Source organism: Populus nigra, chromosome 3 (genome assembly GCF_951802175.1).
Source record: "Populus nigra chromosome 3, ddPopNigr1.1, whole genome shotgun sequence".
Lineage (NCBI taxonomy): Eukaryota > Viridiplantae > Streptophyta > Magnoliopsida > Malpighiales > Salicaceae > Populus > Populus nigra.
This window is the reverse complement of record NC_084854.1, coordinates 13,327,571-13,394,513: the sequence shown is the minus strand read 5'-3', so window position 1 is coordinate 13,394,513 and position 66,943 is coordinate 13,327,571. Positions and strand designations below refer to the sequence as shown.

The following is a 66,943-nucleotide window of genomic DNA, read 5'->3' as shown; positions in this document are numbered from 1 at the left end:
CTCGATTAACTACTCCTAGTATGGAGGTTAATGATGTCATTCTTTGACATCGACATTGTTGAATGGTAAAATTAAAGTATCTTAAAGGATTTGATTATTTATTCTAGGACTCGAAAAGCTAATGATATCAATGAATTACATTAATATCAGCATTTAATCGAACTCGATTAGTCGATCTCGACAAGGAAGAGTAATGATGCTAATAAGGTTAATTAGAATCAACATAATCACCCAAAGTGTCGCACCTCAATGAATGTCACGACGGGGATAAAATTTGTATTGTGAAAAATTAGAGTCGTCACCTAGTAATTAAAAAAAATTATGAATCCTAAAATATGTATTAGTTTTAGAGATTTAGATAATAAGTTAGTTATGCTTAAGGAAAACACGACGTCACCTTTACAACATCCTTTCTCACAAAAGGTTACCATTACTATTTATTTTCTTTTAAATTTGTCTTCTTGATTGCCATTAATTAACTTTTTTTTGTTTATTTTCAATTTATTTCTAAACAATTTAACGACATTCTTTAGACACGTCATCTTGACTATTAAAATTCAACATTGATCATAGAAATGATAAACTATCTTTTCTCTTTATCTTCTATTTTGAAAAAAAATTCAATATTGGTTCTAAAAGAAAGGACTTTTCAGAATAACCTAAATTAAAATACTTGTATTTTTTTTTTCAAAGTTAACACCCCATACCCTAGAATCCTTTTTTTTAAGAAAAAAAACTTGAAATCCGTTTTTGATTGGGTGAAACTACAAGTAAGAGATGATGTTGATAGCGTTTACTCTTTTTACTCAAGTTTTTAAAACAATTACCTCCCCTCCAACATGTGTCCCTAAAAGAAAAACTTTATCAACCTATGAAAACTTAAGTAAAACCAGAACCATGTTTCTATTTTTTTTAGGAGATTCACTAAGGCTGTTTTGGTCTAACATTAGAAGAAAGAACAAAAGAACACGAGTTAATTTCTAGAGACAACTTGGCCACTTATCATAACATAATTTATTCTTTCTTTTATTAAGTTTGAGTTGTCTAACAATGCAACTTTCAAACTGTTATTGCTAAGCACCTGTAAACGAAGAAATTATTAAGGCCACTCTATTTTGGTTATAAAGAAAAAGAGAAAAGCAAAGAAAACAACATCATGGACTTCTTATAGATCAAAGAGGAATACTATTCTTATAGATTTTTGTATATGTCAATTTATTGTGATTTATTACTACGATATGAAAATAAATGGCTATATAACAAATCATATTGTAAATTTATTTTCCAAACCTTATTAACCCGATTACTTGTTGTCCCTGCACTAAAATCTCTTTATTTCTTGACTTATCTCAAAGATCATTTTTTGGTTTCACATAAAGCAAACATCAAAGAAAGTTTAAATTAATAAAGTTAAGTCCTAAGTTCTTAGTTTTATATACATACATTCATATGTTAAGAAGCAAAGTAAAACTAAAATTCCAAACAAAACTTTATATAGAAATTGTAAAGAGACATCACTGTACAAATATATTTGAACCTGATTCTACAGAAATCTTACTCCTAGAACAAACTGGATTTTATAGAGAAGAAAAAAAATATTATGCGACTGCCTTTGCACTATGTGTTACTTTTGTTATAGCCCTACCTTCTTCTTGCTCTTTTTTAGTGTATTTCTTACTCTCTGTATTTTCCTCTATCCTCTTGTTTTCCCTTTTTTCTAGTTTTTTCAGTATTTTTCTTTTCTGCCTTCTCTTCCCCCATCTTTTTCTTGGACTTTTTGTTGCCTTTTTAGATATAAGTAACAATCCTTTTTAGAAAGGAATTATATCACCATCTCTATGAAGATTGATTCTTGGAAATTAAATGTTGGCCACCAATATTTCGTTGCTTGATTCGTGAAGATAAGATCAGATTTTGAAAACTAAATCTTGCATCAAAATGGAAAGGATGCCTGCTAGTCTTGGAGGGAGGCTGCTTGAGTGAGCATGTTTGGCATGAAATCTGTAATGGATTCTGAGAGTTAAAGTTTGATTTCTTATATCATGATGTAGCCAACATATCAAAGAACATGTTCTTTACGTTATTCATGAAGATAGGATCAGATTCTTAAAGTTGAATCTTGCATCAAAATGAAAAGGATGGTTGTTGGTCTTGAAGGGAGGCTGATTGAGTAAGCATGTTTGGCACAAAATCTATAGTTGATTCTAAGAGTTGAAATCTGGTTTCTTGTACCTTGATTGTAGTCAACATATCAAAGAACATGTTTGTCTTATTTTTATGACACCAAGAGAATCAATCGAAATTAAAATTAAGCCTTAATAGTGCACGAGAGTTAGTCATTTTTGCCTCTATTTTGCCCAAAAATCTGTAAATGCCAAGAATAGAATGACGTCATTTCCTTCGTATCTTCATCCTTTGTTCCTCCTCTTTTTAATCAAAACACATCATTTCACTTAATATGAAACGATGTTGTTTTAGGCCTTAAAGTTTCTTTTCTAATTAAATCAGGCACATATTCATATAAGTCCTTACACTTCAGCGCCTTTTGCATTTCAGTCCTTGATCTTTGGATCTTCTTTAATTTGGTCAATTTCAACTCTTTTTCTTAATTTTTTTCATTTATACCCCTAATTAAAATATGTCCCCTAAATTCTCCGCTTTATCCATTTCAGTTACTAGTCCTTTAATTCTTCATTTTAAAGCTAAATTGACATCCAATTTTTTTTTCTTCAATTAAGCCATCAATTTATTTTCTAACTTGGCTATTTATTTCAAACTTATCTTGAACTTTAATTTCTTTTAATTTTAGCCAAATTAAACCAATTTAAGTCCATTTCTCTTCAATTCAGACCTTAATTATAACTTTAAAAAATTCAAATTTTATTTTTACTTGTGATACTCAAATATTGGTCCAATTACAACCCTAGCTACATACTATTTATAATTAATTTTTTATTTTTTATATTTATATTTATTTTTTATTTTTTATATATTTCTCTTTTTTATGATTTTCAAGATTTCTTGACACATAAAAATTAAATGAAGATAATAACAAAATTACTAAAATTACTGAAAAGATATTTTTATGGTTTTTTTTTTAATTTTTTCAAAGTATATAAAAAAATAAGAGTAAAAAGTTGGGTTACAACACGGATGGGGAAAATGAATTTGATTACCTATTCCTGAAAAATAGGGGGAAGCTAATGATGTCAAGGTGAATGCATTAGTATTGGCACATTCCTTAATGTTTTGATTAGCTATATTAGGAATTGGTAGCTAATGATACTAGTGAGCTAATGTTGATATTTTCTTAATTAACCATTCTTAACTCAATTATTAATGATATTAATTTGAAATTGATATCAACATTAAAAAAATCCAGGTTATGAATATCTGATAGTAAGAGGTTGTCAATGTGAAAGGTTAATTAAAGAGAACAAATGTATGATAAGAAATGTTTTCTTTTCAGGTGGAAATAAAGGGAAAAGGAATTTAATAATGATCTTTTAGTATATTTTTTATTATTAATTATTTTAAATAGTTATATTTGAATGTTGTACTTTTCAAGACCATCTTGCTCCCATAAAGCGTGACCTTACTTTTTCTCACTTTTGTTACCATAGGCTAGGTATATTATGCATGTTTTGAGATTGTAATGTAATTTACTTAAATACCGAGTATAAATGTTAAACTTTAGGATTATGATGTATAATTATAAATGATTTTCTCTACATATTGTATCTCTATAAATGTTATATGCATATGAAGGCTTTTATTTTCTTTAAAATCTTCATAATTATTATAGTACGTTATCATATGGATAAATGTGATAGGATGAGTACAATTAAGGTGTAGTGAGGTCCAAGATGATTGAACTAGAAAGTGAGAACGTGAATGATAATGAAATAAGTCTTAGTTCGATAACTTGAGATCTTCTCATATAGGTAAGACTCTAGTAGAGTTTTGGTAAAAATTATGGTAGAATTTTAAACAAGAAAATGATATGATTCTATTTATATCAGTTGACCAACTGGAATTACAAATTTATTCAGTCGATTGTTTGATAAAATGAGTGGTTAAAAACGTTATTGTCTCAATCGGTTAATGAAACTAATCAACCAATTAATCAACAAGTAAGAGGAATTGTATAACTATGGAATAAACCAGTTGACCGTTATCACTAAGTAGAAAAAAATTACCTAGTTTTTTTTAAAAAATAATGTAAAGGAAATCATCTAGAAATAGCATATACAAAGCAGGAATGTTGTAGATTACGTGTGAACCCATTTCTCACCTACTATGGAAAAAGAACCTGGAAGAATGGAATGAGGAATGTCAAAGAGCCTTTGATAAGATAAAGTAATAATTACAGAACTTGCTACTCTTGATCCCACCAATGCAGGAAAGCCTTCGATCCTATATCAAATAGTAAAAAAAAAAAGCTGTTATGGGATATGCATTGGGCTAACAATATGATTCAAGTAAAAAAGAGCAAGTTATTTACTATCTTAACAAGAAATTCACTAATTACGAGTCTTGTTATAGAACATTAGAAAAGTTGTGTTATAGCTTCATGTGAAGCGTCAGATGACTCCGACAATATATGTTGTCTTGCACTACATAGTTAATCTTGAAGATGGATCCACTTAAGTACATTTTTTAAAACCCATACTTGTCGAGTACAATAGCAAGATGATATCGTCCATATGATAAGGAAGGCAATGAAAAGGAGTGTGGTTGAAGATCATCTTATGGATAATGCAATGATGATTATAAGCCTTTGAATTTTTATTTTCTAGATGAAAAAGTTATGGTAGTAGAAATCGAGGAAAATGACACCAAAAGTGATAGGATTTCACGGGTTACGAGTGCGGGAGATTAACCTAGGTTTAAGATAGTTGCATGGGTTTGTTAGGAAAAAAATTTAAATTGATATTTTTTTTATTTCATCATTCAAAATTAATCTTCTTGATTGAGCCAGGGTCTATGATTTCATGAGTTGTGAGTTTAGAAAATTAACCCAAGTTTAGAAAATTTGTCCGGGTTTGCTTTTTTTTTAAAAAAAAACTCATGGTTTTTTAGGTTCAACCTTCGACATTTATTTAATTTGAGATTGGACTCTGTATTTTTTTATTTTCTTTCTATAGGTTTTTTCATTAATTTTAAAAATAACTCGGGTTATCTCGAGTCTTTGTATTTGTCGTTCTTTGTTAAATTTATCTTAAAAAAATTGTTATTTAATTAATATAAACATGAGATGCTCACTTTATAATATTTTGTTTAATTTGCTTTTCAGCTCATTGCTTTGACAACATGTTCATTCTCTTTTAGTGTCGTCATGCAGCGATGCGTAATGATATTGGAACCATTTCAGCAAGTTCTTTCTGGTGGTGGGACGGTGTACACAATGGAGTAACAATATGTCTCCAACCGACTTTTCTTTATTTTTCTTCTAAGTATGATATTCACAACTTATTTTTTATAGTTAATTATTGCCATTTTTTTCATCCTATTTTTGTTGATGCTTTTTTTAAAATTATATTATTAAATTAAAAAAGTTTATTAAATCCATTCAAACCAATGACTTGTGTCTCAAATTTTTCTTGCTTAATTGAAAAAGGCTATCATTTTTTGAACATTATTTTTTTATGCTATAAAAAATTTGGGTCAGCCTACAAAACAGCATGGGCACCTATTTAATATTAGCTAATTCTATAATGCTATTAATTTGTAATGCCCTTCCCTCCTTTAAACAACATGACACACGTCATGCAGTTATTAAATTAGTTAAATTGGTAGCCAACATGAAGTGTTGGTTAAATTAACAACAAGATGTCCACATGTGTAAAACAATTAGGAGAAAAGTTGTAAGTTTAATAAGAAAAATAAATGAAGACATGTTGGTTAAAAATAACAACAAAAAAATCAATATGCTAACACTAGTTGAGATCATTTAAAAATGGATCCATGTTAACTTAAATTCATTAAAATTAAATTTTGCAAAAGACATTCTCCTAGAAAATAGGTATTTTCTTGTAAGAATTTTTTGTAAAAATGAGAAATTTGTTTTTATATGCCAAGAAAAATATTTTCTTATAAAAATAATATGGTTATTTTTCATTAGTAATTATGGAGTTGTAGTAATGAGACGAAAAAAATATTAATATTGATGACAGAAGCAGTGAGATAATCATATCATAGTTATAATGGTTATATTTGTGATAATAGTTATATTAGTGATATTGTTGGGTCGAGTCGGTCTTGTTATGCTATAGTAGTGGAGGTGTCAAGGTTGTGGTTTCATTATTAATAAAAGCATGGTGATGATGCACTAATGTCGATGGTGACTAACATGTGATGGTCATGTAAGAGAGGTGGTGTTATATGAGTAGTGACGGTGGTTAAAATGATATAACAATCAAAGATAAATATCATATCCTTGTGATTGAGGAATTATTAGATGAGCTCTATGGATCAAAAATTTACTTCAAATCGAATTTGCAATCGGGCTATCATCAAATAAGAATGCAGGAGGAAGACATTTCTAAAACAACCTTTTGAACCCACGAAGGTCATTACAAGTTTGTAGTGATGCCATTTGGCCTTACAAATGTGTCAGCAACCTTTCAAAGCCTCGTGAACGAGCTCTTTCATCCTTATTTTTGAAAGTTTATCTTGGTGTTTTTTTATGAGATCCTTGTGTATTCAAAATCATAGGAAGACCACCTTACACATTTATAAATTATACTACAAATCTTATCCACTAACTCTTTATTTGCGAAATAAGAAAAATGTCGATTTGGCATTTTACAGGTTGAATATATAGGGCATAAAATTTCTGAACAAAGAGTATCGGGAAACCCAATAAAAATACAAATGGTTGTGGATTGGCCGAGACCAACAACAACAAAAAAAAGGTGAGTGGCTTCCTCTAGTTAGCAGGGTATTATCAGAAGTTTGTCATCATTTTGGAAGTATAGCAACCCCTCTAACCCAACTCTTGAGTAAGGAAGGATTTCATTGGAATGAGGCATCAGAAATGGCCCTTAAACAACTAAAGGAAGCATTGACTTCACTGCTGGTTTTATGTCTTCCAAACTTCTCCCAAAGATTTGTGGTGGAATATGATGCAAATAGAGTTGATCTCAGTACAATTCTTACCCAGAACAATTGCCTAGTGGTATATTTAAGTGAAGCATTAAAAGGGTCAGCCCTGACATTTTTTATCTATAAAAAAGAAATGTTGGTCATTGTCAAGGCAATTAAAAAGTGGCGTTCATACTTGTTAGGAAAACCATTTATTGTTCACACTGGCCAAAAAAGTCTTAAGTACTTGTTGGACAAACGGATTACTACTCCTGCACACACAATGGCTGCCAAAGTTACTCGATTACTACTATGAGATTGAATATAAATAAGGGCTTGAAAACAAGGTATGGATTCTTTGTCCCATGTAGTTGAATTCTAGTTCTTGTTTATTTCACTACCCTTTGAAGATTAGTGGTCCATACTCCAAAAGGAAGTCCACTAAGATCCTTTTTATGAAGATAAGCTAAAAAAGAGGTCTTCTCCACTCACTCAGCAACTGCTCCAGTGAGATAGCGTGTGGTTTAAGAAAGGCAAAGTTTATTTAAGTTCCACTTCACTTTTAATTCCAAAGATCTTAGCAGATTGTCACTTCTCACCAATCAATGGCTATTTTGGGTATCATAAAACTCTCTCTCGTATCAAGCAAAGCTTCCTATGGTTTGAAATGTGTAGGATGGTCAAGGAGTTCTTACAATAATATGATGTTTGCTAACGGTTCAAAAATGACTACATGAAACTGATAGGATTGCTTTAACCACTACCAATTCCTACACGGATATAGATTGATGTCTCAATGGATTTTATCGAAGGTCTGCCACCTTCTCATGGGTATACTGTTATCATGGTTGTTATAGATCGTTTGACAATATGCCCATTTTATTGCATTAAAACACTCTTTTACTGCTACACAAATTGTGGCTAAGGTTTTTGACACCAACGTGGTTCGCTTGCATGGAACCCCAACATTCATTGTTAGTGATCATGATAAGGTGTTTCTCAATTCCTTTTAGAAAGCATTATTCCAATTACAAGGAACTCAATTATGCATAAGCTCAAGTTATAATCCCTAATCTGATGGCCAAACAGAAGTGATGAACTGTACCTTGGAGCAATATCTACGATGCCTTGCTGGAGACCAATCCTAAAAGCGGTTTGAGTGGATTTCATTGGCAGAATTTAATTACAACACCTTTATTCACTCCTCCACCAAAATGACGCCCTTTGAAGTTGTTTATGGCACTACACCCCCAACCTTGTTGATATATGTTCCAGGTACTTCTCGCATCCAAGCAGTGGATGAGTGCTTGCATGATCGCGATGCTATTTTAAAAGAGCTACGACACAATCTTCTACTGACCCAAAATCACATGAAGTGTCAAGCATTTTAACACAAGCGAAGCATCTCATATAGTGTAGGGGATTATGTGTATTTAAAATTACAGCCTTATAGACAGACCTCTATGGCTTTTCAGGCCTCTATGCAACTCCCCGCATTTCTTCGGTCCCTATCAAATCATTAGGAAAGTTGATCCAGTGGCTTATAGATTGGTGTTGCTCTTGGTTCGTAAATTCATAATATGTTCGATATCAGTTTGTTAAGAAAGCATAACGGGCAAGTCACTCCAGCCTCACCCCAACTCCCCCCTATATCAGATACCTCTACTATCATTCCATAGCCTGAAGTCATTTAGATCATCGTGTAATTCGCAAGGGAAAATACTGGTCTACGTCCGAAGTTTTAGTCAAGTGAAGAGGAGCACCTACAGAAGACACTACCTGAGAGAATAAGTGGTGTTTTACTAAGAGCTATCTTATTTTCATCCTCGTGGACATGGATTCGTAAGCGGGCGGAAATGATAGGACCATTTGTGTGCAGGCAATCGCACAGGATCATGTAGCGACTTGCAAGGCAAAGGCATAAGACTTGGTCTATAAAACTTAGTCTATTTAGTTTCTGAGATATGGGTCATTTTGTTGAATTTTTTAGAAGTGGAATTGTGGAAGTAACTCCTTTCTATTTTTTAATATTTTCTATTATGAATTATATGGCTATAAATGCCAAGGTTGTTTTCAATAAAAGACAAGCTTAAAAATCCAATATACAGACTTCTCCTCTGCTAAGTTTCTTCCTTCTTAAATTAATTCTATCAGAAGCATTATTTTTTTAAGAAATTTCCACGTCCCGCGTGTGCTACCATGCTGTGGTTATTTATTATAAACAAATTCTATCGGGCTTGAAAAAACTTTTACTCAAGATTTAGAATGGCATCGGTGCAATGCCGATACTGGCTGGAATGGCACAGCTGCAAGGCCTTCCCAGAAACAGCACGTACATATCTACCAAATTTCAGTCTTAGCTCTACAATAATCTTACAGAATCCGACTTCGGCTCTGACAAAGCTTGTAAGATAGGCATATGCATTATCACCTTGAATGATAGAACATGTCACCGGTGGTTGCCAAAGGAAAACGTTTTCTAAAAAGATTCAAATGACAAACATCACACGCAGAAAATCTCAAGCAGCATCAGTGACCATTTTGCATAAAAGATGTTTCCAAAAGAGAGAACCTTCGTCGCCTATAATTTCAGTTTGCAATTAAAGTTTGAATCTAAAACAAATTATGTTATGGGAACTTCAGCAGAACAAAACTGCGTCGAATTCTATAGGCAAAAAGAAATATATAATGTGTACCTATATAAAACTAAAATATCACAGATCTGCTCTGCCAGGGTATCTGGGGAATGGAATGACATCTCTAATATTGTCGATTCCAGTGGCAAAAAGTATCATCCTCTCAAAACCCAGGCCAAAACCACAATGTTTTACAGTCCCGTAACGCCGCAGGTCGAGGTACCACTCATATGGCTCAATAGGCAGTCCCATCTCAGCAATTCTGCAATGGAGAGTGCCCCCACAAAAATGAAATCATAAGCATAACGAATATAGTCAGAAGAAAACAAAAGTACATGCAACTTCGCATAAAACAATGTTGGACAATTCAAGCAGACTCCTCATACCTCTGCTGAATAACCTCATAGCGTTCCTCCCTTTGGCTTCCACCAATCAATTCTCCCACCTGCAATAAATGACAAAGCCAATTGGAATGAATGCAAAAAGGTAGGTAGGTTAATAGCTACCATGTTAAATGTAAGAATTGGGCACATGGTACGCAAACTTTAAAATGTGCATGGGAATGATTTACCTTTGGTACAAGGATATCCATAGCAGCCACTGTCTTTGAATCATCATTGAGCCTCATGTAGAATGCTTTTATTCCCTTAGGATAGTTGTACACAATTACAGGCTTTTTAAATATATCCTCTGTCAAGTATCTGTATGAATAGACAAGCCAAACCATCAATACATGCAAATCAAAAGGACAGAACATGCTACAGAGGCAGATTTGCATACCTTTCATGCTCAGATGCCAGATCAATCCCCCATTCCACGTTCTTCTCAAACTCCTTACCACCTCTCACTGCCTCCTCTAGCAGTTGCACTGCTTCTGTGTAAGAAATACGCTCAAAAGGGGTTGAAGAAACCATTCTTAGACGATCAATACAACCTTTATCATAAAGCTTAGCCATAAGTTCCATGTCATCAAAGCACTTGTTGAGTAGCCATTGGCACATGTATTTCACATATGCCTCTGCACAATTCATGTCATCCTGAAAAAATATGCAAAATTTGCTAACTGAAATATATTTCACATACCATATATATGTACAGAAAGGGAATTGAGAATCCTACTCTATGTGAAGTACAAAAGATTGTAACACTATAGTCAGTGTAAAATACAGAGGTATATTAAAAGAATAACCTTTACTTCATACATGAGAAGTTGTTTCTTATTCAAGAATAGTGTTCATATACACAACATATCATAATGCTCAAAACAACAATAGACAATAGGAACTTTCCAATTATCTTGTACAAAACATGTGATTTCACAAAAAAAAAATATTTTACTTAAATATGTGGTAGCAGATCGTAAAAGGATGAGAGAACCCTTAGTTTTGCCCCTCCCTACCCCACATTTATCATTTCCTCTTACCCAATATAATGAGGGAGACTGTTGATCAGATCTATCAACAGCATATAATATAAACCATGTAGATGGGTAAATTAGTTGACAGCCAACATATCAGTAACAGCTCAGTTAAATAAAGACCAAAACCTGCAATTACAGGCACAATAAACGCTATAATGCCGAAAAGCCAGATAAATCAATTAGAATAGCACATTGTAATATACCTGAAGATCTGCAAATGCTATTTCAGGCTCCACCATCCAGAACTCAGCCAAATGTCTAGAAGTGTGAGAATGCTCAGCTCTAAACGTTGGTCCAAATGTATAGACACTGGAGACAGCACAGGCATAGGTTTCAACTTGAAGTTGGCCAGAGACTGTCAAAAATGCCTGACGGGAAAAGAAATCTTGACCATAATCAATCTTGCCATCTTTTTTAGGAATACCAGGTTTAAGCTTGGCTCTTTCCTCCACCCTTGAGAGATTCTCTTTGGCTATTTTAAGATCAGCCACAGAAGCACTAATTTCCTCCTTAGTTGCCTTAGCAGCTTTGAGTTGAGAAACAATATTACCTTTCTCCCCAACAGCAAGCTTAGCTGCTTCTAAGTCAGCCTCAGTAGGCGGAGGATTCAAAATGAGCTCCTTCTCGAGCTTTTCAGCTTCACTAATCAAGGTTGTAGCTTGAAACATTTCACCAGCACCTTCACAGTCACTTGTGGTGATAATTGGGGTATGAACATACAGAAAACCATGCTCTTGAAAGAAAGAGTGCGTGGCAAAAGCAAGTGCATTGCGAATTCGAGCAACTGCAGAAATCTAAAAAAAAAGAAGCATTACACGTTTTCAGCTTTCAATAAATCATGCGGTAAATATTTCCGAACACAAAGCAAGCATACCGTATTAGTTCGGGCCCTAAGGTGAATATGATCCCTCAAAAACTCAAGGGAGAGCTTCGTCTTGGGAATCGGATAACTGGCAGGATCGGTAGGGCCTACATGGAGCACCTTATCAACACGGAGTTCAATCTTCTGCTTTGTACCTTCAGGGGGGACCTTAAGCAAGCCCTCAACTAACACACAAGTCCCAGTCTGCACAAGCGTGCTCAGATCTGCTACACCAGCATCCACGATAACCTGAAGGTTGGCAGGACACGATCCGTCGTTCACCTCCAAGAAAGCGAAGGAACCCTTCCCTTGCTCTCTCCCGGTCTTCACCCACCCACCGGCGCGGACTCGTTGGCCTGCCAGCCCAGCTCCTCCATCGGGACGACAAACGATTGATCGGACCGGGGCCCGGTCGGAGAATGGGTGCTTAAGAGAAGGGCCGTCGCTAATGGCCATCTCTGCGAGTTCTGGTGCTGGAGGCGTGGCCTGGTCACCCATTGCTTGGTTTTGGCGGAGAGAAAGCTGTAACGCAGGGACTTAAGGCTTTTTGTGTTTTACTGATAAAACCCTAATTTTGGTGGAGAGGGGGGTTGAATACAGCGGGAGAAGATTGGGTGGCAGTGAGGACCGTGGTAGCTTGTTTCTTTTGACCTTCTAGCTTTGATCTGATTCCTGAAGTACACGTGTTAAAATCCGATTTATTAACAGAACATATGAGAGAATAAATACTCCACGCGAAACCACAGGATGGATTCTTCTATAGTTACGGTTTTACGTCATTGACTTTTAAAATATTTTTAATTTAAAATATATATTAAAATAATAATTTTTATTATTTTATTATTTTTAATATTAGAAAAATCAAAATAATTTAAAATTTTAAAATATATTAATTTAAAATTTTAAAAAAATTAAAAAATATAATTATACCTAAATATCAAACATTGCCTCTTAACACTTAATATCTTTAGTTTTCTTTTTCCTTTTCTTTTGGTGTCCAACAATATGATTTAATATCTTTATACCTATTTTATTTTAAGCTTTATATAGCATTTCGAATTTTACTCAAATAGTCTTAACATACAATTTAACATAATGAGAATTAAAGTGGAGATTTGGATATGGATGGGTTTGCGATGAGAATTGTACCTTGAGAAAAGTATGAAACTTTACCTAACAAGAGTTTTGTCTTGAAAAACCAATTATATATGTAATTGATTGTTAAATTAAGAAATTAATATGAGAATCATTAATATATATATATATATAAATGACACAATATACAATAAGTTTTTATAAAAAAATCATCAAATAAATAAAGATCCTTACATAAGAATATTTATATACAAATCTTAAAATTAATAGGTTAGGCATGCACTCAATTCAAATAAACTCAAACTAATTAAAATAAGGTTTTCAAAAATAAAATAAATGAAACAATAGTTTAAGATTATTTTCCACCTTCTGCTACATATAATAGTGAATAATACTCAAGAGAAATAATTCTTGAAAAACCATTGCTAAACAAAAGCCTAATGACTTGTAAAATAAGAATTAATTTATGATCAATTAATTCTTCTTATTTGATATAAAATTATTATAAAACAAGTAAGCCAAAGGCATAGTTATTAAACCCGGACCAGCCCGACGAGTTGACCCGGGACACGGTGACTGGAATGCTCCAGGTAAAGCAAAAGACCGGGATGAGCAAAAATCTGGCAAAACCTAGTTAACCTGCTAGGTTGACCCGTGACTCGGGCGACTCGGCAAAACTCGGTTAGGACCTTTGTTTTTTAAATGTATTTTTTCTCCTAATTAGAGACCCCTTTTATATATATATTAGCTGGTTATTAACCCTTTTCAAACTTCAGTATATAAATATTAAAAGAATGTTTTATTTTTTCAATGTGGGATTTGAAACCCTTGAGTATATATGTTCTATATTCACAAGAAAAAAATTATTTTTTCAAAGTAGGATTTAAACCCTTTAGTATATATACTTTATGTTTACAAGAAAAAAAGTTATGTTTTTTCAATGTGGGATAAAAAATATTTTTGGTTTAAATACTTCAACTTAAAAGGATAACATACTAACATAATATCTTTTCAATGTGAGATAAAAAATCTTTTAAATTTCATTATTTATAACACATATAACTTATATTCACATGGATTGTTTCTTAATTTTTTCATATGAAATATTAAAATTTTAAATTTTTTAATTTTTTCAGGTTGATTCGAGTTGACCTCGGTTAACCCGTGTAACCCGAGACCTAGTTTCTTGACCAGGTCAATCCCCGGGTCGGGTCCGATAACTATGGCCAAAGGCTGCCACGTAAGTTCTTAATAATATTAAGGATTTCTTATAATGAATGAAATCCATGACTCTTTAAAAAAGCAATGTTTTTTTTATATGTTTTTACATTTTGCTGACAAATTCTATGACCAACTTAAAACACGTCATTCTCTCTCGTCTAAATGAATTAATGAATCTACCATGTATTGTTGGAAAGACACATATGTCTAGTTTCCAACCCATTTGGAATTGCATCCAGACTTCTTATGTATCTTCATATATGACCTGATGAGTAGACAAAGATTCATCCTAAACAATTTAAATATTTTTAACGCAAGTCTTTTGACTTAGCCCATTGAATTCCTCTTAGATTCACTTTATTTTAGACCTTAGAATAGACTCAATGGACACTCATAATGGATCATTTAATATCTTAACCAGGATCGTATCATCCCCTATCTCTTCTAAAGAATTCAACCTCAAATCATTACCTATATCAAACAAAGAAAGATTAGAAACTTTAAATATAACACTAATGTCGCGCGTGTGCGGCATCGTGGTGATCGTCCACCTTCAAATGTGTGTATATATCTGATAAATGTGGAAGACAAGGAATTCTTGTTTTTTATTAGAGAAAAAATGAAATGGGAGTCACCATCTAATATTTTGGTCACTAGGAGCCCTAACTAGTCTCAGAGATCGAGTACGGAGATTGATTGCGTAAAGAAAAAGTATTAGCACCCTAAATACGCCTTACCTAAGATAAGCTGCATTATTTTATTGTTTGATATATGCTAAGGCTTCATTGTCTTTCTAATTGTTGGTCATCTATGATTTAAGAAAAGTCCTCATCAGTAAGGAAGTTCTTATCTTATCAGGTAAAAACCTAACTGTTCTATGTCAACAAAAGAAATACCTTTGGAATATTGGGAATACGTTTTACATGTAAATTCATAATCCCAAGTACTAAAATAAAAAAAAATATTTTTTTGGGTTTCATGAAAATTAGCTTAGTTCTCATGACTTTAATAAACTGGTTATTAAACCCAAAATGCATGCTAAATATATTTTTTGAAGTTTTCTTTATTGTATGAAAATACAATATGATTTTTCTTTTAGCTTTGAGAGGCTTGACTGTATGCATGAAAACAAAAATATATTTTTTTTGACAAAAACCAGGTATTTTAATACCGAAGTTGTATTTTTACAATATAAAAAATACAAATTGATATTAATCAAAATTCAGTAGAAAAATAGGCGGGAAAATCATAATTTTATTGAAAAGACTTTTTAAATTTTTTTACTGGGTTAGACCCGAAACAAATTTGGGCTGGGACCGACCCAAATAAAATACAAACTATCTTATATTAGGCTGGACTCAGCCTAGCCGCGTGGACTGGGTTGATGTTCCAACCCGGATTGGTTATTGTGCCCATGTACAATAACCAATCAATTTTAATTAGCTGGTTACTCTGCTCATGCATAGTAACAAGGTAATTATTTTTCCTTGCTTGCAGAAACATGCACAGTGCACATTCTGCATGCAAGAAGATGAAACGGGAAACAGAGACGAGGGGGAGAGAATTACTTGGAATGAGGGAGCGTGGTTGTTGTCGCTGGCAGTTGCTCATTGTGGCGCTGGGAGTTGTTGTTGCGACAGTCGATGGTTCGCGGTGGAGAGAAGAAAAAGACGATGGCCATTGTTGTTTTTCCTTTCTGTAGAGGTGCATATTTGTTCTTCTTTCTTTCTGAGTGTTACAGTGAAACTAACTGGGGGAAAAGATGGCAAGAGGCTGAGGAAGAATGATGGTGGCATTGGCACTGCTAGTAGCGGTGGTGGCGAACCTCGACTGAAGATGGTGATTCTTCCTCTTCTTCTACGTGCTTTCTTTTCTCTCTTTTCACTCCACTGCGTTTCCTTTTTCTTATGCTCGTCGCTCACCCTCAGCTTCCCTTTGTCTTGTTCTTTCCCTTTCTCTTCTTTCTCTTGTTTTCTTCCTTTTCGTTTCTCTTCTGTTTCAGTCTCGTTCATTTTTTTTCTTTTTCTTTCTTTCTTTTTTGTTTCAATTTCCTCTATTTTTTTCGTTCTCTCTCCTCTATATCTTAAACAATTCTTTCTTCAATCTCTCACGTTCGTCCCCTAAAATTTCCCGCCCTCTCTTGTGTCTCCAGTTCTCCCCTGTATTTATAGGCAGTTGGAGGAAAGGGTCACCATACCCTATCCAAGCGCAGGGCATGGTAACCGGGGCATGGGTCTTCTATTTTTCATCATGGTGGGGGGTATGAGTCTCTTGTTTCTCCATTAATGGTGGCAGGGCATGTTATGTTAGGAGAAAGAAAGAGAGAGCGCGAAAAAAATTCAAAAATCTCCTTTTTCCCTGCCTTTATGCACGCAGGGGAAGAAGGAGAATAGTGTGTCGTTCAAAACAACACTGTTTCAATTTTATTTTTTTTTATAGTGAATGAAATGCATTTGGGGAATAACCTAAAAATGGATGATGACAACTAACATTATACTCTCCTTGTAGATCTACTTTGTAGGCATTGACTCCTTTAAGAGATTTGAATGAATCATCTTCTCTAAGTATCAATTTTGATTCCCTATATCTAGAAAATGTTTATTTGTGTAAGTACACCGAAACTCAATTTTGATTCCCTATATCTAGGCATTGACAACCCTTTTTTGTCTTTTGTTTGCTTGGAATGCATATTTCTCATTATTTTTCTTAATATATTGTTGTATCTTCTTAAACAATGCTTTCATCACATGTGCTTTTATATTGCCATCAAGTCTAACCATTTCATCAATAAGTAAAGAAATCAAATCCAGTAAAGTTGAACCATAAACTATTTTAAATGAAGAATATTTTTTCCAATTTAATAAATTAGCATATAACAATTTATTTTGTAACATATTAAACAAAAATTATAAATGCTTAATATGTTCACCAAATTCTTACTATGAATATCATCAAAGTAATTAATAACAAAGCTATTTATGAATGCACACAATATATGTTTCATCAATCTCATTAAATTATTATTTGCAATAGTAAGACTAAATAACCAATTCTTACTATGAACCATTTAAACAATATGTATTTAGTCTTAAAGTTATTTTTTTCTATGTCCCATTCTTTCATCTTAATTTGATAATAACCAATTTTTAAATCAATCTTACTAAACATTCAAGATTCATGTAACTCATTAATATTATCATCAAATTCAGGGATAAGATGTCTATACTTTATCATACTATTATTGATTACACCATTTATCAATAGCAAACCATTATAGATCTTATGAGGAAATATATAGCAAGATTTAGAAAACAACTTTAACCCTTAATCAGAAAACTTTACTAAACTTCAATTGACCTGAAATTTTAACTCAAGATAAAAAAAAGATTTCTGAAAACTTTTGATAAAAGTTTAGCTTGACCCAACGATCAAATAAAAAATTATATTTGTTGGTGTAAATATGTACAGTATAACAAATTAAGCTGAAATTCAAATTTGATTGTTCTATATCATCCTTAAAATTTTGTAACAAAGATGTAGCAATACTTGGAATAAGAGAATCAAGATTGTTAGTGTTAGAATATACATCCTTATACACAAGTAAAGTCATAGGTATGTCTAGAAAAATAAGCACTCTTGATATTGCTCTCTTTTGTATAGAAACTTAAGTATTTACCTATATTTTCTACGCACTCTTCTTTTCTCATTCTTATTTTTTTCTTTCCACTCTTAGTTTTAATTGACCTTTTTTATCCCTTAGCCGAATCTGAGTCCTTTCTCTCCTTTTTTTTTTTTCTTTTAAGGCTCACTTTATTTTCACTCTTTAAACTCATGACCTCATATGGTTTATTTGTCTCCTCAACTTTGCTTTCTCTTTTTCTTAGAAGCTTTTATTTTGCCATCTTTTGCCTTCAACAATACTATATGTAAATAGTAGCTGATAATGATTTTAGTTAAGCATGTCATACTAATGATTTTTGTATATATTTTTACATGGTAACGACAACCTCACATTATTGTATTACCATTTCAGCTTCATCTTCTTTTTCAATTTTAATTGGCCTTCATAAACCTCTTTAAGTGATAATAATGCAAGTATGTATATGAGTATATCCTTCCATCTTTCTTTAAAGTATACCTATTACTGAACCCGTCATACTTAACCTTCCTATCAAACTATCAAGGTCTTCCCAACAATAAATGACTAGTATGCATATGAACCACTTCACACAAAACTTCATCCTTATACTTTCAAATCAAAAAATAAATCAAAATATGTTTAGTCACCATAACTTCATCGCATGCATTCAACCATCAAAACTTATAAGGTTTATCATGTTTAACAATGTTTAGATTTAATTTCTTAAGAAGTATAGTACTACCAACATTAACACAATTTCTACTATCAATAATCATAATACACACCTTATTACTAATGTGACATCTAATATGAAAGATGTTCTCTCTTTATTGCTCATTTATCAATTTTATAGCAACTTTTTTATTCTTTATCTTTAAAATTATCTCCCACACTCTTTTCATTCACTATAACCCTAATGGTAAGCATTTCAACTTCCTTTTCCTTACAACTAGGAACTCCTTGTCTATTAATCATCTCACCAAGCTTACTCATTAACACCTTTATCATAGCTTCCATTATATTCTGCATTTCCTCCACAGTTCTCTCTTTTTTTTTCTTTAACACTTTTTGAAGACATTATTTATACTTGAAATAAAGGTTAGTAGCAAGGAAAGTTTACTTACAATAAAATTAACTCCTTTTATGTTTCATATAATTTATTAGGTTTTTCACTCTAATAGTCTCACTATGTCTTTTACCACTCTATTCTTGTACTTTAGTTCTTAAAAATAATTTATTGATTTATCAAACAATTAACCAAACTACAGAATGATTTATTTTATATTTAAAACAATCAATAATTAAGAAATATTCAAACTTTCAAAACAAAACTTGAGGACAAACTTTTGAGCAGCAATGTAAATTTGTGCAAATACAATGATGAAAATGAAGACACAAAATAAAAGCAAGAATTATATTAAAAAACAACAAAAACTATAAAATTCAAGAAAATAAATAAATTGATGCAAGAAATCAAGAAACTAAAAAAATTGATACAAGGTAATTCTATTCTACCCAGATTTGCAAGAAAACAATCAAGATTACCAAGAATTTTTAAGACAAGTTCCAGTTAAACCCTAGTTTATGCAAGATTTAAAATTTTTGAATTGCTTCTCTAAGAATCCTTTTAACATTTGTGATTTTGATGTTTTTTTAATTGGTTCTGAATTTTTCAATTCCAAAATGAACACAATTTGTTATTTATATTTTTTTTCTTTAAGCAACTTCAAGACTTTTTTTTCTTTTCCTATCGAAAATTGATTTTCTTCTTCCTTTTATTTTTAATCAAGAATCCACCAAAACACCACAAAGATTCAATGTTTTTTTTTTGTAATAGTCAAAACCTTGGAGAAAAAAATTAAACCAGGAAAAACAAAAACACAAACCCTAGATATGGCAAGATTTAAAAAAAATCATAGAATTACTTGTACCAAACTGATATGGAATTATACCTTAGATTGTTAATTTAAGGTTTGAAAAAACGTTTGCTACTTGACCCAACAAGAATCTTGCCTTGAAGAACCAAAATTATAAGCAATTGATCACCCCTACCATATGCCTATAACAAGACGCAAACGAGAAGTATAAATTACAATGTAGTTGATCAATTCTTCGAAGAGTTTGCAAGTTCAATAAAAAACTTAGTATGAGAATTACTCAATCACACAAAGAGAAATAAGCACACAATATGCGACAACTTCTAAATAAAATTCTTCAACTCCTTAAAAACACTTATATAAAAGTATTTATATGTAAATCTTAAAACCAATAGGTTAGACATGAACTCAATTTAAATAAAGCTCAAACTAATTAAAATAAGATTTAAAATAATAAAAATAAATAAGACAATAGTCTAAGATTATTTTTCACCCTTCATCATATATGGTAATAAAAAATACCTAAAAGAAATAATTGTCAAAGAATCTTTACTGAACAAAAGCCTGGTGCCTTATAAAATAAGAATTAATTTCTAACTAGTTAATTCTTCTTGTTTAATACAAAATATTTTTAAAATAATTAAGCCAAAGGTTACCATATAAGTTTTCGATAGCATTAAAGACTCCATACGGTGAATGGAATCTGTAAATATCATTTTGTTGGCTTAGATTAGTAAAGATCTTTTTACGGTTGGTAAAAAGATAATTTGGCTAAGAAAGAAGTTCATCAAGATTAGTTAGCATTATTTTCTCTTTAATTATCTTATTAGTTAAAATTATTTAAAAGATAAGTTCAGATAGAGTTGCATTTTTTTTTCTATGTAAGATAGAAGGTTTTTGAATTTATAACAAACATGTCAACCAATAGTTTTTTAGATCAATTTCTCATTCACTCAAAATTTGTTTTAATCATATTAATATTTCATATTAAAGAACTTATGTAAAAGATAATTTCCAGCAAAGTTTTGACCTTAAAATTAAATGGAACCTACTTTAAATTTAGTATCAAATATGTCCATTAACTATATTTTTATTAAAACAAATTTCAACACTTAACACTCAATAATGTAACGAAGAGAATATTGAATTTGAACACCTTTTGTCTCTGACCTTGAACTTGAATTAAACAATATAAAAAGAACCTTGTGTTCTATCTTGAATTTTCACACAAAAATACATTCAACTTAAATAGGTGGGAGTCGACCTTGCCACTGAACAATCAAAACATAAAACCATACTGTTGCTAAAATATGGAGTTTTGGGGATTCTAACATGGTAAATTTTTTTTTGATAAAATAACATGATACAAAAAATATTTAGAAAAATAATATAGTTTATAGATATTTATGATTCTCGAGTCTTAAATGTCATTTGCAACTCTCTCAAATTGTAAAATTAATGGACCTAAGATTCAACAAGGAGAGAGGAAAGAGAGAAAAGAAAGAAAGAAAAAAGATTATAAAAACACATCAAAAATCCAATGACAATATTACCAGTATCATTAGAAAAATTTCAATAAAATAAATCTAACAATATAAAAATAAATCATAAATAATAATTAGAGTGTATCACATTAGCAGCAGCTTAAAGGACAAATAAACCTTGATACTTTTTAATAACTCATATAGTTTATTTTTTTCATCATTTATAATGTTTTTTTTTTATATTATTAAATTTATTTTATTAGATTTTTCTAACAATATTGTTGATGCTATAATTAAAATTTTGATAAGCCTCAAAGATTTTATTTTTTTTAACCTTTTCCTCCCCTGTACCTCTTCAGGAGGAAAAAAGAAAAAAAAAGTAAAAAGTCTTTGAAGTATTTTGTTAAAGAAGTCAATGAAATCTCAAGGAGTAAGGAAAGTGGGACCCGAAAAAAAAGAAAAAGAACGAATTAAAATTGCAAGTAGCTTACTCCTCTCTCTCCAATACAAGAACAACACGCTTAAGGAGGAAAAAAAAAAACCCAAAACAAAAAAACTCCGCCCTCTCTCTCTGTTCTTCAACATCATCAAGAACCCTGTTCTCTGAATTCGATCGATTTTCACAGGTCTGTTTCTATCATGATCTTTTATTCAATTGAATTTAATTTGATTTAAGTAGATCTATCTGTCTTGATTCTTGGATTTTGGGTTTGATTTGATAGTCTAACGTTAAGTTTTGTGTTTGCGATGTAGAAGATCGCGAGGAAAAACATACAGACAGGGTTTTTAAACGAAAACAATTCGCCATGTTTAACCGCTTATTTGGAAAGCCTAAGCAGGAAACCAATGCTGTAACTACGTTAGACAAATTAAACGAGGTCGGTTTTTTTTTCTTGTCCTTAGTTTGTTAGATTTCGCTGCCTTTTATTTTGAAAATTGAAATTATGTGTTTCAAAAGTAATTATTATTGAAGACATGGGCTTCTTCTTTTTTATTTTTTTTGATGAATTTCTTGTTGGTTATGAGAATGAGTCATCTGGGATTTATGATTAGGAACTAAATTTTTTTATATTTATGCGTTAGTTAGACTTTTTTTTAGTTGTACATGTAAAATTGTTCTTTTATTATTATTTATTTATTATTATTTAACTTAGATGTTAATTCTCCGCATTATATAGACACTTGAAATGCTAGAGAAAAAGGAGAAGGTGCTCCTTAAGAAGGCAGCTGCCGAAGTTGAAAAGGCTAAGGAATTCACCCGAGGGAAAAACAAAAGGGGTATGATATTGCTTGTTCGTAATGTCCATTTATGATGTTTGATGTTCGCAATTGGATTATAATGCTATAGACCTTTTTATTTCCTTAACTTTTACCATGCACATGCAAGTGTGTACTTAATGGGCTCAGAAAGTTGGCAGATCTATGTCTCTGTTTCATTGCTTCTCATTTTTTTATGGCTAAATATTCACATTATTTTTCTGTCAATGTCCCCTCGTTGCTTTTGCATGGAACATCAAGTGACTTTCAGTTATCCAACTCCTGTCATGGTGTCTTGATTTCAATCTTCATTGATTATCATATTTCTGATATTCTCATTAGGAGTTCTTTACTTAGATAATGATTTTGTGGATAACTCCTTAATTGAAATCGACAACTCTACAGAGCTATTAAATCTTATACTTTGAAATGTTTTTATGCTTTAGCATCGTGGCTTGTTGAATCTTGTGACTATGGATGTGGAGTATCATCTTTATACTGTAATCAAGTGAAGAACTGTTGGCAATGGTTTTTATCAGATAGACATCTATTACATGAATATATATATCTTGAAACAAGTGCAGCATTATTTATAAAATTTGGTTTGTTTGCTAGTCAAACACTGATTGGCAATGCTTTTTTCAGCTGCAATTCAATGTTTGAAGAGGAAGAGGCTGTATGAGCAGCAAATAGAACAACTTGGAAACTTTCAATTGCGCATTCATGATCAGGTCAGCTGGTGTTTTTACTTTTGCTTTTGGTTCAACTGTATCTTAATAAATCTGTGTAAGTTTTTGGTTAAATGAGTAAAACCTTAAATTTTGTGCTCTGGATGTCAATGTTGCAGATGATAATGTTAGAAGGTGCAAAAGCTACTACTGAAACTGTAGATGCGTTAAGAACTGGTGCAGCTGCTATGAAGGCAATGCAGAAAGCAACGTATGTGCCAATTTTATCAGTTAAACATATTAATGGAATCTTCACGCATGGTTTACTTATTGTCTTTGGTGGCAACATATTCACTTTCCTGGTTGCTGTGCCCAAATCTTAACTGTATAAAGCTTGTTTCACCCTGAAAATGTTTGTGTTTCTCATTCTCTTGTTCCCTTTAAGTATTTCTTTTCAAATGGTTGCTAACTTGGAAACACCATCTTTATTTGGCTTCAACTTGGTCCAGTCGATATCTGAATAGTGAAGTTGTATGATACGAATACATGTGGTTAATATATGTGAAAATGATGGACTATAGGAATATTGATGACGTGGACAAGACGATGGATGAGATCAATGAGCAGACAGAGAACATGAAACAGATTCAAGAAGCATTATCAACCCCCATTGGTGCTGCAGCTGATTTCGATGAGGTCAGTGTTTCAATTGCTGATTTCAATTCTTTCAATTCTAAAGCCCTAGCTCTTGAAATTGTGCATAAGTTCTCATTTGCTGGAGCATCTAAAATAGTTGGAACTTTTCAGGATGAATTGGAGGCAGAACTTGAAGAACTGGAAGGAGCTGAATTGGAAGAGCAGCTTCTTCAGCCAGCAACAACAGCTCCTGCTGCTCCAGTGCAGGTCCCAGCTGGCAAGAAACCAGTTCCTCAAAAACGCACAGCTGAGGAAGAAGAGCTTGCTAACTTACAGGCTGAGATGGCCCTTTGAGCAGGTTCTACTTTTGATTCTCTTATAAACAATGATCTGATCCTTCTTTTCAGACACTAATGCACTTGCTAGCAGTTGATGAACCATTAAGGAAAAATAGATTGCAAGTTGGATGCATTAAGCCCAAAATGATACACCATATGTTGAAGTTATTTCTTTCAACAAAATAACACTTGAATGCAGTTGAATATGGCTGCAGTGTGGGCAAGTACTTGTAGAGTTGATTTTCTGGGTTGACTGTTGCAGGCATCATGTTCGAGAATGAAGAGATTATTTATAGATTGGCCATGTTGTATGATAGAATTTCTGCCAGTCCTACGCATCCAGTGTGCATTGAAACGTGAACAGACAATGTATATAAAGATTGCGTAAGCTGAATTTAGTTCTTCAAATTTGTATCCTGCCTTGTGGAGCTTTCGATTGTGTTCGTTATCCTTGTTTCTCTCTCTCCAGGACTGTCTTGAATTACTTTTTATCATGATGTGTCACCAACTTGGTAATCTTCAATTATCGTTCAGAATATAGTGAAATTGAATATAATATCCCCTTGGTATCGCTGTTTTATTGGTTGTATTTACAGTTCATCTCCAATGAATGTTATGAAATGTGGATCTATTTACAGTGCTTTTAAATTTCAACATGACAGTGTTTGGTAAAATCAAATCTATATTTATTATTTTTAGCTTTTTAAGTAGTAATCCCTTAAGCACGGGATTACATGCGTCTTTTAAAATCAGAATCTGTTTCCACAATTAATTGTTAATTTTTTTTTCTATTTTTTGAAACCACACTTTTCCTCAACTTTTCAAATAATAATGTTTCATTTCATTTCCGGAAAGCAAATCCAGCTTTTTCATTGAACATGAATCTTTGTTTGGAGGGGGGATTTGAAAGTGTGACAGTTGTTTTATAAAGTGTAATTACTTAAATGTTTATTTTGGTTAATTTTTATTTGGGCTGCAAAGGGGGCTCAGAAATGGTGGTGATGTAGCCCTGCTTCGAACTTTTGATATTGATTTGTAAAGTAATTACTTAAATGATTTTGGAAGAAAACTGCTAAGCATGTATTAGTTACAGTCGGGAGAGGAAGAATGAGAGGGGGCATCAAAGAGAAGGGAGAAAGTGAATAAGAGAGAAGATTTGCTCTTCCTTTGTCTCGATCAAGAAGGTCAATAAAGAGTTTGAACTTAAATTAAAAAGAGAGTAAATTTCAATTTAAAGCATGTGAGTGAGTGATATAAATCACTGTACACCAGAAGCTTTGAATTTTGGATTAAAACTTGTATTAATGAAATTGTTTTTCTGAATAAAAAATCAATGAATTTGTTATTGAATGCAATATGTTTTTTCTTTTCTAGGACTTAGTGGTTATTATCATATTAAATAGAGATAGTGTGGTTTTTTATATTTTTACAGCATAGGAAAATATCTAAATTACTTTTAAAAGCAAAATTTATTTAACTACATCTAGTGTTTTTTTATATTTTTAAATTTTAAGCACTATAAAATGATTGATTTATCTTGAAAAGTAATATTTATTTAATTAGAGTTTAGGAGTTTTTTTTTTAAATGATTGAAATATTCTTATAAGTAAATATTTTTTTCACTAGTGTTTAAGGGTTTTCTTGTATTTTAATCCTGATTTTTTTTTGGCTATAAGGAAGTTGATTGAGTGATAGTTTGGTATTTTAGTATATATCAAATATTATTTTTTTAAAAAACAAGCGTATGCATTGTACATGCTAGTGTGTGCGGTGTGTTCGCTTTATTTGGTGTGCACGTTAGGGGACATTTTGATATGGTTTAACTATAAATTTCTTATGAAGGGCCTTTGATTTTGTGCTTGGGTTTGATGGGGAAACCATTCAAGCAAGATGGTGTTTTTCCTTTGAATTTAGCTTATGTTACATTTGACTATGATGAGTTTTTAGCATATGATAGTTTTAGGCAGCCTTGGTTTGTGCATGATGACGAGTTTAATCCAATCTCTTTAATGATTCATGGGGTTCAAAGTTAGCTTAAGCTAATTAAGATGTTTGGATTATTTTCTTATAAGAATCAACAAAATATTATCCTAATATTAAAAGATAAATTTGTTCATTATTATCCCTTTTATTTAGGAGAATATTTAGTAACAAATGAGAAAGTTTCCTAGTCATGCAAGGAAACTAAAGAGGCTGTCAAATCTAAATTCTAGACTTTAAAGGACTATTTAATGTAAAGATTTGATTTTCCTAGTCAAGGAAGAAAAGTGATTAGAGAATTAATTTCCAAGAATGTTTTCTATGTTCTGAAGAGAAATCCTAATCCTACAAGGAAAGAAGACTTTAATAATTAAATTCCTATTCAGATCAAATTTTCTAACATTTAAAGAACTTTAAAAGTTGGCTAAGCAACCCTATAATGGGCCTGTTTGTTTCTGTGTTTCAAAAGCGTTTTTGACAAAATTTTAAAATTTTTTATTTTTTTATTAACTTCAAATTAATATGTTTTTAGTGCTTTCAAATTATTTTGATGTGTTGATGTCAAAAATGATTTTTAAAAAATAAAAAAATATCATTGGCATGCATTTTGGCACGAAAAGCTATTTGAAAAGCAACCGCAACCACACTGTCAAACACACTCAATATCTAAGAAGGTGGATCTCGACCAAAAGTTATTTAAGTTAAGGAATTAAGATATTTTATCTTATTTTTCTTTCTATTATATATGGCATTAACAAGCTACTATCCAGACTTGTTTTCACTATCATTTCTATATTTGAGCTTAATTAATACTTTTGTTTTCAGCTAAAATCCAATATTTGTTTGGATCATGGTTTGGGCTTACTAGTAAAGGTTTTGAGCCATTTTTTATAAGTGGGTCAATTTAGTCCACAATGATTGATTCATTGGGGTTAATTTCTCATAACTATTTAAACAAATTTAAAGCCTAAATTTTTTTTTAAAAAAACCTTTGATGAATAATATTTCAGAACTTTTCAATCTTAACACGTGAGAGATATTCTTGCATTCTTTGGTTTTTGAATGAATTGAATCTAACTTATCAAAGATTAATTGGCTTCGTGACGTTATTTGATTTCATTCCAATATTGTTGGTGCCTTGAGATAGGTTTTTATTATGTCACACTCCTATCAGATCTTTTTCAGCCTTTTGGGATCAGATCACAATCCTAATTGTGGTTTGCATGACCACGAGGTTTACATATGTTGATGTCAAATCAAGGTTCCAAGTACAGGTTATATCCTTTTGAATTTTTTGTTTTCTTAGTGTTCATTAAGGTTTTTTAGTGTTTGCATCAATCTTCTTCTTCTTCTTTTTTATGTCGGTAGCATCCTAGTAAAAAAAAATTCATTTTGTTACTGTCTATAAACATATTAGTAAAATAAAAGTAAAAAAAAAAGATGTTATTTAAAGCTTGTTGCAATTCTGCCACAGAAACATAACTCTTAGAGAACCCTAAATAAACCACCTTAGAATTAATTTAAATTTCATATACTTTTACTGGGGATGAAATCGCATAATATATTAAATTTGAGCTTATTTCAATATTGTTTGCTTGAAGTTTCGATTTGGGGTTTAATTATATCGCAAATTGATCATACATGAGTTTTGTTACCGAAGCATAAGAGAACAATCTATAAACTAAGATATGTAGTTTGTTGGGTATCAGGATTCTACATATTGAATTTTAGATCATTCTGATATCGTTAAGTACGGGTTTCAATTCTAGTGCTTTAAAATTGCGTAACAATTAGATTTGGTCAAGTTCCAAAACATGTTTGTCTACTATGTATTTCTATTATATTTGGGTTATTTAAGACTCAAATAAGTGTCTTCATTATTTTTTTTGTTTTATTCTGCATCTTCGTTTCATCCATAATTCGTATGAATTTGCTTTGCTACTCGTGAAATTGTAATTATAGTTTTATTTTGCTTGTTTTCAGTATATTTATTGATTCTTGAGTCTATATTCATATTTAGGTTGCGTTGTGAAAGCCTCTCACTTTGATTGGTTACGTTGAATTGAGTCTTTTGATATATTAAAAAAAGTGTCATGTATTCAACAAGGGAGAGGTAATAAAAGAGGATTCTAGAGTAAGAATAGAAGAAACTAAGGCTTGGTGTAGGGGTTTTAAAATGAGAAGTTGATAAGTGTAAAATATTATTCTATGATCTTCAAGCTTCAATGGAACAACACCGTAAGTATGAAAAACAAAAGAGGGCAACCATTGTTATTATTCATAAGTATGTGCGTAAGTGGTTAATTAGACATACTTGTTTGAAATCCTTATCAGGCAATATGTCCATACCAGTGTTATTAGGGGTAAGTGTTAGCAAGAAGAGAATTCTTAAGGCTAAAACAACAGGCCTATAAAAAAATCATTATTCCTATTAAAGATTCGAGGATGATTCTTCTTGAAGAGAGAGAGAGAGAATGATACGATTCAACCATGGGTTTCTCACAATGATCAACAAAATATTATCCTAAAATTGAAAGGGAAATTCATTCATTATTATCCATATTATTTAAGAGAATATTTAGCAAGAAAGATGTAAGTTTCCTAGTCATACAAGTAAACTAAAAGGGGTTGTTGAGTTTGAATCATAGACTTGAAAGGATTATTTAATGCTAAAGATTTGATTCTCCTAGTCAAGGGAGGAAAGTGATGGGTGGCTACAATGAGAATTAATTTCCAAGAATATTTTCCATGTTCTGAAGGGAAATTGTAGTTCTACAAGGAAAGAAGACTTTAACAATTAAATTCCTATTCAGATCAGATTTTCTAGCATCTAAAGGACTTTAAAAGTTCGCTAAGCAGTCCTAAAGTATTTAAGAAGGTGGATCTCGACCAAAAGTTATTTAAGCTAGGAAATTAAGATATTTTATTTTGTTTTTCTTTCTATTATATGTGACATTAACAAGCTATTGTCCAGACTTGCTGTTTTCATTATTATTTTTATACTAATACTTTGATTTTTAGCTAAGATCCAATGTTTGTTTGGATCAAGATTTGGGTTTACCAATAAAGGTTTTCAGTTATTTTTTGCAAGTGGATCAATTAAGCCTATAATGGTAGATCCATTAGGGTTAATTTCTCATAACTATTTAAACACATGTGAAGCCTAAAATTCAAAAAAAAAAAATCTTTAATGAATAATACTTCTGAACTTTTCAGTTTTAACGTGTGAGAGAGATTCCTGCATTCTTTGGTTCTTAAACGAACTGAATCTGACTTATTGAAGATTAACTAGTTTTGTGGTGTCATTCGACTTCATTCTAATAATGTTGGTGCCTTGAGACAGGTTTTTTTTGTGTCACACTTCTATCAGATCTCTTTCGGCTTTCTAGGATAAGATCTTAAACTTGATTATAGGTTGTGTGATCATGTGATCACGAGGTTTACATAAGTTGGTACCATATCAAGGTTCCAAGAACATGTCATCAAGTTTTTTCAGTGTTTGCGTTAATCTTATGATAGTAATGAATGAATTTCCCTTTTAATTTTATGATAATATTTTGCCAATCCTTGTAAGAAAAGAATCCTAACATCTTAAGTAGCCCAAGACAACTTTGGATTCCATGTGGTCCAAACCCATAATCATTAATATAAATCAAATCAGACCTGATACAAGCTCCTAACAAGCCTACTTTGTTGCCCAAATCAGACCCATACATGGGCTAACATGATTTGGTAAAATGAACCATCAAAGAGATCGGATTGCACCCATCATCATGAACAAACCAAGGCTACCTAAAACTATCTCATGCCAAAAACCCATCATGGCCGAATGGAACACAATATAAATTCCAAGGAAAAACATAATCTTAGCTGAATGGTCTTCCTATCAAACCTAAGCATAAAATCAAAGGTCTTCATAAGAAATCCATGGTTGAACCATATAACATTCAGTGGCAAAACAATGGCTTCTAGGATAGTGATCGAATCATTTTAATTTCAGTGACCCCTCCATCTGGCTTTCAGCTTATGAGCAGTGACAGAGTCGAGTGGAATAACTTGTAAAAGATCCAAGTAGTCAAAATCATCAGTTATTCCTGCCTGCAGATAGATTCAAAAGGAAAGATCTAAGTGGCAAACGAAACCTGTAAAAATCGAGCCTGTGGGCACATACTTGCTTCTAAAAAGTATTAAAAGAACCACAAAATCATAAACTAATAACGGAGGGATGGCCAAATCTAAATATATTATTATTCACATTTTAATAGGAAATCAAGACGTTGATGTCTATACTTATTGCTGTTAGTTAGTTCATAAACCTAATAACTAGGCTCTATTGACACAATCAAAGAGCTTTCTCTACGTACAGTTTGGACCACAAAATTAAACAATCAAAGAGCTTTCATATGATAGTGTTGCACCTAGGATCCAATTGGACCTAGATAAGGAGAAACAAACGAGTATCGTTTCATCTCGTTTAATGATGGATCCATTGAATTTATTGAAGGTGGAGTTTAATGGTAGCTTACTGTGGGGAGAAAATTGCAATTTAACCTTTGCCTACAATGGGCATGATTTTATTTATAGCATGAAAGCAGTGCTGACATAAAGATTGTCTTTATGTGATTGTGAGGAAATACGGTTCAGAAAAGCTCTTTGTAAAATAACATTTTTTTTTACGAGATGATTTACCCAAGCTATTCATGGGTTGGATCAATTTCTTTTATTCAAGATGAAAGAAATATCTAACATTGCTAACTTTTTTTTTTTAAAAAAAAAAACTATGTAGAGATTGATTTTATATAATTTAATTTCAACTTGGTAAGTTCAAAAGCAACTTACACAACAAAAAAAATAGTTTAATTAAAAAAAATATTCAATACAACATCTTTTTTTAAAAAAAATATTGAAACGATAACATATTGGATTGACCTGACTCAACTCAAGTTAACATATAAAATCCACAACTTAAACTATGAGACTATGCTAATCTCATACAAAGAAAATCAAAAAAACATATTGAAGCCCAATTGTCAATTAACTCAATGTTGAATAATAATATTAAAAAAATTAATTAAAAAAAAGAATAAAGAAAAATCTAAACCAACCTAGGTTAACTTATTAAATTTGAATCATAAGACTAGTATAACCCAATAGAAAACAAACCAAAACAAATCATGAATCTTCATTCCTAATCAATTCAACATTGAATGATGAAATTAAAAAATATATTAAAAAAGGATAAAGAAAAAAACTTGAGTCAACCCTATTTAACCCGCCAAACCTTTGACTCGGGTCATGAGACCAAGATAAGATCATAAAAAGAAAACTAAAACAAATTATAAAGTTTAATTCTCAATCAACCTAAATGGTGAATGATGAAATTGAAAAAAAAATCAATTGACAAAAAAAAAACTCGAGTCAACTAGGTTAACCTATAAAACCCTTGACTCGAGTCATGAGACTAAAATAACCTTATAGAATGTAAACCAAAATAATTCATGAAGTTTAATTCCTAATAAACATAATGTTAAAGAATGAAATTAAAAAAAAAAGTATTGTTTCAATGAACAATACTTTGTAGGGAGAGGAATAATAGTTTCCAAAAAGGACCTAAAAAAACCCTGTGGATTTTTAAAAAAAAAGACCTAAGAAAACCCGAGTCAACCGTGTTAGCTTGCAAAACTCATGACTCAGGTAATGAGAATAGAATAAACTTATATAAAGTATACCTAAATAAATTATGTAGCTCAATCCTCGACAAATTTAATGTTAAAGTTTGAAATTGAAAAAAAAATAAAATTAAGAAAAATTAAGAAAAAAAAAAGTATTGTTATAATGAACAATACTTTGTAAGAAGGGAAACAATAACCTCAATTAGTTTTTGTTAATACCATTCTTTATTTTGATTTTCTGTTTTCAGGGAAAAAATATTTATTGCTTGTTGTTTTTAAAGCTAATTTTTTCTTAACAAAGATGTATGAAATTTACATGGAATTAATTTAAGAAATACAATAGTGCATTAAAAATATATAAAAGCTAATAATATTACTTTATCTAATCATTATAACTAAATATTGTATCATAATAATGACAAACATGTCGGTTGTGGCAATAATAACAATGATTTATGTGATATTAGAAGTGGTGATAAGGTTTATAGTATATCAATTATTTTTTTAAGATTGTAATTTTATTGATAAATAATAATAGTTGTAAAGAGTAATAATGATATGATAGGAATATTTATAATAATATGGCAGCGATAAAGATGACTATTAAATACTTGTGAATGTCTTAGAAATAATAGTGATAGTGTTAATGAGAACAATGATAATTGTGGTAATGTTAAAGGAGATAATAATAATAATAATAATAATAATAAAATAAGTGAAATAAAAATGATAATATAGTAAATATAGTGGTAATTGTGGTAACTATAGTAGTGGTTATGATATTATGACAATAATAATGATTGTGATGATGACAATAAGATAATATTAACGATGATTATGATAGGATGTGAGTAGTTTAGTGATGATTATGTGGTAAGATTATATATTAAAAAAATTGTTATTTTAAAAAGTTTATTTTAGTTTTTTAAAATTATTCATGGAAACATTAATGGTTAATTTTAATTTACTCTCTAAGTTTTGGGCGGATCTAGCTTCTCCCCTTCAGGATTCAAAATTGAATAAACTAATGAAATCAACAAATGCTTGTTTGAGAAAACGTCAATCAACTGGGTAACACATCTTTACTGGATTAATTTTGAGAGCCATCCCGCGTTAATTGCTTTTGTACTTAAGTTCCTGTGCAACACTGATATTATCAAAATCAGAGGCCAATCTTCCTGTGATAAAGCAATCATCATGCAAGGGACGGATACAATTAACAAGAACCTTGGTTGAAACTAGTATGGTTCTGGACCTTGGGAATGAGCATAATCATGATCTACGCCAACTCCAAAGGAAAAGTTCTTATACTAAAAGCATTTTGAACCATAATATTAATTGTATCCCCATCTATATCCCAAAATATTTTGAAAAATATCAGCTGCAATCCATATTGATTAGGACTCTTATAAGATTTCATTGTTTTAAAAGCATAGAGTTGAGTTCCTAAATATCATACACACAATAAAAACAATAAAACAAAATTATTTGGGAGCCATTTAATTGTCTAGCCTCCAACAGTAATCCATATAAACTACTACTGAGAAATCTCCTAAATTCCTATTTAGGAGAAAGAGATTATTATGCCTAGAGTGCTGGATTTAATTTTGTATTTACGTAGTTTTTCTATCTAACAAACAACCTCAACATAATAAGAGGCATAACTTACTATTTATAGAAAAATATAAAAAAAAACCCTATAAATTGACTAAATATTAATTTGCCCCTTGAATAATATCCACATATTAATTCAAGACAATTTTAGAAATTAACTTAATCAAGTTCTTACTTAATTTTTCTAGGTTTAGAAATATAATCTCTGTATTAATTATATTCTAGTATTTATTTTTTAAAATATATTTTAATCAAGTCATATTTAATTAAATCATTCTAGTTTAATTTCTGACTAATAGTTCTTAATGTGTAACATGTAATTAAATCATTTTAATGTCTGACTTTTCATTATATTAAGATAACATGTAATAAGATTAAAACATAACATTTCTATTATAAGATAACTCGTGATCTCAGGTCTAAAGATCATTTACACAACCGTCACATGAGTTTTTCATTAGATATAGATGATCTCTCCATATAAATTTTTCATGCAGATTAGTTCAGTGTATATGTCTTATGACAAACAACTACATAATAGTTATAGGTATCTCTTATACCTTGGCTTATGAAAACAACTACTTCCTTTCACAAAAAAAAGAACATAATATGTGCTATTCTTTATGGCTCTAATGAATGTTCAATATTTAAAAGAACATCGACCAATAATATTTTAGAAACAATGTTTTGATGTAATAAAAATCATATAATTATAATAACTTTATAATTTTCTTAGCAAATCATTTTTGTTTTATGAATTTTATCTTTACTCTAGATTTATTAATCTAATATTATATAAATATAAAAGATAAATCAAATCTTTATTAATAATAATATGTATTTACATGAATATTATAATGTCACATATAACCAACCGAATGAATACAAGACATATTAAATTAACATATAGAATGCCTCATCCTTTGTATCAAGATTCAAAAGATCAAGAGCATTATAGGTAGAGAGCCTAACATGATCATTGCATCTCATACCATCCATGCCAATGTCTTTAGTGATCTAAAAAAAGATATTCTTAAAGTGATTAAAAATCTTGTTCTAAAAAATTTAGGGATTCAAAGACCACTGAATTATTTTGAGTTTTTCAATTTGGTTCTTTGTCCCATAGCAATGGTAGTAGCATGGAAGAAACTATTACCCCCATAAGCTACACCTATTAAACTCAAGATTTTCAAAACAAAAAAAAATCCTTCAATTTGAGAACTACATTATATGTTGGGAATGTTTTTAAAGAACATGGATAACAAGTACATTTGATAAACTAAACATTTATCCACTAGTGTAATTTATTTACAACTTTGAAAAACAATCTTAAGGCTATTGTTTTTGTATTATACTTTGTTTTGTTTATCTTATGAATAATAATAATAATAATAATAATAATAATAATAATAATAATAATAATAATAATAATAATAATAATTGTGAAAGAGGTTTTTAGAATCTTTAAAATTTTAAGTTATAATTAAACTTCCTTTTAAGTCACTATATTCTTACATATAGATTTAATTTTAATTTTATATGCTTCAATTTATAACCTTTTGATTTGTTATGACTTGTTTTTCCTTTTGTTTAATTTTAGAAGGTTGCTATATATGTTTGTTTTAAAGTTATAGTTTAGCTTCTAATTTTTTAATGCAATTTAAATGGTTTGATGCATGTCATATATCTTATTGATTTATATTTTCTAATAAGTGAATTATTGATTTGTTAATGATAGTTTACACTATCTTATTGGAGCGATCATGCTCTTTTTTTATATATATATCTTGCTTATACTCTCTAAGATTAACATTAAAGTTATCTGGTTGGTTAGTGTTCACATATACGTTAATGTTCGCATACATAAAAAGTTAGAGCAGTTAATAGATTTGGTCTAGGAAGTTCTGTCTAAGAAGATCAAGTTTTAAACGAGACCATTTGTCCAGTCTTTTCTGGAAATTTATTTAATGAAACTATTATTCACACGATACTATTTTTGGATACAGTACAATTCATAAGTGAAATAGTGATAATTGAACAAAATCACAATGAACAAAGTAAGATCAACAAAGTTGTTGTTACCCATTTTTGACTCTATAAAAAATCAAGAAAAGAAAGAGAAAGAATAGAAAAAAAAATCCAAAATACAAGAGGATATACATGAAGAAAGCTTATAAGATTGCCCAAGTTTGTGGTGAAGGACCAAAATGACAAGTAAAAAAGTTAGAGGACCAAAATGTATAAAAATAGCAAAATTAGCAACCCAATTCTAATTAACAAAAAGCTCTGTTGGTGAAAATATTTTTATTTGGGGTAAAGAAATACAGATTTGGATAGGTAAGGACTCAATGAGAATTTTGGAAGGCGTAATTAATTTTATTGAGAACTTAATTGCAAGAAAAATTAATTTTTGAAGTTAATTTAGGCTTTAATTGGAAGAAATTAAAGTTTAAGAGTCGAATTGCAATTTTAAAGAGTTTAATATGGTCAAATCAGAGGTTTAATTACACAAACATTAAAGTTTGATGGGTAATTAAAGACTTCATTGAAGAAATCTAAAACCAAAGATCAAATTAAAAAGGTGTGTGATTATAAGGGCTGGAATTAACCAAATCAGAGGTTATTTTGAAGAAAATTAAAATTTTGATGGTCAATTAAGGGTCTAAGTTCACAAATCAGAAACCAAGAACCAAGATGAAAATAACGCTGGACTGTGGGGCTAATAATTGAGTTTGGCAGAGGTGAAATTGTATAAAATTAAGAGTTGAGGATGCAATTATAGGTGTAATTAAAAGTAATTGGGAGAATAAGGACTAAAGTGAAAATTTTTAAATCTCAAATACAAAACCCTAATTTCAATGGTTTAACCTAGACAATGTGTCGTTCAACAATTATTTAACTTCTTATTCGACAGTTTTGGTTGATCAAGTATATACTTTCAAACGAATAAATATGACATTTCTAACCACCTTTAGGGTTGTAACGACCACTATTCAACTAAGAAACACCCCCTCTACAAAGATTAGCTACTCTTATTAAACATTTAGATCCCATTTTCTTCAAAGAATTCAATAATATCTTGTCCCTGATCAGCTATCATTGCATTTTTCTTGCTCACTTCTAAATTGAGCAAGGATGGATCCAAACGAAAGGTATACTTCTCCTCTACGAAGATTAGGTGGCCTCCGATGATGTATATATCGGAGTTGCTCCGATAAAACCTTAAAATTGGATAACTCAGTCATCGATGGACGTGATACCCATTTCATAAAACCACTGATCTTTTTTGTGTGTTCACACTTCTAGCTTTCTTAGTGGGTTCTTACTAAAGGTTGATCACATTTCTCTCAAGTTCAAAAGATAAAAAACAAGCTTCTTGGTCTCTAAGTTTGGAAAACCACAAAAACTTCTAAAAACCAAGTTTGTTGCAAAATTACCATTGTAAAACTAGCATATAAGTACAGAGCTCATTGCAGTAAAATGTACTCCAAAACCCTCTCATTTTGGTCAAAGGGCTAAATTTTAATCAATCTATGTTTGAATCTATAAAAAACCCTAGCAAAAATTATAAATACCCCTTGAAAAATTAGAGTAAGAAAAAGGAAAAACGAAGAAAAGATTGATAAAGAAACTCTAAGTGTGAAGGTTTAAGAGCCTAGCATAAGAATTTTTTAAGTTTTAAAAGGGCATCAAGCTTGTAGAAGCAACACTCGACAATGAAAAGCAAAGAGGGTAGTAGCTGCTCCAAGAACTTGAATGTATTACTTTTTAATCTAAAAGTTGAGTCCATGTGGCTTGTTTAAGTTATTTTTTTTAAATGTCATTTAGTTTGATGGAGTTTGGAATGATTGACAAGTAGTGTTATGGTTGCCTTTTTTGTTATTATGATAGTCTTATTATGTTTTTTAAAGTTCTTTTGGATGTTGTTGATGTAGTAAAAGTCTTCTATTTAAGTTGTTTCTTCTTGATAAAATAATGTTGTTTTAGTTTAACTTAATCAATACATGTTGAAGAAATGATGTTTATCATGAATTTGCTAAGTTTGTTCATGATCAAAATAAGTTTAGAAAACCAATTTTGAATCCATATTACATAAATATACCCTTTATTTCAGAAAACACAAAAATATGATTTTTTTTTTAAGAATTTCATTTAATATTGGATTGTATACTTATGCTATAAGATACAGATCTAATATTAAAAATATATGGTTTTCTCTGAATTTTTTTTTAAAAATCTCTTCATTTCAAAAACACAAACAAATATGTTTTGTTTTTGTGCATATGATCAAATTCTAAAGGTTTTTTTTGTATATTTTCTAAAAAATATAAAATTACATTTTTATTATTATGTTTTAAAAATATAAAATGAATATCATTATCCGTTAGGATTTGGATAATATACTGAAAATCCCACAACAATAAATTTGTTTAATTAATTTTCAAAGAATTAAGATTTAGTTGTAAAATTTAATATTTGAGGTACAAAATTATACTGTAAAATATACATTCAACTATTAAAAATAAAAAATAAAAAATAAAAAATAAAAAATAAATGCGATGCTAAAATTAAAGTTTTAGAATTATTAGAATTTAACTTGACAAGATAAATATTTGTTTTATAAAGATAAATCAACCTTAAATTTTAAATGAAACTAACAAATAAAAAATTAATTTAAATTAATAATCAATCAATAATATAATTTATACATTAATAGAAATATATCTTCTTTCTATATAATTATTCTCCTTACATAGACTTTTATTAATTATAAATTTACTAATAATCATGATACTAAATAAAAATTCTCTCTAATTATAATTTTATAATTCAAACTTTTTATAGGAGGCAGCTCCAGCTTTCGATGCCAAGCACTCACAACAAGAGTCACCCAAGAACCCCTCCATCATCATCATCATCATCATAATGTCATCGTCGGCGTTGTCATCATCTTCCACGTTTCCTCCCTCTTTTTATACGAGCTCCTCTCTCCCAAAGCAACCCCGTTCTTCTTCACAGAGAAATCTTTCTCCTATTTCCGTACCAAAACCGCCATGCCCATAAGCCTCCAATCCCACGCCTTTGCAGGCAATCCTCTTAGGTCTAAAACACCCCAACCAACCCACCCATTATCACCTGCCTTAGCCCTTGAAACCCTCAAAACTCAACTTGTAGACAATTCCCACCAATCCTCTTCTCTTAATTTCAAGGTTCTACCCTTTAGGAAGGGCAGGCCTTTGGCGTCCTCCACTAGCACCGATACTGATTTGGGGCCCACGTGGCATCTGGGCTGGATCAGTTTGGCTGATTGTAAAGGTTTATTTTCTGCTTCTGGGGTTGAATTCACCGGAGACAGCTTGTTTTATCTGGGTTCAAGCTCTGAACAAGATGTGGATGTGGTTTATTGGGCAATTGATGTCTCCGGTGAAAATAGTTTATTCACTGAATTTGATAGCGAGCAGGTTTGCTTCATTGAGTTAAGAACACTTATGGTGGCTACAGATTGGACTGATGAGCAGGCCATGGTTGATTTGGCCGTTGCTGGCCATGTAAGTTGGTTTTGTTTTTCAATTAGTTTAATGTCTTAGATTTATGCGCTTGGTTCTAAGAATGAGGTTTGGATCATTTTAAGTGCCTCAAGTTAAAATGGTAACATAGATGTGAGCTTTCTAGTTGCTGAAAAATGGCTTCTTTCCCTTCTCATCTTTATAGTTGAGAGATATTTTTTACCACTTTAGTTTGTGAAAATTTGAGGGTGCCATTTTGTCGATGGCTTGAATTTCAGATTATCATCTTGCCAGTTAATTGGATGTTTCAACTTTTTACAAGCCATGGAAAAAAGTGTCTTGAAACTTGAAATTCAAGCCTCGTGCAACATAGGAAAAGTGTTACCTGAGCTGATCTCATGTTATGCTCTAGAAGTGTATTGCGACACAAGTATCTTGATGAATAACTAAGCGTAGACAAGTGATGTAATTTGGAACTGAGGTTTAATTGAGCTGAGCAGACTACAAACATCTGCCTGCCCCAATTTATCATCTTTGTTACTTATTTATTTCTATCCCCTCTTTGGTTTTTGTATTTAATTTAACATCTTAACTGAAAGGTCTCACTTTGCTACGGAAGTCTCTTCCCCTCCATATTTGTTCTCCATCACTTCGAGATTAGAGTTGGACCTGGGGGGTGGATATTTCCTTGATCTTGCTGTCAGTAGCCTCATGACGTAAATATGTTTCACTTTCTCCCATTCTAATAGGTCCAGGTCCATGCCACCTTGTTAACATACCCCCATTTAATTATTATATATATGCCATTTTGGTGGCACTAAGAGTTCCATATTAACCATTGTGGTCTTTGCATTGGTTAGGCCAAAGCATTGCTGGAGTGGCATAACATCTCACGTTTTTGTGGATATTGCGGAGAGAAAACTGTTCCCATGGAATCTGGGAGGCGGAAACAATGCTCAAATGAGTTGTGCAGAAGGAAAGTTTATCCTCGTGTGGATCCAGTACAGTAATTCTTATCTCACTCCACTGTGAATGTTGTTTAAACTTCTACTGGATGCATTAGCTTTGAAAATTGCTGTTCTCTTACTGCAGGTTGTCATCATGTTAGTTATTGATCGAGAAAATGATCGTGCCCTTTTAGGCAGACAGTCAAGATTTGTACCCCGAATGTGGAGTTGCTTAGCTGGTTTCATAGAGGTACATGTCTTGGCCAATTTCTAGTTTTCTCATAGCTAGAAGCATTCCCTGTAAGCTGAAGGATCCAAAATGCATACAAGCATTTAATTTATATGAGATAGACCCTCATGATAATATCACAAGAAATCATCTATTTGGCAATTATTTTATTCTCTTCTGTACTTGAATTTTAATTTTTGAATTCTTCTATTGTCCTTAGCCTGGAGAAAGCTTAGAAGAGGCAGTGAGGAGAGAAACATGGGAAGAGACTGCCATTGAAGTAGGAGAGGTTATGTATCATAGCTCTCAGCCATGGCCTGGTATCTCCTTTACCACTCTTATATGATTGCATTTTCTTTAACTTTTCGCTTGTGTGTCATAGAGCTTACTGGGAATGTAACAAAGAAGAGTATTTTTGTTTTTAATCAACAAAATTAAAAATTGCCTTAATATTCCATCCGTCATATACCCGGGGGGGGGGGGGGGCAAAGATAAAGTACATCATACTGAAACTAAAATACTGTCTGTGTGTGTTTTATAATAATTCTCCTTTTAGTATATTGTGGGTCGCTACCCTGTCATTCATCATCATTGGTTTTAATTATTTCACTGGATATATGAAGTATCGGGCACAAAATGCAGAATATCTAAAATGACATCTTTGTGCTATTACAATGAGTGGATAAATTAAAACAAATGGATGCATATACTTTGGAATTTTTTGTCTATTGAAAAATGAAAAAAATTATTCCTTACATTATTGCGCCAGACAACCTTTTCAAAATGGAAAAACTAGAAAACCTGATTTGAAGTGTATTTTCCTATTGGAATATAATGGATGGGTGAAATAAAATAAAATAAAATAAAACAGTTCTCTGAAGTTATAAGAAATTGGAAAATTATCAAATCAGTTTTCTAAAATGTAGAAAAACAGAGAGCTAGGTTTTCCACAGTAATATTTATGTTTTCATCGTGTCCATATTTTCTCGTAGATTTCTGTTTCCTTTGAAAGCTAGCAAACCAAAACAATTGTTTTCATCCAATTCTGGTGCTCATGATCCACAAAAGTGCCACTGAATAGTGCAGTGGCAATAGTCTCAAGCTTGAAACCCAGATTGCAGGTTTCTTTTCTTTAATTATTTGACGAATTAAAATTTTCGCTGATCAAAAATGCTTTGTAGCTTAAAGAGAACTTAGAGAAAAAACTTTACATCAAATTATACAACTATTCAAATAATGAAACCATTTACTAGTTACAAGACAATTTGCTTCCTGCAAAATATTGAACCATTGTAGATTGAAGTTATTGGGATTATGTACCAAACTAGCCAGCTCAGTTATATGGATCCTTTTGTGCCTTTCTGCGCAATCATAATCCAAATCCGTCTCAGCTTCAAGATATTTTAAATCATTTGATACCACTTCCATCCACATTATTCCACAAAGCTGCAATTTATGCTGCCAGACATTTTTAGTAACTGAACATGTGAAGAACAAATTCTCACGATGCTCCAAAGCCCTGTTAAGCATGTGAGTTTATGTTTCTCTGTACCTGAACCTGCCTGGCTTTTGTTGTTAAACAATTCTGAATGGAAAGCCAGGTGCCTAGGAAACGTGAATAGTCTCCTGTAACAACTTGTACTAATCAACTTTACCCCTTGTTTTAACCCCCAAGAACTTGGAGAATTGCCATTCAAATTCAACTTCCAAGAGACATGATCTTTTGGACAAATTGTAATTTACAATTTACACATGGAGTCTTTTTAAGAGTTCTAGTCTAACTAGGACTCTTGGAATGAATTGTAATTTCATTAGGGTTCTAATTTCATGGACAAAACTATACTCCTAGTTATAATATGATCCCTAACCCTAAACCCATTAAGACTAGTATAAAGCCCTAGTCTCATTGGGACTTCTAGGAGAGTCCTGGTCTCTTTAAGACTCTTATAGGAAGTATTCTCTCTCATTCTTTCATATTACTTTGACATTCAAATCTTTTTATGCAAGTGACCCTGTAAGCTCCCAATAAGGCTTGGCTATAGTCTTAGTGCCACTACTTGTATTAAATACAACATGAATATTTCTATCCATGCATCTTGTCATACATAGTCAAGTGCTCGAGCTAGTACTTCTCAATCATGACACCTAAAGTGACAAAAAGAATCAATCAAGATTCTTGTCACCATGCAATTTAGCCCCGTCATCATACAATGCCACGAGGTGAACTAGGGCTTGGAATGTGCCTACTTTATATAGCCACTTCTTAATTTGCTCTGGTTACCTAATTGATAAATTTGAAATGAAATATGATTTGAGAACCTATTAAAATCAATTTCCAATGTGCGCACAAATTTTTTGAAGTCATCCACATAATGAGTGGCCAATGACATTTAACTTCCTTTACCAGAAGCAACTAATCATATATTGGTTATTCATTAACCTCCGTGTGGGTCTTCATATAACTATTCACCAATGTATGTATGACCTTTCAAAGTCCATCCCAAAAGTGTCGAGGTACACGATTCCTCCTATGAGATAATATGATAATCTCAAGTTAAAGACAAGCAACACCCATCTCTATAAGATTCTCAAAGACACTAGGTAAATACCAAGTGCATTCTCATTTAGGCCACATTTGATGATCTCAATTCTTAACAAGCATCCACACAATATTCTTAGTATCATCACAAAGTGAGAATCTCCATTATCATTGTATGATAAAGATTTAATGCATGCCAGTCTTATTGCTTTTTGTTGATGTCTAGTTTCAATAAAGCTATGACCATAGACTAGTATTATATTAGTTTAATATGTTCTATAGTCAATCGGTTGGTTATACGTGATATTATTATATTCGTGTAAATACATATTTATTATTAATAAAAGCTTAATTTATCTTTAATATTCATACAATATTAGATTAATAAATCTAATATTTGATTTATAAATCTAAAGTAAAGATAAAGTTTATAAGATAAAAATGCTTTGCAAATAAAATTATAAAGTTGTTATAATTATGAGATTTCTATTGCATTAAAATATTGTTCCTAAAATGTTTGTAGTCGATGCATTAAATATTACTGGATATTTATTAGAGTTGTATAAATTGATATATATTATGTTCTTTCCTCTATGAAAGAAAGTAATTGTTCTCATAAGCTGGGGTATAAGAGATATCTATAACTAATATGTAGGTGCTTGTCATAAGATATATATACTGAGTTGACTCGCATGAGAATTTCATATAGAGAGATTATCTATGTTTATGGAAAGACTCATGTAACGGTTATATAAGTGATCCTTAGACTTGAGATTACTAAGTTATCTTATATAAAGAATGTTATGTTTTGATTCTGTGACATGTTATCTTAATCGAGATGATGAAGGGACATACATTGGGTATAATATACACTATATGAAAATACTTGAGTGATCAAGAGAGGATTCATCACCCTAAGTGAATTAGAAAAAATATTATATATGTTCTCAAATAGTATTAACTGAGAAATTCTTGGCCAAGGTGGAATGAGATTTGAAGAGAGTTTTAAATTTTATTCAAACTATCAATGACTATTATATAGAGAACAAATATAATTTATCATAATAGACATATTTCATGCTTAACATTAAAATGAGACATTATTGATGAAATTATATTAATTACACTGAGAAACCGGTTACTGAAAGGTTAGTTCAAACCACTAATATATTTTCTAATATTTAAAGGATCATGACACGTTTCTAGATGATGCACTTGATCTAAAATATAAATTAAACAATTGTTGAATTGATAATAAATTAAATCATTTAATTTATTTAATTAGAATTAGAATTAGAATTTATTTTTAAGCCAACATATTAGGAATTTAATAGGTCACACATTAAGAATTATTAGTTAGAAATTAAATTGAGATAATTAATCAAGTGTAACTTGATTGAAAATAATTTTAGAATTAAACACTAGAATGTATTTAATTCAAGGATTATAATTTTAGTCCTACAATAAACAAGAAGGGATATGATTAATTAAATTTATAAAATTATTCTTAAATAATATATAAATATTATTTAAGGGGCAAATTGATATTTTGTCAATTTATATGATTTTTTCAGATTTTTCTATAAATAATAAGTTATGTCTCTTATTTTTTATAGTGGTTTGTTAGACAGAAAAATTATGTAAGTCACAAAATAGAGAGCTAGCACTTTTGGCATAACAATCCCTCTCTTCTAAATAGGGATTTAGAAGTTCTCTCACTGGTGGTTCATGTGGATTACCGTTGGGGGCTGACAATTGAACGACTTGTAGTTTGCAACAACTCAGTCTTTAAAGAATTATTCAAAGCTAAAGAAGATCAGATCTTCAAGTAATAAATCCCTAAACAACTCTAGATTTATGTAACAGGATTCTAAGGACTCCCGAATAATTTTGTTTTATTATTTCCGCGGCATGTATGATATTCAGAACCTAACATATTATCTACAGTGTGAGATAAGTGTTGCACCATATATCTTACAAATATCATTGCATGAAATTTTATCAAATAATTAAGTACATAATGTAATTAAAACAAATTTAAAAGATAATGTCTTAGCAATTTCATTAAATAACTATATTATGGTTACACCTACAAGCTAATATCTATTGGCTCTTAGGTCATGACACTTTCAACAATTGCGCATTTTTCTTCCTTTCATGTTTTTGTTTCACGGGTGATTAGTGTTATCTACATCTCACGACCTCAGTATCCTCTGTTTGTGCAAAACTGTTATAGTTGATGTCTTGTTACTCTCCGACTTATTTATTTACATATGCTGTTAGCTTATTGTGCACTTTTTCTGGTTTCTTTCTAGTTGGCCCAAGCAGCATGCCATGCCAGCTGATGGTGGGTTTCTTTGCATATGCAAAATCACTTGAAATAAAAGTAGACAAGGCAGAGTTGGAAGGTAATTGAAAATTTAGAATTTGGTTGATTGCTCTTGGGTCTCTCCTTTCCCTCGTGAAACCTCTTTCTTTAGTATGGAAAAAATTCTGGGCACAATACAAACTCTAGAGCAAAAGGAGTAGCCAAGATTTTACCTTCAGGTCGGTTGAAGTTCCACATCTCTCTTTTTTAGATGTGAAAGAGCTTTTGCTCCCTTAACTGTAGAAAGGGAAAGGAAACTTAATCTATACTTTCACTAAGTTGATATGATTTCTGGTGGAAAAGGTGACAGTAATGCGCATATAAAGGGGGGAAAGAAATCATTCGATACACATTTATTGGTCTCTTCCATCTCTTTTTGTTTATGTCATGTATAATACTTAAGCGAGCTTGGGTTTACTTTATTTTATAATTGGATGATTGCTGGAGACATATCATGGGGCTAATATTGAATTTTTGAATCATTTAGATGCTCAATGGCACAGTAGAGAAGATGTCCAAAAATCTTTAATGTTTGCAGAATACGAGAAGGCACAAAGAACAGCAGCGGTCAAGGTAGACCAGATGTGTAGAGGGGTTGAGAAAGGACAGAGTTTATCATCAGATTTTAATGTGGAAAGTGGGGAACTTGCTCCGATGTTTTTCCCTGGACCTTTCGCAATTGCGCATCGCCTAATAACTTCCTGGGTAAATCAAGGTTCAACATTTGATGCTCTGCAATTGAAACAACAACCAAATAGTTATCAGTCAAATTTGTAGCAGTCCCAAAGGCTAAAAACTTCACTCTTTCAGGAAGAGTATATTTGAATTTCATCATTCTCTTGTGTTTGTGAAGAGATTAGAGACAGTATTTGATTCTAATTTGCTCTGTATTCCAATATTCGTTCAAAATAAAGGAAAGCGACATCCGTTGATCTTCTGGGAGATTGCTTTCTAGAAAACGTCTGCGAAGATTTTATATTTAAATGTTTGTTGTAGACTGGACTTTATAATTGTGTTACGTGCACTTGGATCCGGAAGCCAGCTTTTCCCCTCTTTCTTTACGATTTCTTATTTTCCAAGCTCAGAAGTTCCTAGAATAGTCAAGGTTTTCTTTTTTACTTGCTTTGTCCAATATTTTCCTCTTCAAAAAGGGCTTATAGTCGTTCTCGTGTGTTGCAAGCTTTATTTTATATAGTTGCACCATGTAAGGAACTTTATTTTTGTGCAATTAAGTTCTTGACTATAATATCAAGGGAATGAAAAGAAAAAAGAGCAGATGATAAATTTATATTAACGGTTGAGTTCATGAGTATCAAATCTTAATCAATGTTAAGTAAGAGATTGGACTCATTAAAATATACTACATAATTATAACTTTTAATTCAATTATTGGATTAAATTGAAATTTTTTTGATTTTAAAAGTCTTGTTGTCTATTAGGTTAAATTTTATAGTGATCACATATCGGGAAAACCTTTTAATAAGACTAAAAGTTACTACGCCGATTGAGATTTATTTTTTAAAACTTGAGATTTTTTTATTTTATTTTAAAAGTATTTTTAAACTATTTTATATTGAGTTTTTATTTTAACCCAATATTTTAGTATGGTTTATTTATTTTTTAAAACTTGAGATTTTTTTATTTTATTTTAAAAGTATTTTTAAACTATTTTATATTGAGTTTTTATTTTAACCCAATATTTTAGTATGGTTTATTATATTGAACTATAAATATATTTTTTTGGTGTAAGCTATGAAAACTCATTGATTTTTAGAAATAATATTGGAGAAGATTTCTTTTACTCTTAGTTCTTCATTGAACTATTTAGAACTTATCAAATATTCATTATTTGTGGCGTTCAATCTTTATAACTTCGGTACTTTGGTTCATGTAATTATTGGGTTAGGTTCTTTTCAACTTGATTTTAGCTTTATTGAGTTGTGTTTAATTTTAATTGTGAGTTCTAGGATTCTAACCCTCTAGGTTTGTATTAGTTGATAACACGACATATAACATGGATAGAATCTAGAGTTCTAAAGTCCTAATGTTACAAATATAAACTGTAGAGAGATTTAGAAAAAAACTTTCTGGTATTTTATAAAATTTGAATAATAACTTGATTATCAATAAAATAAACTAAACATCTCTATTCATACTAGTTTTTATATATAGAATCATTTATAGAAAATGATTCCTAATTAAATCTAAAATCCTTTATAGAAAATGATTTTTAATTAAAACTTACCTAACTAATAGAATCTATCTAACATTAGAATTCTTAAATAGTAAAATATTAATTAAATTAAAATTCCTAATCTAAATAGAAAAACGAATCTAAATACAATAAGGTAAATAAAAACAATCTCGCACAATAATATTTGAGTTTTATTTAAAGGTTTTCCTAATATTCTATCATTATGAACCTTTAACCCAATAAAAAATATAGCCTTTAAAATCATTTTCAAGATTTTAGCTTAATCAAACAGTCAGATTACAAGTTATGCTTGATTTACCAAACTACGTCTAGGATTCTTCTTAAATTCTTCAAAAATTAAAAATCTTAACCATTAATGAAATAATGGAGTAAAAATTATAATATCAAGAATATGAAAAAAATGTTCTCACATCAGTCCCCTCTACTTTCAAAAATCTTACCCTTAAGTTATTTGCTAAAAATTAAACTCTTCTACTCCAAAGGAATAAATAATTTGAATATAACATTGTTCCTAATGTATGCATGAGATAACTTATTCTAAATATCTTAAATCCAATTTTAATGAAAATATATCAATGTAAAATTTCTAAATCTAGACAAAACTGTTTAAGACCTAAAAAATCAACCTCGTATAAAACCATCTTTTGAGATAATGAAAACTTTAGTTGACATATTTGGTTATCTCTAATAACAATGTCTTAACCATCAAATGGTTTGATAATTTCATAATATTGACCCAACATGGAAGCTCAATTTAGATGACACATCCATATTTAAGTCCTCTTTAATGTCAACTTCATCCTTGTGAGTAATTTCAACTTGTTCTGGCTTTTCTTTTAGTGCTTCAAGGCTTTAGGAATCACTATGTAATAGCAATTTAGGAGCTTTTTTATTTTTTATTTACCAATACTATATAAAACATTGACAAGTAAAGTAATATTTACAGATGTGTTGTTGTTATCACTAACATGATGTTGAAATTGTTTATTTTGAAGAGATAACGCCTCCTCCATATTTATTTTCATTGCTATTTGAAAAGGTTTAATAGAAAGGCAAATAATAAAAATATATTTACTTATCTATCCAATATTAAATTTTTTCATAATCATCTTATATAAACTTCAAAATTAATGATTGTCTCAAATCTTGCAAAGATAGAATTAAAGACATATCAATATGATTTCTAAAGTCTAGAAATTCAAACCATCATTCTTTAGCACCATAATAAAGTTTGTGTGCGACAAGTCCTACTTTTTAATAACAAGGAACCTCGTTGAAACAAAAGGTAAGTTTCCAACATTGTCAATAAGTTAATAAATGTTTTCTTCAAAAATTTCCCATTATAGAATGGAATCTCATCAAATTCAAAAATAAGTTTGTGGTTTGGTTGCCATGAGGTAAGTCTCCAAGCAATTTCCTCTCCAATTCATAGTCCCTGTTTGTGTTATCTATTAGCCGAGTTAGACTTGATATGGCTTGCTCTAAAGAATCCATTCTCTGTTCTTGAGCTAGCACAAAATGATCTAGTTTTTGCTCCCATACCCGTATGATGCCTTGAAGGGCCTTCACTCTTGTATCATAGAGTGAGTTGCTATCATATTCATTTATCAAAGAGGTCAACATACTCTAATACCACTTGACATGGTGTATAATATGGATAAGAGTTAGAATTCTCAAACCCTGAAGTTATAAACCTAAACTATAGAAACATTTAGAGACAAATCTCTGGTATTTTATAAAACCTAAATAATAATGTGAATGTGAATAAAATAAAATGGACATCACTATTTATACTAATTTTAGACTTAGAATCCTTTATAGGAAATGATTTCTAATTAAAACTAAATCCTTTATAGAAAAAGGATTCCTAATAAAATCTTACGTAACTAATAGAATTCATCTAACATCAATATTCCTAGATACTAAATAAATTAAAAGTCTTAATCTAAATAGGAAAAAAAAATCCAAATACAATAAGGTAAATAAAAACAATCTCGTATAGTAACTTCCAAGCCTTATTTCTAAAATTTTGATCTTCATGAAAATTTAACTTATTAGAAATCACAACCTTTAAATTTTTTTGTTAAACTTTTAGCTTGATCAAATGATCGACTTACAAGTTACACTTGATTTACCGAACCGTATCTTATACTCTTATTAAACTCTTCAAAACCTAAAAATCTTAATCATTAATGAAATAATGCAATAAACATTATTATGCCATGGATATGGAAGAAATTTCTCAATGTCAGTTGATATCAAAGCTTGACTCTAAAATCATGTTTCATCCATTTATCTTTAAATTTAGTTTTGTTCATTTTACATCGTGTCTTTTGTTGTTAGATTTTATTTTCTCTTTAAATTTCTGAACCCTAGTTTTCTTGGTGTTCTTGATTTCAACTTTTCCTTAATTCCTATTTTTCTTTGTGTTCTTGATTCAGCCTTACCCTAATTATAGTTTAGGTTTTCATTGATAAAAAAAAGGTTATCTTTCAAACTGGTATTCTGTTGAAATATATATATATATATATATATATATATATATATATATATATGAGAGAAAGAGAGGAGAGGAGAGAGAATTTATGTGATAAATAGTTTCTGCCAAAATTTAAAAAGAAAAAGAAAGAAGAAAGAAATTGCAAATCATAGTTGATTGAAATGGTTTGTTTTTTGGATTATGGATATAAGATTGGTTTGAATTGAAAGAGCTAAGTTGATTTTGAATTCTTGAGTTCTATTCAATTGGCAATCAATTTGTTTGGTTTGATTCTAAATTAAATTTGGGTTATTAGTGAATTTGGTTTTTTGGTATTGATTTGGATTTGTTTGTTGAGTTTTCCATATTCCTACTTTTCCTATTATTTTTCTTGATTGTTATGTCTTTTTGAATCCATTGATTGAATGATATAATCTAAAAAAATTTATTGCTTTTGTTTAGTTCTTTAAAAAACTAAAGAGTGAAGTTAAAAAGGGTAAAGGGCATAAAGTGTGAGAATATTATTGTGAAAAGCCAAATTATAAGTGATACACGAGTGAAGTGACACATCTTTGAGAGTAAGCACTAAGGGAGCGTGTGAGGATTATTTACTAACATATTTTTTAGATTTGATGATGTTTTTCAAATGAGAATCATCACCTAAGTAAAAAGAAGGATAATGAGAACACTTTATTTGTTTCACGGGCCATATAACAACAATTTGAGAGGATGAATATGTTATTTAGCAAGGTAAATAATCAAATGGATAGAAAGGATGTCATGATTACTAGTTTATAAGAGGGGTCATCCTGAAAGGTTCATAATACTAGATGTCTAGAAAGACATGTTACCACATCTATAGATGAGTTTGTTTTTTAGAATAAGGATGATGATTTAGATGAATTTGATCAAGTTTTATTCGACCAATAAGGTAAAATTCAACATCATGATACTTGTTTATGATAAGAGATTTCAACATCATGGGGATTTAAAAGAGTGTTGGGTTTAAAATGAAGATTCCTACCTTCTAATATAGGAATTATTTAAAAGCTTACTTAGAGTGGAAAAACAAAATGGAGTTTATTTTTTTTATTATCACAACTATTCAAAAAAAAAGGTAAAATTAATTGTGAATAAATTTATTGATTATGCTATTATTTGGTGGGATCAACTTGTTTAAAGTAAAAGAAAAAAAAATCATGAAATGCCTATTATTACTTGGGATGAGATGAAGGTAATCATAAGAATGAGATTTGTTCCTAGTCACTAGTATCAGGATTTTGTATTATAAATTGCAAAGTTTAACTAACTTAATGTTCTAAAAGTATAATGGACGACCTTAAAGAGATAGAGGTAGCTAGGCTTCAAGTGGATATAGAGGTGAGTAAAGAAGCTACCATGGCTAAATTCTTGAATGATTTGAATTTTGAGATATCGAATATTATAGAGTTACAATACGTTGTTGAGTTAAAAGATATGATACATATGGATACAAAGGTAGAACAATAACTTAAGAGAAAGGGCAATTCATGATAAGTTATAAATTCAAGTTCTTTTTTGACACAAAGGCTAAATTGAAAGAAGGATGGGGCTACCCAATCTAATTTGAATGTGAGTAATAATACCGAGACACCTAAGGTTAAGAAAGAAGCCTCCACCAATATTCAAGGTAAATCTAATTCTCAACCACCTCATAATCATGATATTAATTGTTTTTATTGTTTGGGAATAAGTCACATAACTTTTATATGTTCAAATGAAAAAGCTATGGTCTTTTATAACCACGGAAATGTAAAGATAAAAGTGACAGCGATGATGAGAAGATGTCGCCACCTGAGGTTGTTAATGATAATGAGGTAGAGAACCTGCTTATTGGTAAGTCACTTGTGGTTAGACGTGCATTGAGTGTTCAAGTAAAAAAGGATGGTTTAAAGCAGCACATATAGAATATTTTTTGCATGACCATATAAGGTATATATAGTATAATTATAGATGATAGAAGTTGTACCATGGCCAAAGCTTACATGTCTTCTTGCTCTATTAAGCCCAAACCTATTTCTTTGGCCTACAGATACAAACTTATAGTCATCATCACCCATATTTGGGTTATCATCAACAAACTCATCAAAATTAATCTTAACATTTCGTACAGCCCTACGAACATTACTTCCTTGGCGATTAGTCCCACTAATCTATTACTTCATTGATTCAATATCATTTTTCAGCTCTTTGGTCACCCTAGCCAAAAGTTCAAGTTGTTGGCCAATAGCTCATATTTGAAAAACGCCATTAACGTTTGGTGTTATATACTCGTGATTTTTATACATATTTTGAATTTATAAAAAATTGTTAGTGGCACAAAATATATTATCACACCTTTCGTGTTTCACATAAAATCAAGGTTTTTCACTCTAAAAAACTCACTACACCTTTTACCTCACAACTTGCTTTCTTTCAGTTCTTTCAAAACTGAAAATCCAATCAATCCAAGTCAAAGGCTTTGGAAATGCAATCCAATTATGAATGTAGACTCAAGAATCAATAAAATATACTAAAAACAAACAAAACAAAACTATAATTATGATTTCACAAATAGCAATGCAAATTCCTATGAATTGTGGACAAAACGAAGACATAAAATGAAACGAAAGACAAAATTAATGGAGACACTTATTTGAATCCTAAATAACCTAAATATAATAGAAAAAAACTAATTTTCTTGAACAAACAGTACAAAAACATGTTTTGAAATTTGACGCAAATGTGACTTGTTACACAATTTTAAAGCACCAAAATTGAAATTAAGACCTAATAATATCAGAATGACCTGAAATTTAATATGTAGTATCTTGATACCCAACAAACTATAAATCTCAATTTATAGGTTGTTCTCTTATGCCTAGATATCAAAATCAATGTATGATCAATTTACTATAAAATTGAACCCTAAATTGAAACCTTAAGAAATTGATATCAAAATAAGATTAAATTTAATAAATAATGCAATTTCACCCCAGTAAGAAGCATATGAAATTTAAATTAATTCTAAGGTGGCTTGTTTAGAGTTCTTTATGAGTTGTGTTTTTACGCAGAATTGCAACAAGCTTTCAACAACATCATTTTTGTTTAATTTTATGCTACTAATATGTTTAGGGATAGTAAAAAAATATTTTTTTTATGTATTAGGATTCCATAGACACAAAGAAGAAGGAGGAGAAGAAGAAGATTAAATCAAATATTGAAAACTTAACGAACACTAGGAAAACAAAAAAATTCAAAAAGATATGACCCATTCTCAAAGCCTAGCTTTGATACCAACTTATGCAAACCTTATGATTATGTGGTCATATAACCCATAATCAAGATTAAGATCTAATATAAAAAAGTTGAAAATTTTTGATATGAGTGTGACACAATGAAAATCTGTTCTAAGGCACCAATACTATTAGAATGAAGTCGAATGATGCTAGGAAGCTAGTTAATCTTTGATAATTTAGATTCAATTTGTTTAAGAACCAAAGAATGCAAGAATCTCTCTCACACGTTATACTAAAAAATTCCAAAAGTATTATTGATCAAAAGTCTTGAAATTTAGGTTTATATGTATTTAAATAGTTCTGAGAAATTAATCCTAATGGATCTATCCTTGTGGGCTGAATCAACCCACTTATAAGAATTGACCCAAAACCTGTACTAGTAAACCAAACCTTGATTTAAACAAGCCTTGCGTTCTAGTTAAAAATAAAGTATTAATTAAGCCTAAACAAGCCTTAAGCTATAGCTAACAAAATAAAAATAAAGCCCATAAGTCCAAGTCTTATTTTGCCATGAGAAGAAATAAAACACTGCAAGTCTAATACAAGACTTATTTATAGCCTATAATACTACCCAATAATCCTAGAAACTAAAAGAGAAGTTGTCGCCCTTTTGGTTTTCAAGTTAAAATAGGATTTTAATCTCAGCCTTGTATTTATCCTTTTTTTGAAAGGAAAAGGATGTTGCCTTTAACGCTCTCTTTTATCACCTCTTGATATCCTTTCAATAGTAGGAATCACAATTAAGTTGCTGAATTATTTTCCTTGCTTAACAAGGAAACTTCGCCACTACATGTGTTTCCTAAGTCAGCTTGAATTCTTTTTTTTTTCTTTATTGTGTTAATAATAAATTTTAATATTTAAAGGAAATAATTCATGTTCCCACACATAATAGAAAATTCAAAATTAGTTAGGAATCCACAAAACATTTAGAAACATCACAAAACAAAGTTAGCTTAAACTAATACAAAATTGATAATTTTATTATCGAAACTTCATGGCCCAAATAAAGGTGGATTAAGCCCCTCTTACAAATGAATTAAATGTATTGATGCTTCAAAGGACCCCTAAGTTCAGCCTTGGTCGAAACTTGCACAACCAGCCAATTCAATGCCTTTTTCAATGGCTTCACTGTGAACCTTGTGATTGATCCATTTGGAACATGTAATGATTCTTTGGTGTTCATGAGCTGATTCATATCATGACATGCTGTTAGATGATGCATTTAATCTTGAAATGTAAATTAATCAATTGTTGAATTGATAATAAATTATATTGTTGAATTTATTTAATTTAATTTAATTAGAATTAGAATTTATATTTGGACTAACATATTAGAAACCTAATGGGTTACACACATTAAAAATTATTAGCAATAAATTAAACTAGGATGATTTAATTTAGTATAACTTGATTAAAACATATTTTAGAAGTTAAGAACTTGAATATAATTAATACAAATATTATATTTCTAGACCTAAAAAAATCAAGTAAAGACTTGATTGAGATAATTTTTAAAATTGTCCTGAATTAATATATAGATATTATTCAGGGGGTAAATTGATATATAAGGTTTTTCATACTTTTCTATAAATAATACATCTTTTATTTAGAAGTGATTGCCTATTAGATATAAAAAGACTAAGTAAGTTACAAAATAGAGAGCTAATATTTATATATAATAATCTTTTTTTTCTAAATAGATATTTAGTAAATTTTTTATTTGTAATTCTTGTAAATTACTAAGTAATTTGTGATTTATAACAACTCAATTATTAAAAAATTATTTAAAATTAAATAATATCGAATTTTTAAATAATATATATATATATAAACCCAACACAACTTTCATTTACAAAACTAGTGAAGTTTTGAATTCAACGTCGTATTGTTGTGAGTGGCCAGGTATAACTTGTGACAAGGGTGTTTTCAGCGTGGGGCTTGAGCTCTGAATGAATCAATGGTGGACATGACGCTTCAAGTGGGCCTTTTAGTCTTCAGTTTTTCCAGAGTCTACACTTATCTTTCAACAACTTCAACACAACCCTGCGCGCGGCCAGTCAAAGTTTGCCAACCTCTCACAGATTTGTCCACCGCTGGCCTTAAAGGCCAGATTCCAAATGAGATCTCAAAGCTGAGAAAGCTGGTTAGTCTTGATTTGTCTGCTCTTTTCTTCCCCAGAGTTCTTGATGCTTCCCTTGCAAAGCCACATAATTCTTCAAATAATAAATGTTATAGTTTAGGAAGGAGGTGTCCAGTAGACAGAATGAGAGCGGGGAAAAAAGAGAGGTAAGTTAGGGTTTCTAGAAGGAGGTATTTTTAGATTTGTTTCTATTTATTTATTTATTTATAAATTCAAATTCAAATCCAAATCCAAACACAATAATTAATTTACAACAATAATAATAGGAAACCGAGGTCTACCACGTCAGCAATCGGACACCATATATATTCTCTCTCATTTGTCGTCTGTCCTGAACCGAAAAAAAGTAGCCCTAAAAAAAGAAGAAGAAAAAAGGGCAGCCTCTTTGAAAATCAATCTCTTTTTGGTAACGATCGACGATCTTTTTAACAGGAATCGAATTCTCAAAGAAGTTGTGGTAATATCTCTTTCTTGTTTTGTTTGCCTGATTACTCCGATTTAACTCTCTACTTTTCATGTCTTAATTCTTGTAGTTCTGAAACTTTATCAGTCATTTCGATTGTTTCATCTTTTCAAGTTTTGATTTCTCCATGTTTGTGAGGTGTGTTTGAGGTTAGAATTGTGGAAATAGAAGAAACCATTTTAATAATTAAAAAAAGGGTTTGATTTCCTTAGCTTGAGCTTTTGGTGGAATGAAATGTAAAGAAACTTGTTTAGATTGAATTGGAAGTAGAAAGTTCACATCCTGCTCTTGCTATTTTGAATGTCACATCTCTCTCTGTTCTTGGGACTTGTATATGATGACTTCATCTGAGCTTTTATTTTGTAAGTCAAATGGGGTTTGAATTTTGAAGCGGAATTTATCTGTGAAGTTGCAAAACAAAAGTGGGTTTTCTTTGTGATTTTTTTGTTGTTGAACTGTCTAAGTATCCCAAGTTTTGTGACTTTTGAGGAAGGTCAAAAGATAGTAATTGAGGCAGTGCGCAAGTTTGCGGTATCCTTTGTGGCCCTGGTAAAGCTGAAGGGTAAAAGGACTCCTGCAACTTACAACTAGTTGAGTTCAGGGATTTGTAAAGATGGGTTGTGTACTGCTCCTCTCATTCGATTCCTGTACTCAGACTCCATAAAGCCATTATGAGCTGTGGTTTGAATGATGTTAAAATCAGAGAGCAATATGGAATGTGAACGTACCAACTTGGTGAAATCATGGTGCAAAATTGATAGCATAAAGATGATGGCTGTAGCTCTAAAACATTATGGCACTGTCAAATAATGTAGGGTATACAATTAAGGTCCAGTGCAAATCAATATTGATGCCTTGAAGCCTTTTGGCTGTACCCAAACTAACCACCACAACGCTAACAAATAAATAGAACATGGTTATGTTCTATGTTGGTTTAATCATTTCGAGTTTGCAGTTGTATGAATATCCATTGGGGATCCGTCAATGTAAACAGATACTGATGCAACTTTTTTTTTTTTTTTTTTTTATGTTGTGGGGCATATTTGTGATGACAAGCATAGCTGATGTCTATGAACATAGGCTATCTGCAAGCAGGCCTCTTTGTTATTCTTAATGTGCTACAATTGTCTCTGTTTATGGATAAAGTCTGTCAGAAAGTCTGAAAATCTCATATATGGGAACATAAAGGATGTTTCTGTGATGTCATAGAGAATTGTTAATGGTGGACCCTTTTTCTCTCATAAAGTTTATCCTACACTTATGTAATTTTCTCCATGAAGACTGCTGTAACTCGGAACCTTTTCCTGTCTGTGTATGAATTTGCAAGTTTGCTTATAAATCTTTTTTTTTCCTGTTTGCTATAGTTTCTTTATCTGTTCTCTTTCCCCCCCCTTTTTGTTTGGGGTTTGTGTTCATTTACTTACACAGGTTGCATTAAACTCTCAAAAGTCTATTAGGATTCTATTTCTGTTATTATTTTTCATTCTTAGAAACGCTAGGCTTTATTTCACTTATTGGGTTGCCTTATAGATGATCTTTATGTGCTTTCTTAGAACGTTGTTCATTTTGCTGCTGTGGTGTGAGGAGCTCTGGATACTTTAGTCTTGTCTTGATATTTTTGAAGTATCAACATGCCAAAGGATAGAAGAGATCGTTCCATATCTTTTGATAGGTGCAGGGCATCTCCTTATACATGCAACTCCAGCTGTTCAAGACGTTCATCACCTAAACTCCCTTCAGAAACTGAAGAGAATCTGAAGGAATGGGAAGAAGCCAGGTGCCCTGTATGCATGGAACATCCACACAATGCTGTTCTCCTTATTTGTTCTTCACATGAGAAGGGTTGCCGTCCATACATGTGTGATACAAGCTATCGTCATTCTAATTGTCTTGATCAGTTTTGCAAGTCATTTGCAGAAACAACTTCCTCAACTCCACAATCACAAGAAAGTAGTCTCGCAACCATGAATTCTTCTGAAGTTGTCAGCCCAGCATCAACAGTTACAGTTCCACCGGAAGATCGATTTGAGGAAGGATCCTTACCCACCGAAACCATTTCTTGTGAGAACAAGGCGCATCCAAAGCTGGTGTGCCCCCTCTGTCGGGGGCAGATAAAAGACTGGCTTGTCATGGAACCCGCACGAAGTTTCATGAATGCAAAATCAAGGAGCTGTGCCTGCGAGACTTGCAATTTTACTGGCACGTATTCAGATCTAAGGAAACATGCTAGGCTTGAACACCCACTTGTTCGTCCATCAGAGGCTGATCCAGAGCGGCAACGTGATTGGAGGAGGCTGGAGCGTCAGAGGGACTTTGGAGACATGCTTAGCACACTCCAATCTTCATTTGGAGAAGAGAGGGGTGACAACATTTTGCCTATAGATGATGGTGGTTGGCTCACTGTATTCTTTCTTATAAGAGTTTTTAGACCTGGATCTAGTTCAAGGAGTAGTAGCTGGTCTGGTGCCTCAAGAGTAGCACAGCTAGGTTTCAGAAGGCGAGCCATCCGGCATTGGGGGGAGAATCATGACGGTGAAACTGGATCTTCTTCCAGAGAAGATGACAATGATTCTTCAGATGGTGGGTCAGGCCCTCGGAGACGCAGGGAGCGCAACCGCCAAAGAACAACGCCTGACCAGTTGTGATTGTGGAACTCTGTGATTTATTTTATTGTTTCCAGGAGGTGCTACCACTGTAAGTTTTGCTTTCGGACTGTTTTGTTGAATGATTTTTATGTCCATTCCATGGAAAATATATATCATAATTCACAATCTAAACTTTTGCAGTGTTGCAGGTGGAATAGAATGAACCGAGGTTCTTTGGCAAGCACTAGATAAAGTTCCACTAAGTATCAGATGGTTTCTCATAGAAGTTGCTTGATTGTTTATCCTCAAGAGTGAGCAAATTGTAACTTTATGAAAAGATACCATTAATTAAATAATTTATATCCTTGGCATTTGTTGTTGGGTGGGTTCTGTCAAATATTCACTCTTTCAACTACAAGAAAGTTGGAAATAAATTTGCTGGTTGTTGCCTTTGGAAGGCTGCTGTTTCTCTCGACTGTTTTACAGCAGTTCAGCAGTAATGTTTTATTTGTCGGAAGAGAATTGGTAAACTGTTGATTATTTGACATGGTTAGGGGACGTCTGAAAGAAGGTTTGTCGGGTAGCGATTTGTTACTGTTGTTTTGGATTGGATAGAGGTTGAAAAGATAAAGATATGTATAAAGAAGGCAAGTTTCTAATATTTTTTATTTTTTATTTTTTAAATATTCTCGTAAAAAACTTAATTCCATAATTGTCGGTTAAGATGAGTAAGATAAAAGGATTATTATTATAATATTAAAACTTAATTCAATAATTGGGGTCATAAATAATCTAGGCATGACTCTTGATCATTATCCATTTAGTCTTTAGTTTTTCATTAGCAACAATCATTGTTGTTCGACAAATTCTCTTTGAACAATCAACCCTTTAATAAAATAATAATAATAATAATAATAATAATAATAACCATTAAATTTTTTTACACTAAAACAATGGATCCATTTGCGGTAACAAATAATCCATCAAGCAAAGTTCTAGTTCCCTCGTGATTAATGAAGCTAGAAAAAAAAGGAACATAGCATATGTCTAAAGAAGATTTTATTCTTTTTCTATCGATTTATTTATTTTTGTATTTTAAAAATATTTTTTTAAAATATTAAATATTTTTATTTTTTTACTTTAAATTATTTTTTTTTGTATTTTCAAATCATTTTCATATGTTGATGTCAAAAATAATTTTTAAAAAATAACAAATATTATTTTGATATATTTCTAAACAAAAATCACTTTGAAAAATAATTATTACCACACTTATAAACAACCCTTTAAATAAAATATGTATAATAACTGTTAATGTTATGTTGGGTTATAATTATATTTGAGTTTGGTTAGTATATATTTGACACTTCATCCTAAAAAAAACTTTAATCCATAAATTTGGTGGCTACTTTTTAATTAACAACTATGTATGTATGGGCTACAAACATTTTTAAAAATTATGATATTAATGAAAACTATATAATATCCTTGTTCTAAAAGTGTTATTCCCATTTGAATTGTTATATAAATTAAGAAAGTGTAATTAATTGTTGTATATTTTGTTATCAAATAACTTTTCATTTGAATATATATACGCAAAAAAAAAAAAAAGAGATTTGATTGAAAGAAATGAGTTATAATTAGGAGTGTTATAGTAAAATCGAGTAATTAATAGTTAGGATTTTTGGGGCTTGGGCTTTCTTATGTGAGTTTCATCACTACTTTAGTTTCAAAGAGTTGATCTCCTTCTATTCTGGCATGTTTCAAATCTGTATATCCTCGTCTTTGCTATTTTTTTTAACACCCAATAAAAAAAAACATAAATTCGTGTGTTAATTTTTTTATATTGCCCATCATTATTACATCATCGTCATCCTTAAATAGAAAAAAAGACTAGAACTTTTATTGTTTGTTATCTCAAAAGTTATTGCTTTCTGGCAGGAGATCTGTGACTGTGAGAGACTCCAGTAGGCATTTCTAAAGTTGATCGATCTGGGTTGATAATGGGGGCGGCAAATGATATTTCGAGTTCGAGCTCTGATTTTCTGAATAACAGTGACACGCAGGTGGTATTGAACATATACGATCTCATACCTCTAAACCAGTACACCTATTGGTTCGGTTTTGGGATTTTTCATTCAGGCATTGAAGGTCTTTCTCTCCCTTTTATTTTAATTTGGCGATTCTTTCTTGATTTGATGATTTCGAATACTGAAGTTGTACTGTGTTAGGGTTTACGTCGTCCTAAATGCTAATAATTTCATCCAATATAATTTGTACGTGCTTTGATTTGCATTTTCTTTATCCAAATTCAATGTCACTGCCCATATTCTTTTTTTATGGCCTGCCTGCCTGAAATTTGTAATTTTCACCGCTTATACCTTATAGTAAATCCCGTATTGCTTCAGTTTTATTATGGTTATTGGTTAAGAGTCGTAGAGGTTCTGATTTGGTGAGCGGTTTTTGTTTTTTTTTTTTTTTTTGACAATGATTATAACCATAGCTTGTCAAAATCTGTTGTGTTTTTGGAAATGTGAATAGCTATTTCCTCAAGTCATCATGCATTTTATAAGACGTGAATTCGACATTAGAATCTTAGTGTCCATGGTCATTCCCTGTAAATCTAATGAACTTCTTTAACTTTGTCTACATGTACGAACAGTCCATGGTAAGGAATATGGATTCGGAGCCCATGACTTCCCTGCCAGTGGAGTTTTTGAAGTGGAACCAAGGAGCTGCCCTGGTTTTATTTACAGATGTTCCATCCCTTTAGGCCGGATAAATATGCCTCCCTTTGAATTCCGAACATTTATAGAGAGTGCTGCTTCCGAGTATCATGGAGATACCTATCACCTCATCTCCAAAAATTGCAACCATTTTACAGATGACATGTCGTGGAGATTGACAGGCAAGTGCATACCAGGATGGGTGAATCGGCTTGCTCGGCTAGGTACGAAGCATTCTTCCATTTAGTTAAGCTTTTTTTAATTCTTTTCCTTTCTTTAAATTGTTGACTTTTCCTGAATTTCCACGTGACCGGCAGAGAGCCAGCTGTGGTGGGCTTCGATGCTGTACTCAGCTCATTGTTTGCTTTTAAGTTCAGTTGGTCAAGCATCATTAAGGGTGTTTGTGCAAAAGATATTCCAAAATAAGTTGTTTGGCTTTGCTGGAATCTCACCTGTTAGAGTTTTACTTACAAATGAAACACCATTTGTGAGAAAGAAAACTGATGTTGCTATTCGTCAAAACTTCAGGTGCTCTCTGTAGTTGTCTGCTTCCCGAGAGCCTTCAAGTAACTACTGTTAAACAGCTACCTGAATACCATGAGTGCTTAGGTGAGTAATCTATTTCTTGAATACAACCTTTTCCTTCATATACTATAATCTGACATCTAGTCAATTATAAACTTGATTGTCTTGTTTGTGTTCTTGGCGTTGGTGTTTCAATTCTTGGGTAATAATCTTCAGAAGAAGGTGGAAGTGAATCTCTGGCAACCAGCACGCCCTGTGAGTCAACAGAAATTGATGATAGTGATGAAGCGAAACACTTGCTGTCACCAACTGCTGTGAGTGGGGATGTGGCTTTTGTTAAGGAGGCTCACAAGTGAAGCTGTCTTCTTGATAAAAAGATAAGAATGCCTCAGAAAGTATTTTGTGTGCCCCTTGGAATTTGGTTAAAAGATGTCTAAGAATCGGTGCTTGGAATTTGGTTAAAAGTCGTGCTTTCGCCGCGCAAATCTTATCTTAATCTTTGAAGGCTGAAAATGGCGAGGCACTGTTTGATAGTGTGCAAGTGTAGGTTGTTCATCTAATTGCTGTAACCCCATTAAATCCTTTATTTTATTTCTACCTTTGTTTCCCCATTTTTGATTTGCCATTTGTTTGTTTAATTTTCTGAAACTGAAAGTAGTGGTGGCTGTTGTTCTTTCATGAAGTTGGCGATGCGTACGGTATATAGTAACAACAAACAGTGTACGGTGTGAACATGATAGCTTATTAGCTTTCGCATGCAAAAGTCAGTCATGAGAAATGACTGCAGATCTTACTGGATTAGCCTTTGAATTAAATGAGAGCGCATTATCAGGATGGGAGAATTGATCAAAATTTGAATGGGCGGGGCGGCGGGTTTATAAGCAAATATGGCCTTTTTCCCTTTAATTAAATATTCTCAACCTTTCTCAATCGTACTCCCCAGGCCACGGGAAATGGGAAGGAATGAAAAATCACATCACAAGTAAAGGAAAGGATTTGAAGGTCGTTCTATTGTTTCTTATTCCAGGTTCTGCCAGGGTAAAGTAGATTTATTATGTTCTGTTCCATGCAGTACCCAGTTACTTATCAAAAGAGCCTTCATTCTGGGTTTTAGATCATGTATTTAAACCTCAGCGGCTGCATCAACTTTCAATGCTAAACTTTCAAACAGCACAGTAATGATCCGAATGATATGCAATTCCCTGATTGAAAAAAATGAAGTACCACCCAACTTTTAGGTAAACAAGTACCACATATATGTGTAATATGCACAGATCCACTCTTGGCAACTTAATTTTGTTTGTGCCCTTGTCAATATTTTCTGCTCCAGTTTTTTCCTGCCAAGCAATTCAAAATCTTTTGAACAGTAGCATTATGTGAGTGGAATTTTAGCAAAATGATATGGTTTGTAAAAGTATTTGAAAAATAATACAACTTGAACAAAAACATGATTTCCATTTAAATACATGATTCTCAATCATTGGTTACATTACAAAACCGGGGTTTAGAATTGCGTGTTCGATTGGTATAAAAACCTAGCTTTCTCTTCTTTTTTCTCTCACAACCACCGCTCATCTCCTCCAAACCGAGCCTCTCTACCTTCCTAATTCACTGAAAATAGCCTCTTATCCTCCACCAAAACACCAAAATCATCTTCCTCTCGTCTCTGTGCATCTTTCTAGTGTTTTTATTCAACAAAATAAAATAAATAAAACTGCTAGCCCAATCTCCTCCTATAGTCTCCTCGCCATAACCACTGCTCAAACCACCATCTAGTAGTCATAAAATCAGGATAAAAACACTACATTTCTCTTAATTTTATGGGTTTTATTGTTAAGTTATTAGATTTAGTTTTGATTTATTATTGTTTGTGTGGTGTTTGATAATTAGGTATTTTGTTTGAATTGAGATAATTTAGGGTTTGAATCAAGCAATTATATATGTTTTTCCATGCAATTGATGTTATTTATGGAATCAATTAGGTCAGAATTAGATAAACTAAGGTTTGCAAATTAGAGAAATTAGAGTTTGTTGAATTTTGGAATAAATTGCCATAAGCGGGAATTTTGTTGAATTGAGATAATTTAGGTTTTAATTGATGCAATTAGGTATGTTTTCATGCAATTGATTTTTTCCTGATACGAATAATAATATTACTTACAATGATAGAAGTACTGTTGTGTTGAATGTTATTAGAGGCATACCACTTGTAGATATTAAACAAGTTGTAAGTGGAGAACTTAGGTTGAATTATAATGATATTAAAGTAGATATTACTTGGAGGCGTTTTGTTGGGGAACATCAGTATTTTCTCATACCGATTGCATGTGATGTGAGTTTTGGCACTATGATCAAATGGAAAGAATAGCTTGAGTGTGAACTCAAAGAAAGATAGGAACTTTATTATAATTGGGGTCACTAATATGACAATATAACAACAAATCTTTCTGAATCTTTTAATCATGTTTTGAAAGGTGCATGTGCATTGCTTATTTTTGCTTTAGTCCAATTTCCTTTTAATAGGAATAATGCTTATCTTGTTACACAAAAAGGGAATGCATATGACTTCATTACATATGGGGTAATTTGGCCTTCAGTTGTACAACTCGAATTGTACTCGAACAAGGATAGATAGAGATCATACAACATGATTGTTCAATATTGATGATGATACTTTTCAAGTAATCACCCTTCTGAAACCAAGTTTCACAAAGGAAATTCAATGAATAGTTGAATTGGCGGAAGAAACTTGCACATATGATAAATGACAGAGTTTTCATTAGTATTGTTCATATGTTCTTGAGTGTTGTGCAAAAAATCATATTGATTTTATCCAGTTCATTAATTCACATCACAGCGTTCAAATGAATAAAAAGACATATGGGACTCCATTCCAACTTTTACCCAACAAATTAGAGTGGAGTGAATATACTAGTCCTCAAGTAGTACAAAATCCTTCTATATGGAAAACTAGTAAGGGTTGAAAGAAACCTACCAGATTACATAACAAGATGGATGCAAGGGAAGGGAATTTACAATATAGATATGACAAACGGTTAAACATGACATAATAAGAAAACTTGTTGATAAGTACTTAAAAGTGAAATTTATTAAGGTTTTTATTATCATATTATACTTGAAGTATTATTAAATTCTTTAATTTAATCATGTTTTTTTAATAACAAGTTTGATTATATAAGATATCTTTAATTTATGGTAAACTCTTGTTTTAAATGTAGGTTTGCAAAATAGACATATCTCATAATTCAAAGAATTAATTGATGTGTTTAACTATTGAGATTGAGGAGACAAAAAGAGGGCTAAGCTTAGAGAAGAAATTCTAGTTGAGCTGGCTCAATTCAAACTGGAACACCATTTGATTTTTGGGTTATAACTGGAGCTGTAGACCCTGGATTTAAGTGTGGTTTAACTTGATGGAAAGCTAAGATATATGCTTAAAAAATTCATTAGGAGTCCAAGATTCAATATTGCCATTTTGAAGTTCAACTATTAGCAAAAAAAGAGAAGTTTGAATTTTTCTTGCAGCCTAGACACTGTTCAGTGTTCAACCTATATCTCAAGTTCTAGAAGTTTTTTTTATTGAAAAGATGAGACGAATACCCACAACTTTCATGAAGACCATCTGTTTAAATTCTGATATTATCAATAATATTTTATCCAGCCACCAAATCAATAATTAGCCATCATAGCAATAATTAGCCACCGAATTAATATTTCTAAATTTTATCCTATAAAAGGAGACATTTGCCATATATTTAGGCACCTTGGTTTTCAGATCAAGATCTTTCTCTTGCTTTTTTTTTTCTTTGTATTTTTGTAATGTTCAATTTTATTTCATGTTATATTCTCATTAATGTCTTGTTTATGCTTATCATTTCTTTTATTATACTTAGTTAATTTATATCATAGCTATGTTCTTATCTTGTTTATTTATGTTTTTCTTCTTCATTATGTTTAGTTAGTTTATTTTTGCCAAGGTGAAAAGGTTACACTAATGATGAAATAAAAAGTATAGTACAAACTCAACATGTACTTTAATGGTTATATTCAAGAAAGTTGTTATTAACATGTTTTATAATTATTATCTTACTTATTCTTAATACTCTGCTTGTTAAGTGATGAGTCTAGATTCGTGGTGTACAACATTGACATAATAAATACTTAATTCTTTCATAGGTATGGATAACCGACACCTATGCTATGACATGAACTCAATTTGTTGTTGACATAAGTTAGCACCATGAATACTTGACAACATTTACATGTATTGGTGTTACTCAAATAAGATAATTAATATGATCATGTTAATAAGTTAAAATGAGCCATTAATGATGAATCATCTGATTGGAACCTCCTTTGTGTGTGGTTTCTAGTTGAGTAATAAAAAGAGTTTGGACTATACTTATTTTAAATATCATTAATGGATCCTTTAATCTTGACAATTGTTTTTATTTTTGTTTAATCTTTACATTGATATAACATCTCAAAGTTCACTTCAACTCTATTTCTTTTATTATTTATGATTTTGTATAATTAACCCCTCTATGGATCGACCCTAATCTTGTTGGGTTATTTATTATTTTGACATTCTACACTTGGAAGAAGACATCGATCATTTGATCGTGTCAAGTTTTTGGCGTCGTTGCCAGGGAGGTAAGTTACTGTACAAACAATAATTTTTCTTCTTTTCACTTTTATTTTATCTAATTTATTTTTTCTTCCTTTTCTCTTTTCTTTCTGCACTTGTATGAGAGTTTGGTCACACATATTAAGTGGTAGATTTTCTAGGAAATGTTCATCTTCTTTAGAAAACATGGTTGCGGAAGATAGCCAATCACTTCATAATGACAATAACTATCTTAGAACATTTAGAGACCACATGAATCCAATAAGAACAAGTGCATCATCATGTATAGTTTTCCTTTCTAATGTATCTCACTTAAATTTCAAAATAGGTAGTATTCTTACTCTTCCAACTTTTCATGGCTTAGATTTAGAAAATTCATATTTATATTTGAGAGAATTTGAAGAGGTTTGTAACACGTGTAATGACTTAAATTATAGCATAAACAACATCAAATTAAAGCTTTTTCCTTAAAAGAAAAAGCTAAAATATGGATATAAAATCTTAGGTCAGGATCTATATGTGATTGGGATAAAATGTAACAATAATTTTTAAAGAATTCTTTTCCTTCTTAAAATTATCAAGGATACGTACCTCCTTATGTTCCCTTTACTAGAAGAAATCTTGAGGAAACACTGCATGTATTTATTAAAAAGCAAGAGTCAATTAACACTCAAAATGCTTAAACTATGAAAGATTTAAAAGGTGCTCTTGTAAAATTCACATTTGCTCTCAGTTTTTAAGAGAAAGGTAAGTTTCCTTCTCAACTACA

General features: G+C 31.2%; 5 protein-coding genes across 13 annotated transcripts; 4 read left to right on the top strand and 1 right to left on the bottom strand.

Moving 5' to 3' along the window:
- Positions 1-9,601: 9,601 nt before the first annotated feature.
- On the bottom strand, positions 9,602-12,663 carry LOC133689737 (asparagine--tRNA ligase, cytoplasmic 1-like). The gene is made up of 6 exons (XM_062109739.1): positions 12,017-12,663; positions 11,346-11,936; positions 10,503-10,759; positions 10,294-10,423; positions 10,109-10,167; positions 9,602-9,984 (listed from the first exon to the last, which is right to left on the bottom strand). The coding sequence occupies exons 1-6, from the start codon at positions 12,500-12,502 to the stop codon at positions 9,801-9,803; spliced, it is 1,707 nt and encodes a 568-aa protein (XP_061965723.1). The 5' UTR covers positions 12,503-12,663; the 3' UTR covers positions 9,602-9,800.
- A 9,124-nt stretch (positions 12,664-21,787) lies between these two features.
- Positions 21,788-24,776, top strand: LOC133688196 (vacuolar protein sorting-associated protein 32 homolog 2). Of its 2 annotated transcripts, none has more exons than XM_062107602.1 (8): positions 21,788-21,947; positions 22,078-22,199; positions 22,500-22,599; positions 23,224-23,309; positions 23,426-23,517; positions 23,828-23,942; positions 24,054-24,240; positions 24,483-24,776. In XM_062107602.1, the coding sequence occupies exons 2-7, from the start codon at positions 22,128-22,130 to the stop codon at positions 24,234-24,236; spliced, it is 648 nt and encodes a 215-aa protein (XP_061963586.1). In that variant the 5' UTR covers positions 21,788-21,947; positions 22,078-22,127; the 3' UTR covers positions 24,237-24,240; positions 24,483-24,776. The 2 variants fall into 2 exon arrangements, with proteins under 2 accessions (XP_061963586.1, XP_061963585.1); XM_062107601.1 differs by having other exon boundaries at positions 22,075-22,199.
- A 13,561-nt stretch (positions 24,777-38,337) lies between these two features.
- LOC133689948 (nudix hydrolase 19, chloroplastic-like) lies at positions 38,338-46,113 on the top strand. 2 transcript variants are annotated; one of them, XM_062110067.1, is made up of 6 exons: positions 38,338-39,035; positions 39,854-39,994; positions 40,086-40,190; positions 40,390-40,489; positions 45,024-45,116; positions 45,615-46,113. In XM_062110067.1, exons 1-6 carry the CDS (start codon positions 38,541-38,543, stop codon positions 45,851-45,853), a joined length of 1,173 nt encoding a protein of 390 aa, XP_061966051.1. In that variant the 5' UTR covers positions 38,338-38,540; the 3' UTR covers positions 45,854-46,113. The 2 variants fall into 2 exon arrangements, with proteins under 2 accessions (XP_061966051.1, XP_061966050.1); XM_062110066.1 differs by having other exon boundaries at positions 45,564-46,113.
- Positions 46,114-54,957: 8,844 nt separating this feature from the next.
- Positions 54,958-58,732, top strand: LOC133689744 (uncharacterized). Of its 5 annotated transcripts, none has more exons than XM_062109748.1 (4): positions 54,958-55,373; positions 55,494-55,684; positions 57,244-58,384; positions 58,485-58,732. In XM_062109748.1, exon 3 carries the CDS (start codon positions 57,322-57,324, stop codon positions 58,333-58,335), a length of 1,014 nt encoding a protein of 337 aa, XP_061965732.1. In that variant the 5' UTR covers positions 54,958-55,373; positions 55,494-55,684; positions 57,244-57,321; the 3' UTR covers positions 58,336-58,384; positions 58,485-58,732. The 5 variants fall into 5 exon arrangements, with proteins under 5 accessions (XP_061965732.1, XP_061965730.1, XP_061965735.1 ...); XM_062109746.1 differs by having other exon boundaries at positions 58,477-58,732; XM_062109751.1 differs by lacking the exon at positions 55,494-55,684 and having other exon boundaries at positions 54,958-55,230; positions 58,477-58,732.
- A 1,251-nt stretch (positions 58,733-59,983) lies between these two features.
- On the top strand, positions 59,984-62,137 carry LOC133688388 (deSI-like protein At4g17486). 3 transcript variants are annotated; one of them, XM_062107860.1, is made up of 5 exons: positions 59,984-60,031; positions 60,217-60,426; positions 60,938-61,225; positions 61,530-61,610; positions 61,743-62,137. In XM_062107860.1, the coding sequence occupies exons 2-5, from the start codon at positions 60,279-60,281 to the stop codon at positions 61,880-61,882; spliced, it is 657 nt and encodes a 218-aa protein (XP_061963844.1). In that variant the 5' UTR covers positions 59,984-60,031; positions 60,217-60,278; the 3' UTR covers positions 61,883-62,137. The 3 variants fall into 3 exon arrangements, with proteins under 3 accessions (XP_061963844.1, XP_061963845.1, XP_061963846.1); XM_062107861.1 differs by having other exon boundaries at positions 60,006-60,046; XM_062107862.1 differs by lacking the exon at positions 59,984-60,031 and having other exon boundaries at positions 60,056-60,426; positions 61,746-62,137.
- The last annotated feature ends 4,806 nt before the right edge of the window (positions 62,138-66,943 follow it).

Bases quoted from the DNA above. Each gene is read 5' to 3' on its own strand.
- LOC133689737 (XM_062109739.1), bottom strand. From the start codon at position 12,502: ATGGGTGACCAGGCCACGCCTCCAGCACCAGAACTCGCAGAGATGGCC. The intron at 11,937-12,016 runs GTATGCTTGCTT...CTTTTTTTTTAG, and splicing joins TTAGGGCCCGAACTAATACG to ATTTCTGCAGTTGCTCGAAT. The intron at 9,985-10,108 runs GTATGAGGAGTC...TCTCCATTGCAG, and splicing joins TATGAGGTTATTCAGCAGAG to AATTGCTGAGATGGGACTGC.
- LOC133688196 (XM_062107602.1), top strand. From the start codon at position 22,128: ATGTTTAACCGCTTATTTGGAAAGCCTAAGCAGGAAACCAATGCTGTA. The intron at 23,310-23,425 runs GTCAGCTGGTGT...TCAATGTTGCAG, and splicing joins AATTGCGCATTCATGATCAG to ATGATAATGTTAGAAGGTGC. The intron at 23,518-23,827 runs GTATGTGCCAAT...GATGGACTATAG, and splicing joins AAGGCAATGCAGAAAGCAAC to GAATATTGATGACGTGGACA.
- LOC133689948 (XM_062110066.1), top strand. From the start codon at position 38,541: ATGCCCATAAGCCTCCAATCCCACGCCTTTGCAGGCAATCCTCTTAGG. The intron at 39,995-40,085 runs GTACAGTAATTC...CTCTTACTGCAG, and splicing joins TTTATCCTCGTGTGGATCCA to GTTGTCATCATGTTAGTTAT. The intron at 45,117-45,563 runs GTAATTGAAAAT...TGAATCATTTAG, and splicing joins AGACAAGGCAGAGTTGGAAG to ATGCTCAATGGCACAGTAGA.
- LOC133689744 (XM_062109751.1), top strand. From the start codon at position 57,322: ATGCCAAAGGATAGAAGAGATCGTTCCATATCTTTTGATAGGTGCAGG.
- LOC133688388 (XM_062107860.1), top strand. From the start codon at position 60,279: ATGGGGGCGGCAAATGATATTTCGAGTTCGAGCTCTGATTTTCTGAAT. The intron at 61,226-61,529 runs GTACGAAGCATT...TCAAAACTTCAG, and splicing joins GAATCGGCTTGCTCGGCTAG to GTGCTCTCTGTAGTTGTCTG. The intron at 61,611-61,742 runs GTGAGTAATCTA...AATAATCTTCAG, and splicing joins TGAATACCATGAGTGCTTAG to AAGAAGGTGGAAGTGAATCT.